Source organism: Ascidia mentula, chromosome 8 (genome assembly GCF_947561715.1).
Source record: "Ascidia mentula chromosome 8, kaAscMent1.1, whole genome shotgun sequence".
NCBI classification, from domain to species: Eukaryota; Metazoa; Chordata; class Ascidiacea; order Phlebobranchia; family Ascidiidae; genus Ascidia; species Ascidia mentula.
The window spans coordinates 10,884,274-10,947,377 of NC_138573.1; the positions used below are offsets into that span (position 1 = coordinate 10,884,274).

The 63,104-nt window shown below is 38.8% G+C and overlaps 4 protein-coding genes and 2 pseudogenes across 4 annotated transcripts; 4 read left to right on the forward strand and 2 right to left on the reverse strand.

Annotated features, from left to right (window-relative positions):
• The first annotated feature begins 2,755 nt into the window (after positions 1 to 2,755).
• LOC145911587 (uncharacterized) lies at positions 2,756 to 3,404 on the forward strand (annotated as a pseudogene).
• A 10,981-nt stretch (positions 3,405 to 14,385) lies between these two features.
• On the forward strand, positions 14,386 to 17,779 carry LOC145910198 (alanine--tRNA ligase, cytoplasmic-like). Its single transcript, XM_082997236.1, has 2 exons — positions 14,386 to 14,567; positions 14,790 to 17,779. The coding sequence occupies exon 2, from the start codon at positions 14,797 to 14,799 to the stop codon at positions 17,674 to 17,676; it is 2,880 nt and encodes a 959-aa protein (XP_082853362.1). The 5' UTR covers positions 14,386 to 14,567; positions 14,790 to 14,796; the 3' UTR covers positions 17,677 to 17,779.
• A 2,130-nt stretch (positions 17,780 to 19,909) lies between these two features.
• On the reverse strand, positions 19,910 to 23,180 carry LOC145911935 (uncharacterized). Its single transcript, XM_082999366.1, has 3 exons — positions 22,781 to 23,180; positions 21,530 to 21,893; positions 19,910 to 20,021 (listed from the first exon to the last, which is right to left on the reverse strand). The coding sequence occupies exons 1-3, from the start codon at positions 23,178 to 23,180 to the stop codon at positions 19,910 to 19,912; spliced, it is 876 nt and encodes a 291-aa protein (XP_082855492.1).
• A 7,307-nt stretch (positions 23,181 to 30,487) lies between these two features.
• Positions 30,488 to 31,170, reverse strand: LOC145911936 (uncharacterized; annotated as a pseudogene).
• A 2,091-nt stretch (positions 31,171 to 33,261) lies between these two features.
• On the forward strand, positions 33,262 to 33,903 carry LOC145911937 (uncharacterized). The gene has a single exon (XM_082999368.1). It carries the CDS (start codon positions 33,262 to 33,264, stop codon positions 33,901 to 33,903), a length of 642 nt encoding a protein of 213 aa, XP_082855494.1.
• A 7,354-nt stretch (positions 33,904 to 41,257) lies between these two features.
• On the forward strand, positions 41,258 to 59,592 carry LOC145910906 (telomerase-binding protein EST1A-like). The gene is made up of 23 exons (XM_082998123.1): positions 41,258 to 41,504; positions 43,264 to 43,312; positions 44,308 to 44,422; positions 46,002 to 46,066; positions 46,778 to 46,829; positions 46,886 to 47,022; positions 47,554 to 47,656; positions 50,866 to 50,955; positions 51,033 to 51,152; positions 52,644 to 52,750; positions 52,897 to 53,089; positions 53,673 to 53,740; positions 54,695 to 54,818; positions 56,312 to 56,425; positions 56,486 to 56,588; positions 56,654 to 56,891; positions 57,068 to 57,176; positions 57,455 to 57,660; positions 57,968 to 58,043; positions 58,095 to 58,229; positions 58,284 to 58,431; positions 58,729 to 58,931; positions 59,381 to 59,592. Exons 1-23 carry the CDS (start codon positions 41,372 to 41,374, stop codon positions 59,558 to 59,560), a joined length of 2,868 nt encoding a protein of 955 aa, XP_082854249.1. The 5' UTR covers positions 41,258 to 41,371; the 3' UTR covers positions 59,561 to 59,592.
• The last annotated feature ends 3,512 nt before the right edge of the window (positions 59,593 to 63,104 follow it).

Sequence of the window (63,104 nt, forward strand, 5' to 3'; positions counted from 1 at the left end):
CAGGTCTTACTTTAAATGACAAATGTGAGTTTGCAAAATCAAATATTCGTTTTCTGGGCCACTATGTTAGTTCTGAGGGCATTAAACCAGATCCTGATAAAATTTCAGCCATTACATCGATGAAGTCACCTTGCACTGTTACTAATGTTCGGGAATTTTTAGGAATGGCAAACCAGTTGTCCAAATTTATACCTGGCCTAGCAGAAATAACATCTCCTTTGAGAGATTTACTCAGGAAAGACAAATTGTGGACCTGGGGAAGCGAAGAAGAAAAAGCGTTTTGTCTAGTTAAGTCCAAGATGACGACACCTCCAACATTAGGGCATTACAATCCAAACTTGAAAACAGTTGTTTCAGCCGATGCATCTTCCCACGGATTGGGAGCGGTGATCAGACAGGAGATGGATGGATTGCTGCGCCCTTTCATGTACGCTTCAAGGTCTTTGAACGCAACCGAGAAAAGGTACGCACAAATAGAAAAGGAAGCATTGGCAGTGACGTGGGCCTGTGAGCGGTTTCGGGATTACTTGATAGGTATGGACTTTTTAATTGAAACGGATCACAAACCTTTGGTCAGCTTGCTTCTTAAAAAACCTTTGGATCAATTGTCCCCCAGAATTCAACGATTTAGAATGCGATTGATGTGGTTTAAATATTCCATTACATACGTCTGCGGAAAGAACTTGGCAATTGCAGATGCTTTGTCCAGATCGCCCCAGGCGCCTGTTTCAGAAACTGATGCGATGCTGACTGATGAGGTGGAGATCCACGTGGATGCAGTTATTAATGCAATATCTACCTCCGAAACATGGTTGGATCAAATACGACAGGCTTTGATTGCTGATAAAACTTCTTCTCAAATAATTTCGTTTTGTGAACATGGTTGGCCCGTGGTCGTCAATAATAACTTAGCCTCCTTTAAAAGGGTTGCTGATGAAATTTCCTATCAACGAGGTTTATTGTTAAAAGGAAACCGGCTGATCATTCCAGAATCGCTGAGGCGAAGTGTTCTGCAGAAAGTTCATGAAGGTCACCAGGGAATCGTCAAGTGTCGAGAAAAAGCAAGGTCTTCTATCTGGTGGCCAGGATTGAACGGTGATGTAGAAAATTTTGTAACAAATTGTCATTTGTGCACTATGTCAAGAACTGTCCATCCAGAACCGATGATTTGTTCCGAGTTACCGGAATATCCTTGGCAAAAAGTTGCATGCGATCTTTTTTTCTTACAAGGGCAACAATATTTACTAGTTGTTGATTACTTTTCAAGATATATTGAACTTGCTCTCTTAGGGATGGACGCAACTGCTAATAATGTCATTGCACATTTAAAATCAATTTTTGCCCGGCATGGTATTCCAGAATGTGTAATGTCTGATAACGGTCCGCAATTTTCCTCTGCTAATTTCCTTAACTTCGCAAAAGTGTATGGTTTCAGGCATACAACAAGCAGTCCTCATTTCGCGCAAAGCAACGGAGAAGCGGAAAGAGGTGTGCAGACTGTCAAACACATGCTGAAAAAATCCGAGGATCCGCATCTCGCTTTGCTATCGTACCGTGCAACGCCATTGCAAAGTGGATGGTCTCCCGCTGAGTTGTCCATGGGGAGGAAGATAAGGACAACCGTACCAACGCTTCCTTCTAACTTGGTGCCATGCTGGAGTTACTTGGACAGTTTTCGGATAAACAATAAGCGTTTAAAGGAGAAACAAAAGCGTAACTTTGACGCGCGTCACCGTACACGTGCCTTGCCCAGATTGTCTCCAGATACATATGCGTGGATCAATTTCGATAAAGCCAAGGAAAAATGCAAGGTTCTGTCGCCACATACAAATCCGAGGTCATATGTTGTGCGCCACAATGGTCGAAATGTACGAAGGAATCGTGCACATATTGTTCCCTTTCCTGACGTTCAGCCGTATCATACACGGTCTGGACGGCGTGTTGTACCTCCTGCGCGTCTTGATCTTTAATGTGTTTTGTTATGTGTGGTGATTCGTTGTGGGAGGATGTAGCGTAATGCTTCACTGCCTGTAACGCCCCAGTAATTGTGACGTCATATGTGGCCTACTATATAAGGCCGACCAGGGCTAATGTGAGCCCTTACCGCTTGTAGCAATTACGTCTATTCCATTCCCAAACAGGGCTTTCTACAAAAGTGAGTATTATACATCATGCCCATGGATAAAACAATTCTTTTATGTTTACTTTGCTGCCTTTACTTTGCTGAAATACACGCTTGCAAGTATATGACAAAAAAACTCAAACAAATATATTGATTTTACAATATCATCTTATGAATTACACTGGGCAGCAAGTTCTTGTACAAAATTTACACACTATCCAAAAAGTTGGAGAGAACGAAGCTAAAATTGACATTAGTTGGCGGTTATTGAATGATTCTCTTGAACACTTCAAATAAAGATTTTGTAATTCATATATGACTGAAGGGGATATTTTTTTAAACAAGCCCCCTTATGCTCTAGTAGTCCAATTAAATGACCTTGAGGACTGTCAGTGCACAAAATATTTACAATATAACAGTATGAGGAAAATTTAGTAATGCATTTTTTTTGTATTGTGGCGATCGAACTGTTGTGTTAGCCTGTGCATTGAAGCATGCTATTGCCTTTTTCTCGTGTCGCGACTGCCACCTTATATACCCGTATTTTTGGTGTTGACTCTGCACAACTCTCGCAATAAAGCATCAACCGCTTTTCTGGTGACCCGGAGGCTCCAAAAACGTTATTTGGAGGTCATGGAAACGGAACACGCTGTCGTATCTCAGCTGCCCACGTTCTGGCAGCTACATGTTTGGTTGCAACAAGCTGAGGCGCAGTTTGCGCTAAAGAAGATCACAACAAAAGAAAGAAAGTACTTTCACGTGGTTTCGGCCTTGGACCAGGCCACAGCAGCGCGACTTATTGACTTGCTTGAACGACCGCCTGTCGAACAGAAGTTCCAAGCCATTCGAAGGCGCTTGCTGCAATCATTTGCTCTTTCCCCACGAGAACGTGCAGCCCGTCTCCTGAACATGCCACCGTTAGGTGACAAGAAACCGTCGGTTTTCATGGACGAAATGCTTGTCTTGCTTGGTGACCACCACACTTGCTTTCTTTTTCATCACTTGTTCCTGCAGCATATGCCGGAAGATATTAGGGTGGTTTTGGCCCGTAAGGATTCTGCAGATCCGGGGCAGCTTGCCGGGACGGGCGGATTTATTATGGCTTTCTCGCAATAACAGCGCGGAATTTGCTGTCAGCAAGGAGCGAAGCACTCGGTCAGCTCCACGCCGCATTGCGAAGCCCTCCAGCATGTGCTTTTATCACGGGCGCTTTGGAGCAGATGCGCGCCAATGCTGCCCTCCGTGCTCTTACCAGGGAAACAACCACGCCGGTTGCCTGTAATGGCTGGGGCAACCGGGGACTCTTTAAGCCTGTTCTTCCATTGGGACAAAGTTTCCGGCCGCACCTTTTTGGTTGACACTGGTGCTGAAGTCAGCGCACTTCCCCCCACTGGCTTCGAACGTTGCACCATACCCAAGGGTTTTGTTCTCATGGCCGCTAATGGAAGCTCTATAGCCACTCACGGTTACAAAAGTCAACTGCACATCCTCTCTGTTGTTTACAAATGGAAGTTCGTGATGGCGGATGTCCCACGTCCACTGCTCAGTGCTGTCTTTCTGTGCGCTAATCGCCTGCTTGTCGACGTTGACAGGGAACGTCTTGTTCACTCAGAGGTGTTCGCGAGCTACCCCTTGAAAACGTCTCTAACCAGCCGCCACAACTTTGCACTCTCAATTCCGTGCTTTGCCTCTACGAGAAGTTGCTGGAGAAGTTTCTAAAAGTAAAAACACCTTGATTTTGTGATTTTCTTGCCTAAGCACGGTGTTCAGCACCACATTGTAACTGCTAGCCGACCCGAGTCGGGCGCCTCTCGCCTGAAAAGTTAGGGTTGGCTTAAACCGAGTTTCAAAAGATGCTGGATTTGGGCATAGTGCGCCGATCAGCCAGCCCTTGGGCATCCCCTCTCCACATCGTGGATAAGCCTTCCGGTGGGTGGCGCCCTTGTGGCGATTATCGTCGCCTTTACGGCGCCACACAGGCCGATCGATATTCAATACCGCATATACATGATTTCACCGCACGTCTCGCGGGTTGTTCTTTTCAAAGGTAGACTTGGTATATATACGTGGCTATCACCAGGTTCCTGTGGCTGAAGCTGACATTCCGAAGACAGCTATAATCACGCCATTCGGCCTGTTTGAGTTTCTTCGAACCCCGTTTGGATTGAAAAATGCGGCTCAAACTTTCCAAAGGCTGATGGACTCCATTTGTCAATGTTTGGATTTTCTTTATGTCTATCTGGACGACTTTCCTGTCGCAAGTCCAACTCATGGAGCCCACTGGAACATCTCGAGCAGAGGGATGTTGGTTAAAAAAAAATCGCCAGTTAAGAAAAGTTTGAACGCGCGTTACTCGACCACCTTACGAGGTAGCGACATGATATTTGTACACGATATAGCTCATAGGCTGAAGTTTGTAACGATACCAAAATTATTTTAAAAAAACATATTCATATTTGGTTATGAATATGATATGCGTATTATGACATAAGTTGCGAAAACAAAATTCGCTGGCAAAAATTTTAAAGCAGAGTATTCTACGCGCTTAAACTTTTCAAACGATATTAAAATATTTGAAAAATTCGATAGGGGAAGTGAAGAAATATGAATTCATATTTTATAAACATGAAAAAAAGGTGGTCCGATGTACACTTTCGTCGATAAAACCTTGCACAAACTTTGGCCCAAGCTGTTCTTTTGCAAAAACAATCTTATACCCTCCTGCTATCGAATGAAATCAAAATTTAACATATTCAGCCAGCGTGGCTATGCAAAATTTAACGATAACTTACTCCAACCCGACCGTCGCCCGCCGCTCGTTCAAGCCACCAAGCCATATGCATACGCGCCACACACTTTCGTCGATAAAACCTTGCACAAACCTTGGCCCAAGCTGTTCTTTTGCAAAACAATCTTATAACCGCGATGTTTTTTTTTGTCAACTAACATCCCTCTGGTGCAAAGTTGACGCTGTGTGGAACTTCCTTGTGCCGACCACCATCAAAGGTTTACAGGAACTTTCAGGGGTAGTCAATTTCTACCACAGGTTCGTGCCCAATATTATGAAACCGCTCTATGGTGCTTTAGCGGGCAAACCTAAACAACTGGTGTGGTCGGTCGACCTGCAGAGGGCTTTCGATAAGGCTAAAGACACTCTCGCCAATCCTACGCTCTTATATCATCCACAGTGGCAAGCCTGCATCGCACTCGCGACAGATGCCTCTGCGAACGCTGTTGGTGCAGTCCTTAAACAATTTTCCGAAGGTCATTGGGCCCCTCTTGCTTTCTTCAGCCGTCTGTTAAGAAAGCAGGAAACGAAGTACAGCTTCTTGCGCTGCACCTGGCCATTAGGCACATTCGCTATTTTCTGGAAGGGCGCAAGTTTACTGCGTACACCGACCACAAACCCCTTACTTTCGCATTCAAAAAGGCTGCCGATCCTTGGTCTGCTCTCCAGCAACGTCAACTTTCTTCTTTTTCAGAGTTCACTACGGATGTCCGGCACATTAGCGGCAAGTCGAATGCTGTTGTGAAAGCAATAAAGTATCAACCGCCTTAAAACATACCCCATAATACGGTCTTGTTGATTAATTGGGGCAGTATTTTTTTAGTTTATAATGGACTTTATAAAGTCGAAAAGAAGCTTGGGTGCACATTTGGTGTATTGTACGTCAAGTCCACTTATTGGATGAGGTGTCATGTCTCGCCTTATCATGTCTCGCAAAATAGTGGTTTGTGTCAGCTAAACAAAACCAACGATAGCAAACATTATTATGAGCATAACCTGTGTTTTTTTCGTTGCCTGGCGCTTTTTTCGATCCCAAAATAGTTCAAGCGAGCATATGTCTGGGACACATAAACTGTGCCAACAATTTTCCCAACACACCGGTCTAGAATGTACAAAGTTCCCAGGTGTCACCCTCGCTGATTTGCCCGGTTTTGAGGCCTCCTTTTTTGTCAAAATCAATGTCTGGCAATTAATTGGCGTTGAAGAATTAAAGTGTAAACTCATTTGGCATAGTGTGGACCGTTTAAGGGGAAAAAAGAGACCGGTATTTTAAACCTTAACTTGTATAAAACATATTTTACTTTGATTACCGATATAGCATGTACTTGTTGCTGTGTTTATTTGACTTCTTTTCCAAGTCGTATTAATTGTGAGCGGCACCAAGCATCGTGTACTTTGGTTACGAAAGAGAATTTTTCGGGATTTTATCTACTATGGGAAGTGTGTTCGACAGGCTTAGGAATGCTTGGGTTTTTGTCGATCCGTCGCTAAACCGGTTTCCCTTTTTTTGACTTTAAGAGTGATTTCTTCACCGAAGGTCTTCCAAAAACGACACCGAAAACCAAGTGGATTACAGAACAATTACCATTAAGTGTGTTTGTATGTTCTTCCCCGGTTTTGAAAGCCCGAAATGTTTTTAACTACCGGTGATAGTCAAGATTTGGTGGACCGTTTTGTTGGCTATCACCGCCTTAAATCTTATGCTTGGTCGTTTTTCTAACGTCAACAAACAGTTGGTAACATTAATTGGGGTCAGCTGTGAAAGGCAACCACCCTTCGGTATGGCTGAAGTGTGACCTTCATTTTTATGTAACAAACATTCCAATTCTCACATATAATGGAGGATCCTACGATTTAAATCTCGCAAAAAGGTTTCTGATTCATGCTCTAAACACTGATACAATTTTAAATGTAGTGAAACGTAACAATTAATATTTTTCAAAAAAAAACAAGGTGCTTTGAATTTTTTGACTTGCGGAATTGCGTGGTGGCAAACTGTTCCTGTGACAAGTTGTTGCGCGCATTTAAATGCAAGTTGCTGATGGGAAGTTACCCCTATAAATATGTGAAAAGCATTGAAAAATTGAAAGACCGCATTCTATAGTTCTCTCATCCGAACCGGCATTTCAGATGTCGATTACCAGAGACGCTCAAGGACTGTCTGGTTTGGTACAATAATCGCGATGTCGTTACGATTTTAGAAGTTGTTTCCAAAAATGGCAGTTTTTATGAGGCGCTTGGTGTAAATCCGTTTAAAGAAGCGATTTCCGTTGCCGGAATAACTCTCGTTTATTTGATGAAAACAATCGAACCCAACATTGGCCTACCACTTTTCGGTGAAAAGTTTAAAGACAGTTTTAACGATTATGCTGCGAACATATGAACGACATCTCCAGGTTGCGAAGAGAAAAGTCACGGACACGCTTTGCTGACGTTATTAATCTTAAATCTAACGTTGAGATTCGTTCATAAATGGTTCTGATTACGGTGACCATAGCAAAGCATCACGTAAACCCCACTTGCAACCATAACATTGAAACCGTACATGTGTCATGCTGTAATAATAAAAACAAACATTTCAAATATGTGCAGAAAAAGCCATAATAATTGAAAGGTGCAGACAGGGTGTACACACTGTTTCAACCAGGTCTTATCTATCCATGCACTATCGGTTACCAAGCAGTTTGTTTGGCCATAGTGCGCTCCACGGTGGTTCGTCTCTGTTGTTTGGTACTAGTGATGTTCCCAGTTTCAAATTAGAATGAATCAAATCCAGCCGGATAATTTGGATCCGGCTGTTTGATAACACCGATTCGTGTATTTTATCGGCATGGCAAAAATGTTTGATTGCCAAACAGAATGCTATGTTAAGGTTAGCTTATCATGGGTGGGACAAATAAACGTGGGCATTTATTAATATGGTATAACACGTCATGAAAAACCTCAATAACAAACATCCGAAAAATCGGAAGTCGGCGAGTATCACAGACCGGGTCCCAAAAACGAGTAATTTGCGAATGTTTGTCCAATTTTAGGACAAAAATGCTTTCCCAACTATCCGGTAAAATTAAGTGTATTATCCGGCCGGGTCCGGGTAGACATAGACATGGTAACAGAACGCAGGCACGTTATATGAAAAAAAAGGCACTATACTTATTATAATAAGACTTGCCTTTAAGCCAGGTTACATAGTGTTAGAAACTGGTTTCGCAGTGACACGCAAACGTAACAAGGCACGCACTAAAACAATGACAACAACGTCCTTACGTGTCAGGGGAAAAGTTTGAAACGTGCTTCAGGGCATTTACGGTTATTTTGTATTAAAATCCAATACAAAAAATACATATGCCTTCCGCCAATAAGTGTTTTGTTATTAATTAAATGCACACCAGAAAATTTGGAAAAGTTTTTGACCAATTCGAGAAACGTTTACCCTTAATTCATTTAAAAGCAACGAATAAAATAAAATTCGCACATTGTCGGCATAGTTGTGATCGAAGGTGAATTAATGATGTAGTAAACATGGTCTCGAGGTCTGGTGTGTTGTTGGCAGTTGCTCAGGCACATGTAGCTTTGTATGAGTCCAAAAAACTGCAAAATAAACGACACAACCATCAAAAGTGTATGTGAAACTAAACACGTTTATAAAAATTGCGTGCTGCGTCAGAAAAAGAGATATTTTATATCAAAAGTGAACCACAATTCAATCGCATTGTAGCATTCACAATAAATGCTTACATTTTCTTTTGGGTCCATAGAAAAAAAATAAGTACGTGTAAGTGTGTATTCAGAAAAGAACGACCCGCGTGTAACTTAAAATTCCAATTCAATTCAATTCAATTCAGTTTATTTACATCATAATCCGAAAATAAAATGCGGAACAGTATAATTTAAAATCTGCGTGTATATAACAAAAAAATGTAATATCTTTTTTATCCTAAATGCCAGTTTTGAAATAATGCTGCAGTAAAAGCCCGTCACGCCATACAGGTGGTAAACTTCCGAAAATAATGGGCTTACGCGAGTTATTCGTCCTCTCATAAAATATTTACGCTACAAGAAAATGTCATGAAAAAAGTACACGAGCAGTAAGTTTGAGCCACTAGTGTGGTAAAAAATGTTTGTTTTGGAAATAGCAGCAACAAATGTCATATAACATAAAAATGACAGCTTAGTTCATGTGAATTCATGTCACAAAAATGTGGGACAAAACTTCATACGCGAATCAAGTAAATTATCAGTTTCATGCTTTTCCTGGCCATGACCCCTATTTAAAAATATGCAAGGATTTTTTTCGAAAGGGCAAAAAAATTAGTAGTGTGGTGTGTGTATCTGCGACCTTGCTCAGCGCTATTTGCGTCAGGCCATTAGCTGGGCCACCTCAGTGAGGATTTCCTATAAGCAGACAATGTTCCACAATTCACCATTAACTACACGTATGCCAAAAAAATCAACTAATGTTTTGGTGACAAAATTTACGTCAAACTAATGCCACGCGCAATTATTTGTTCATATTTTGTCCCCAAAGGCAGAGTAGACAGCAAATCACCGTAAAAAATGATGCGACACGATTTATTCAAAATCATCCCCATATTTCAAAAGATAAGGAATAAAACTTCTTGTTTCTTTAAAAAAGTGATAAATTTTGTCCTATTTTATAGGGTTTTAAGCCCCTTAAAAACGCCAAAATCGCATTTAACCCAATGCATTTTCGATTTCGCGTAAAGTGTTACTCATGCTTGACGGCGCACTTCCCCACGAAGTTTCATTCCATGTTTTAGTATTCTATGATTAAACTGATCGATTGACTTTGGGTTAGAGAGTAGCCTTTATTATCAGGAGTCAGATATACGGCAGTGTTATTATTTTGTGTAGACGTTTTAAAAATAACGCATTGCACACCCATGTCACTAATCACCACCTTGACTGTGAAATCTCTTATTGCAACCTCATTGACAATGTCCTTCGTTTTTTTTTCCATAAAATTTCACCACTGGTTGAATTACCAGTGTAAAAATATGCTGTTGAAATACACAACATCACAAACATAAACACATTTAAATTTGTAACCAAAACAACCAACCAACTACTTGTTTCCAGGATGTTGTAATGCCCTTTGCCCTGAAACATAACACATGTTATGCTATTAAATTCCTGGACTTTGGCATCATTTCAGGGCTAACGTACTCTACAAATTGTTTGATGCCGGGATCATACTCAACCGCTGTTACAATCTGTACGAGGGCAGTGGGTACGTAAGCGATGTCAGAAACTCGTATCTGCGTGAGAACAATACTGTATCAGTTAAAGCTGCGCTCATTACAATAGATCTAGTGCGTATTCAAGCAAATGTTGACGAAAATCGCTACGTTTTCACCGAATTCTCATGGCCAAATAAATTAAACCAAAAATTTTTATTAATTACGACTAAAGAAATTTTTCTGTAGCTTTACACTTTCTGCAAATAAACGCTTTTCTATAATTTGGCCTATGTCCGCTGTATTATTATGGACACAAAAGGCGGCTATCCTATATAACAATGGGTTGGTTAAATTGTGTTTTCTGTGGACGTTGGTCTCATGGATTCAACCACGTGTCATACTTTCCATAGCCTATGAAAAAAGACTATTGTCATTCTGGTGAAATAAAATAATCGTTCCGCATGACTTGCCACATCGTTCAAAAAATGTTTTGAATGTTTATTTTGGGTTTGAAGTAATTTGGTCTTTTCCGGCAAACAAATTGCCAAACGTCTATCTGGCCAACAAGGAAAACATTTTAAATGCTATGTCAAACCAAAGATTTCTTTATACAACATAAATAAATACTTCACATCGTATCCGAGACTTCACAAAAAATGATGGTAATTTTATTGGCGTTGTAAACACTTTCCGGGACTAATATTTTTTTGAAAGAATGCTAAAAAGAGTACAGCATCAGCTAAACGCCCATAACAAAATAAAATGGTAGCGAAGCGCTGTTTTCTAACGAAATGGCTTTTCCGTCAACAATAGCAACCCTAATATATATGCCGAGCTTTTATTTTGGAGAGCTTTTTTCTTCCCTGCCTTGTAAAAACAATGGAGGTCAGTGGCAACTTTGTAGGTGACGAATCTATGCTTAGAATGAAAAAAATACTTACCTGTCTTTGTGTTTGTTGTGTGGTATATACTCGAACGCCATCTTTACCAACGCCTTGTTCAAAACTTCACCCAGCCACCACTAAACCTTTTGGGGCTTTTGTAAGCATCCTGTTGTTTCAGTGTGCCACCTTTGATTTTTGTTCTTCGACTTTACATGTATTTTCGTTCTCATATAATAGTTTCATGGACCTATATGGCAAATAAATCAACGAAATGCTGCTTTTAAGGTCATGTGCAACAATGCACCTGTCAGTTATTCCACTTGTTTACTAATAATCGTTGCTAAGTTTTGTGACTTTTATAGGGACCTAATATTATTATTTAAAGTTAAAAAATTACTATACACGAGAGAGAGGCCTTAATTGCATAGAACAATTGATAGGATACTTTAACGACTCATTTTTCTGCAAAATTTCATTTTTTGTAGCTCAAAATAAAAATACAGATTTCGTAGTCTAGCTATATCAGCCACTTTTTCCTGACAAGTCGGAGCGAGATTTGAAAAATCAATCTCCCGGTGAGTTTTGAACGCACGACTCTGGGCTAACCAAGCTAACGTTATACCAACTGAGCTAGAGGAGCTCGGCGATTTCACAGGGTATGTGGCTAAGGTACACTGGTGCACAAGCGCACAACTTGCCAGGCAACCTTCATGTATGCGTAGGGGATCTCTAACACTATAATCAGACAACGCAGTAATGTTTCATGCAATGGCATGATTGGCGGGATCGCCCCACTGCTCAGGTAGTAACTACTTCATTTTAATACGCCCAAAACCCCACTGAAACCGCCCGAAAATGGCTCAAATTCTTCCGAACAACAAATTTAACTTGCGCTACTTCTTTTAAGTCTTCTCTGTCGCGTAATCGCCGCAATTATCTCTTTGTTCCTGCTTTGTCTTAGATATCGTGTTATATATTTGCGACTCATTGCATAAATAAACAGATCATATAGGTTTCGGACTAACTGATCTCAATGTGGTCTCACAGATCAATCCAGATCTCCGTTTTTGTCTCAGATCGAACTTAGTCGAAGAGCAGACCAACGGTGACGGGACCAGTAGCCAGCATGGTTTCAGACAGAGACTTTCTCGACAAAGTTGATGTCGCGTCATCGCCGATGAAAGCCTCCTAAAAACATTTATTCCGGAACCTATACCTGAAATCCCTCTAAAATAAAGGTATCGGCAATTGAACGTAACGTACGCGTGGAAAGCACGGTGTAAACTTCCAATCATGGTTCCTTGTACGACTGCGAAAACTCCAATGCAGGAAATGTCCTCGTTTTGAGTTTGCACCAGAGATCGGAAGGCGATCCCGACGCACGTGCAGACAGTGATTAGGATTCAATGATTACACTTTGGACAGACAGCGTCGTCAGCAACGCCGGGCCCGAGACCTTTCAACTATGAACGCATCAGACCCCCAAAAGTTTGGCGAGGGGACCACATGAGCCTAAACTTACTGTTTTCCTGCGTTTGTAAAAAAGTTGTCGAAATAGATTGTGGTGTACTGGAAGGCCATCATTTAGCGGCGTATTGTTAATAAGGCACTTTCGCTCCAATTAAATCTTTAAAGTTTTTGTTGACATCTGGTCGTTTTAGTTGCTTTGAGTGCTCAAAACACGTTTCAATTGTTTGAGTGCAACTTTTGTTCTTCCTATACGTCACATATTCCTGGTGCGACTGCCAGCGATCCGTTTGCAGGAAATTCAAATAATTTCATTTTTCATAACCGAGTTTCTTAAATTGGGCGGAGTTTCAACAAAACATATATAGGATGGAGGTGCAGGGTGATTGCTCTGGCAATTTGTCTCGATGATGCTGGCACAATAAGTCTCAATGAAGGTCGTCTGACCTGCTGGCAATAGTTGCCACTAAATTGTCTGCTGGCCATCTGTGCATTTGGCAGTCTATGTGGATATGAAGTCTTCAGTCCATTAAGTACAATAAAATACCCTTGTCAACTTCACTGCGTGCCAGTGAAGAAAAATGCTTGATATATTTACGACGTAACAGTCAACAAAGCAGCTGTGCTGAACTTTATTTTGATGAATAGCTTCTGTAAGCTTGCAACCACTTGCCACCACAAAGATAGCGCTTTTATCAACCTTTTTTTGACATGGGCGTGATTATGAAAAAATTATTAGTACGGAAAGTCTTCAAAACGTCGATGGAATTTCGTCGTAGGCCTATACCTTATTGCGGTTGCGACTGTTACAGGAAAAGTCATTTCGTTTAGAAACGGCGCATGTCTACCAATTTATTTCGGTATGAACGTTAGCTGATACTTTACTCTGCGTACATTGCGATTTTTAGAAAAATGTTGGTCCCAGAAAGTGCTTATATATGGCGTCAATAGAATTACCATCATTTTTTGTGATCTCTAGGGTACGATGTGAAGCATTTATTTATGTAATGTGAAAAAATCTTTGGTTTGACATAGCTTTTCAAATGTATTCCTCGTTCGCCAAATAGATGTTTTGGCAATTGCAGAAAACCCGAAATAAACTTGCTTGCCGGAAGAGATCAAATTAACTTTAAACCCAAAATAAACATTCAAAACATTGATTGAAATTTGTGGCAAGTCATGCTGAACGCTTTTATAATTTTTTTAAATTTTATTTGGCCAGATTGACAATAGTTATTCTATGGTTAACCTATGGCATTTACCCTGCACCTGATTCACATTCAATGTTGTGTTTAGCGTCTTTTTAAGTTGGTCTAAATTGTGGCCTATTATTTTGCATCATACGTTCAAATGTCTGATTGAAAAAAAACTTTATTGTCGGAGCAATATGGGTATAAATAAGTATGTATTTCCTGTTTACTTTTATTGGTTACAACTAAATTTTGACATAGGCTATAGCTCTGTGAATAATAGTGATACCAGGCCCTAATCACTTTTTTGAATAATTTTTAAAGTCATGTGTTTTGTTTTCAAAAACAGTCTTTTTGTTTTGAATTTGTGCCTGCCTGCTGGGCAGAATTATGTGTTAAGTGTTATTTACGTAGTAGTATGTCTCGTATAATGATTTTATTTTGTGCACAAAGTAAGCTTTAAATGCTACCACTATGTAGAGAACATTATGTACACCAGTTACACCCAAATTAAGACTTATTAATAGAGGAGAAATGACAGATAAGGCAGCAAGCTTAGCCTTTTAATATATACACAATGCAGCCTGTTTCAAAGGGCAGATATAAAAATAGTGATCATAACCTTAAAATATTTTGTCCCTTTGTTGGGCAATCATAAAAAGTATGCTAATACTCCAAAAACAGACATGCTCATATCTAATTTTTATAGCATGACCCGGAAGTGTAATCTCTGGCAACAGTCTTTAATTGTTTGAAAACAATAGGTTGGTTTTGTTGAACAATCATGAAGGAAAGCTAATTCTCAGCAACTTCTCTGGTCATTGTGCTGTAACACCAGCTTGACTTGTCAGGCTCCAGAGAAAGCATCTTTGTCGCTGTAGATGAGGGTCATAACAATGTTAGATCAGCTTATGGGTGTGTAAATTAGCACTTCTGTTAACAAATATACTACTGTACTGATTCTAGACAATGACATATTCCGGTTAATTGTGTAAAAAAGTAGCCAATTGGCTATGTGATCAGTAGGTTTGTCTGCATTTAGATTAAATCAATCTCTAGTGTGTGTCCATAGGCAATTATTTCCAGGTTTAATTTTATTTTAAAGTCGAAACTACGTTAAATATCCTATCTTTTCAGAAATAAAATGGATTCTTCAATGTCTGCCAAAGAACTACGTGCTAAATTTATAAATTTCTTTCAAACAAAATATGATCACCAATACATTCATTCCTCTGGAGTTATACCAGTTGATGATCCAACACTACTTTTTGCAAATGCTGGAATGAATCAGTTTAAGGCAATTTTTTTGGGAACTGTATCTCCAAGCAGTCCGTTGGCATGTGTAAAGCGTGCAGTAAATTCACAGAAGTGCATTCGTGCTGGTGGGAAACATAACGATCTTGATGATGTTGGGAAGGATAATTACCATCATACATTTTTTGAAATGCTTGGATGTTGGTCGTTCGGAGATTACTTCAAAAAGGAAAGTATTACTTGGTCCTGGGAATTTCTTACAGAGGTGCTTAAAGTCCCACCGGAAAGGCTGTATGCAACGTACTTTGAAGGAAATGCAAGTGCAGGTTTGGAAGCAGATCTTGAGGCCAAGGAAATTTGGTTGGAATTACTACCAACTGAAAGGGTTCTGCCTGGTGACATGAAAGACAACTTTTGGGAAATGGGCGATGTTGGACCTTGTGGCCCTTGTACTGAAATACATTTTGACAGAATTGGAAACAGAGATGCATCTCATTTGGTTAACAAAGATGATCCAGACGTTTTAGAGATTTGGAACTTAGTATTCATGCAGTTTAACAGGGAAAATGACCGCTCGCTGTTAAAGTTGGCAAAACAGCATGTGGATACAGGTATGGGTTTAGAGAGAATTATTTCGGTTGTCCAAGGAAAAAAGTCAAATTATGACACCGACCTTTTTTTGCCTATAATAAATGCAATATCTGAAGGATGTGGCACCCGTAAGTACACTGGTCTGCTCGGCCAGGATGATGCAGATGGTTTGGACATGGCTTACAGAGTCCTATCTGATCATATTCGAACAATCACCATTGCTCTTGCAGATGGTGGGAGGCCTGATAGCACTGGTAGAGGATATGTGCTGAGAAGAATCCTTAGAAGGGCAACACGATTTGCCCATGAAAAACTAAAAGCAAAACCTGGTTTTTTTGGCTCATTGGTTACAGTTGTAATTGAAATTTTGGGAGAAGCTTTTCCAGAACTTTCCAGAGACCCATACCAAATTATTGATATCATAAATGAAGAAGAAAGTTTGTTTTTGAAAACTCTATCAAGAGGCAGAAGAATTATGAACAGAAAAATCAAATCACTACCTGAAGACTCTAAGTGTTTTCCTGGTGAGACAGCCTGGCTCCTTTACGATACATATGGGTTTCCAGTTGATCTTACTCAAATCATGGCAGAAGAACAAGGCTTAAAGTTGAACATTAATGAATTTAGTGCAGCAAAGGCACAAGCTAGACTAAAGTCCCAAAATATTACTTCTGCTGTTAAAGATATTGTAAAACTTGACATTCATGCTCTCACAGAACTAAAAGGTAATAAATTGCCACCAACAGATGATTTTCCGAAGTATGGTTATAAATTCCAAAACTCACTTTACAAACTTGCCTCAATTAAGTCAAAAATTTTGTGTATTCGATTTGATAACCGATTTGTTAATAGGGTGGAAACTGGTATGAAATGCGGTCTTGTACTTGATGTAACTAGCTTTTATGCTGAACAAGGTGGCCAAATATATGATACTGGCTTCATGGTGAAAGTGGATGATGAACAAACTGAGTTTTCTGTCAGCAACTGTCAGTTGCAGGGTGGGTATGTTCTTCATATTGGCATGGTTGTTGGGTGTTTACAGATAGGAGATTATCTCAATTTGTATGTTGATGAGATGAGGCGTGAAAGAATCATGAAAAATCACACTGGAACACATGTGTTAAATTATGCTTTGCGAGTTGTGCTAAAAGAAGCTGATCAAAGGGGATCTTTAGTTTTACCAGAAAGGCTAAGATTTGATTTTACTGCAAAGTTTCCAATGAGCACTTCAGAATTAAAGATGACAGAGAGTGTGGCAAACAACCTTATTGAAGCAAAGTTACCTATATATGCTGAAATTGCTGATTTGTCTAATGCTAAAGCCATACAAGGTTTGCGAGCAATTTTTGATGAAACATATCCAGACCCTGTTAGAGTCATTTCAATTGGTATACCAGTGTCCAAACTACTTGGGAATCCAAAGTCTGGTGAAGCATCAAACACCTCTGTTGAATTTTGTGGTGGAACACACATTTTGAACAGTGGTCACATTAATAAATTAATAATTGTGTCTGAAGAAGCTATTGCAAAAGGTATTCGAAGAGTTGTGGCGGTCACAGGAGAAGAAGCTAAAAAATGTTTACGAAAATGCAAAGTGCTTGAAAAAAAAATAAAGGATATTGTTGATAAAGATGTTAAAAATTCTGATTTGGAAAGCAAAAGTAAGCAAATAAAGGACTTTGAAGAAGAATTAAATGGCGCAGTAATATCTCAGTGGAAAAAAGATGAGCTCAGGCAAACCATTCAAACAGTACGAAAGCAAATTAGTGATGTTCAACGGTCCTCAAAAGATCAAATATCAAAAGCTATTCTTGCACAAACAGAAAATTACATTGCTGCTTCCCCCAACTGCCCTTATGTGGTTATGGAAATGGAAGCTGATGGAAATACAAAGTTGCTCAATGAATCAATAAAACTTTTTCGAACAAAGTCTCCTCAAACAGCGGTGATGCTGTTCAGTACTAATAAGGCTTCAACAAGGATTGTTTGTGTGTGTGAGGTTCCAAAATCTCTGACTTCAAAACAATTTAATGCCAAATTCTGGGTGAATTCTGTTACTGCTGTTATAGATGGTAAAGGTGGTGGAAAGGATACTAGCAGCCAGGCTTCAGGAAAAAATGTGAGCGGTCTCTCTGATGCAATCGAAACTGCATTGAAATTTGTCAAAGAGAATCTTTAAAGTAGCATATGTTTTGCAAATGTAACCGCTGTTCATGTTGACCTAACTTGTATAAATGCGTAAAAAGGTTGTATCATATGTTGAGAAATATAAACACTGGTAAATGTTAGCAGTGCTTGCAAGCTATTTTTTCTCGAGATAACACATGCTAGTTCAATCACAACAACATACTCACCATAATCCAGGAACAAACTTTGCTATTGTGGGTTAATTAAACAGGCGAATATGAACAGTTTCGTGCAGTTTTGAATCCGGTAGCTACTTAGTGCCGGGTGCAATAAAAAATTGAACTAAAAAGGCAGGCTATATTTTCAGAACAATGAATCGTTCAAGGGCCGCATTCTAGTCATAATTGGTTGCCCGACAGATGCATTTGATGCCCCTTGGTTGGAAATTATTTGGAGTAACAGAGCAACAAATATGTAACCGGATTTTGCAGAAAACGAATCGTTTAGGTATTTTATACATTGTGGTTTTATGGCCCATCTCTCCTCTGCACAATAGCACCAAAGTTAGCTGGCAAATAATTGCCAAAACCATACCCCAGGGCTATTTATGCCCATCTGCACCAGAGGGTAGCTAGCTAACAAAAAAATCGCAAGTTAACAAAACTTTGAACGCGGGGGTTTTTAGCCATCTTACGAGGTGAATACTAAACTATTCGTTCTTCAGGTGAAAAAACAACAACAAATAGACTTTGTTTCAAAAGATTGTAATTTTTTGACGGGAAAAGGTGTAGTTGTTTTTTTTTCACCGAAAGAACAAATAGTTTAGTGTTCATCATGATACCTGGTGGTCAAAATTTTTATTTATTCGATCTTACGAAGTAGCGGCATGGTTTTTTCACATGCTATTCATGGTTCCGACTTCGCGTCAACAATGGGTCTGACGTCACTGCTGCAGGTAAAGATTGGCTGAAAATCCATTGCTTTAGAAGTTTAGATAGAAGTTGTGTACTAAAACGCGTGCAGGGCAGTCCTAAATTCTGTTGTGGGAAAGTTTAGGTAAAGCGAATATTGTCGAAGAATATATAAGTACCATCTAAGCACCAAAAACGAAAATTTACGCTTGGGCAAAGTAAAGCGTTTCGAATCAACGGCAACTAGCGCGCCTGGCAGCAACTTGACTGTTGTGTGCATTTTTACTGCAGCGAATAAGTGTTGATCGTATTGAAACTGACAGATAACGGACCCTAAAGCTCAGATGTTTGGTTTTTTGATAGTGCGTTCTACTAAGTTAGGAAAATTCCGTAAATTTCAAAATATTTTGCAGTACTTTCAAAATTTACCTAGAGAAATCGTAGAACATGCTGATTATAATTTAATTTTGAGTCTTTTGTTTCGAGACAGCAAACGCGTACATCATTGCAATTTAGCTGCCAGACGCGCTAATTTCGGAGAATTTCGGGACGCTTTTGTTTGCCTAAGCGTAAATTTCCTTTTCTTTTTGGTGCTTATATTCTTCGACAATATTCGCTTTGCCTAAACAAAAAAACATTCCCACAAAATGATTACCGCCGCGCTACACGCGTTTTATTATAACTCCTATCTGAAACAATGCATTTTCATTTTAATGTGTTTACTGTATATTACAGATAAAAAGCCAGGCTGATCCTGTAGTAAAAAGCTGCTGCTTTTTTGTGTGAATACGAAAGTATACAGTGATAGGCCTGCATAGGATCGTTTTGGTTAGATTCCAATTTTTCAATTTTTGAAGCCACAGATAACAAAGAGTTGCGAGGACGAACTGATAAGGAAAATGAGAAACAAATGTCCCGTGATTTCTACGGCATGACAGGTGCAGTGGCGAAAAAGCTTGGGGTTGATGTTTAGTGGACTGTGGCCAAGGCAAAGCATGCAATGAATGGCAATTGCTTTGGGGCAAGATCCACGTACGTGTAAATTTTTAACAAGATGTGTAATCAGATGCTTTTGAACTTTATTTTTAAAAACGTAAAGAGACTTTATTTATCGAATTTCTTGTGGAAGATCATTCTATAAACGAATGGATTTGCAAAAAATGAGTTAATTTTTTTATTTCCGTGACAGGCAATGGGCTGAATTATAAGAGGGTTTCGAAGATCATATTTAGCAGCCTTGTAAGTATGGTGGTCCTATACGCGATGCAAAACTTTATAAAATTTAACTAACGCATGGACATTGCGACGAACGTGGAGGGATGTAAGGCCAAGGCCCTGTAATATTTTATTGTGTGATGTAGTCTTCATACACCCTCATATTAGTTTAGCCGAATCGTATTGCACATTTTCAAGCAGTTCACTGTCCGAGAGAATGCAATTGTCGAACAGAATGTCGCCGTACTCAAGTATAGGCAAAACATAAGATCTGTATATTTCACACAGGCTGTTAACTTGTATTAGCGCTTTGTGGCAAATAAAGCGAATGTGATTGTGCCACGAAAGTGTCGGTGTAAATATAAGGCCAAGATAAGTATAAGCGTAAGTTTCCGGCAAAGCTACACCTTTAAAGGAAATTTTGGGACGAGTGGATATTTTGCAAATTAATTAAACTTTAGATTTGGATGGATTGAATTGGTCAAGAAGGCTAAGTAAGATCTCGCTGTAAAGTTTTGTGAAGTTGAATGGGACATTTTTCCGAGTAGTAGATGGCTGTATCGTCAACAAAAAGCGAAATGTTGGAAGTTAAATTGTTGCAAATGTTATTAACATAAAACAAAAAACAGTGTTAGCATCAGTGGTAGCAGCTTTGAAAGATTGTTGTTTAAGCGCACTCTTTGAAAACGACCAGTTAAATAGGACTATAGTAGCAGGAGCAAATTACCATTAATCCTAACTTGTTGTAACTTATGTAGCAAACCGCGGTGCAAACACATATATCTAGGAAGACAGTTCGACAATCATTGCCTTGGTCGCATAAATGTTGTGGGTTATGTGAAGCAGATTGGCAATGGTGGTGTGATTTTTGCGAAAGCCGGAGTTGTTGCAATTGAAAAGTTTGTTTGTTTCAAAAAATCTACAATGCGTTTGTGAAGACTTTTTTCAAATACTTTTGACAGTGAAGGTAGAAGTGAAATTGGTCGGTAGTTTTTTGTGTAATGGAATAATTGTAGCTGTTACGACCGCTTGTGCGCAGCCTGGTCCTGCGCCGTTCGGCCTACTAAGCAAACGCGCCCACCCAATTCTCCACCACAACAACCCACTGCTGGTCCGAATGGCCGTCTTGTTTATTTTGATCGTAGCGGTTTTCTGCAACCACAACATTCATAATAGCATATTGCTACGTCACAGTAGAATATTAAAACATTGCACAACGCAGATATGCCTCCCAGCACAGTTAACAATTGTATCTTAGTTAATCGTTTACATTGAAAAGATTTAAGACTCGCAAACCTCGTCGGGCACATCACAAGTTCAAAACGTATGTATAACTGAACATACCAATTGTGTGGGATCCAGGTACTTACTGGACTACGGCTAGTGGCGTCATCAACGTTCCAAATATATTCAATAAGCATCGACATGTTTTACATTAATATGCCTTATTCAAATAGAAACAGGATCAAATTAGTTAACATAACAAAGTTTGATCAACAGTACAATTTCCTTTTACCCTACAAGCATGTCGTCCTAAAGACGCATGCGCGGATGAATACGAACGCCATACTGGTGAAGGGTAAAATCAGCCAAGCGTTAAATTCTCGCTGTAACATACCCCCCGACGATGTACGAACCTAATGAGAACATCTAAACACACAAACAGCGAGAACGAAAACGAACGAACAAACAAACACAGCCTTCATTATCAGGCACAACTTCGCGATTGGTCGCTTGAACGACCCGGCGTGTGTTTTCACCAAAGCACTATGCACGAACCCGAACTTATCCGGGTACGTTTCGACAATCCTTCCGGTTAACCATTTTCCTCGTGGGGCCAAAGAGTCTACCAACAGGACAAGATCATCAACCTCGAGGTTCGTTTCGGGAAATTGCCATTTCTGACGTGTCTGTAGCGTCAGTAGGTACTCGTTTGTCCATCGGATCCAAAACTGGTCTGCCAAATATTGGACCTGGCGCCAGTGTCGTCCAACGTAGTTGTTTTCTTTCACAAATATTCCTGGTGACGACGTTTCTTGTCGCCCAATCAACAGTAGGTGATTCGGCGTCAGCGGCTCTCTGTCGGCCGGATCAAGATTAACACTTTGACGAGCAGCGTGCTCAGAGTCTCGTCGGAAGGCATCTGTTTTCCCAACAAGACGTTCAAAATTTTGCGCACTGAACGAATCATGCGTTCCCAGACGCCACCCATATGGCTGGCGGCGGGTGGATTAAATGACCAGTCAACGCCCCACTGATGTAGACGTTTCCCGACGTGTGTAGCGGCCGTAATTTACTCAAAATCTGTGCAGCCTGGATCTGCACCGACCGCCGTTTGGTTCTCTGTTAAACGAACAGAAACGTGTCACAATCGGCAATAATACGCACATTCAATATGGCCGATAAACTTACACAAAGAAATATGTTACATTAAGAAAGTCAACACCTCTTAACTCAAACACAAATATTATCACGACATTTAACTAACACAATTTAAACATTCAATTACGTACCAACTTGTTAGGAGTCCATGACTGAATTACAGGCACTTTGAGGGACTAAGACGTTTCAGCATTTCAATTACTTTAACTTTTATGTTTTTATAGCTACACATAAAATACGGGTCTAGTGTACTATTACCCAATACTAATGTTAGAACAAAACATTTCCAAAACTAAATTGGATCAACTATGAACTGCGACAACTGAAACTGCTGCTTACAGCACAGAAAGAAACTGTAAAACGTGGTCAGCACAAGATTGCGACACTAATGACATCACACGCATTGTTACGTTTTTGGATTTCTAATCAATCATGGTAAGTGCCTTGTTACGTCATAGTCAATGAAGTCAGATCATTGACATGAACTAGAAACAGGGAAAGAAAGCACATACAAGTCATTTCTCGCTGTAACAACGTGTTTTAGGTTCCTTTTTTTCCAGGGATTCGCGCAGTATGCGCTCCGCACCCACAAAATTCGTGCCATTATCACTAAATATGCATCTGGGCTTCCCACGTCGCCCAATGAACCTTCTGAAGCATCAATAAACGAGTCGGTAGATAGCGAGTGCGCAACCTCCAAATGCACGGCATGAACAGTCATACATGTGAAGATGTAACCATACCTTTTGACTTCGCTTCTTTCCTGTTTGACAAGCATAGGTCCGAAGTAATCCACTCCAACAGATGAAAACGGAGACTCGACCGGAATCGTGCGCTCAACAGGCAAGTCAGCCATCATCTGCTTCGACACCGATGCATTCCTTTTTTGCCAAAGTACACAATTTCCAAGGATTCTTCTAACTGCAACTCCACCTCGCACAATCCAGTATTTCTGACGAATATCTGACCAAGTGTGCGACATTCCAGCATGACCATCAATCAAGACTGGATTGAGTCTGTACAATGCCTTCGACGGAAGTTTCTTCATAATCTTTTTCCTTTCACCACGACCGACGTCTTCACACTAACACAGTGCATCCAATTCTTCCGAAAATTTCCATCGCTGGACATATTTAACAATCGCGATTTCAGCCCTTGCAAGATCAGCGACAGTCATTCCCTTAGACTGCGGTTCTCCTCGAGATTGAAGATAGTCCACAAACTACAGGAGCCACGCTACTGCCTGCTTTAACTTCTTCCATGAAGAATAGCGCTGAATCTAGTCATCAAACGAACAACGCTCCTCAGTATCATGCAAAACCATCGTTTTCTTCGGCTTTAGGTTCAAATATTTTTCGGGTATGTCCCGGACGTTTATGGGAATCGCAGGCCAGCGACTCTCGTCTTCGCACAGAAACAATGGCCCGGAGAACCAACGCTTGTTTTCGAGAAAGGCCCTAACAGTAGACCCGCGAGATGCATCATCAGCCGGGTTCTTTTCAGTTGGAACATATCTCCACTGCGACGCGTCCGACCCTTCTTCAATTTTTGCTAATCTGTTGGCGACAAAGGTACAAAAACGTTTACTCACATTGTTTATGCTTTGTAGAACTGAAGTCGAGTCGGTCCAGAAAATAGATCGTTCGACACTCAGATCAAGCTCCTGCCTCAAAACTTGATCCATTCTAACAGCAAGAGTAGCTGCCGTCAATTCCAATCTGGGTATGGAAACTGTCTTCAAAGGTGCAAGGCGAGCCTTCCCAGCAACAAAGACACAATGCACACTGCCTTGCTTATCAACCGTTCTCAAATACGCGACTGTCCCGTATCCACTGGAAGACGCATCTGCAAAGTGATGCAGCTCACACCTTTCGACTTCATGTGCGGTTGTCTGGAAGCACCTTTCAATCTTAATGCTCGATAGACGTGGAAGTTCAGAAGTCCATGCATTCCACCTCTTTCCTATATCCGGTGGAACTTCCTGATCCCAGTCATACTTTTCTTTACAAAGTTCTTGCAACAACATTCGTGCATGTAATATTACCGGTGCAACGAATCCTAAAGGGTCAAACAAAGAACTGACCATAGAAAGTATTCCTCTCCTCGTTGCAGGCTTCTTCTTAACTTTAATGTCGAATTCGAACATGTCAGAGCGATAATTCCACAGCACTCCGAGCACACGTTCCATGTTCTTCACATCAGCATTTAACACAATTGACTGCACGGATCTATATTCGGCTGGGATTGACGACAACACAGGCTCGCTGTTGCTTACCCATTTTCTAAACCGAAACCCTCCAAGTTGCAACAGATCCTGCAACTCGCCAGCCAATTTGATCGCCTTATCTTCAGTTTCGACGGATTTCAAACAATCGTCCACATAGAAGTTTCGTTTCACGGTTGCGACCGCTTCGGAACTAAAATTACCTTTATTAGCTTCAGCCGTTTTTTGTAAACAGAACCCAGCACAACAAGGAGACGAGGCTGCGCCAAATATATGTACCAGCATTTGGTAGTATTCAGGTTCACACGACAAATCGCCTTCAGGTCACCAAACGAATCTCAGCACGGATGTATAGACTTGGTCCACCCTCACCTGATGAAACATCGCTTCAACATCAGCGACAAACGCAACTGGTTCCTGGCGAAACCAACCAGTGTCCCAAAAAGGCGGTTGATTAAATCTGGGCCTTGGAAAAGCTGATCGTTTAGCGACGTATTCTGAAATCTGGTGGCACAATCAAAGACAACCCTCACCTTTCCTGGTTTCTGCGGGTGTGTCACTGGGTGATGCGGGTGATGCGGGTGATGCGGCAGGTACCAAACAGCGCCATCCTCCGAATTCTTGCGTCGCTCTTTAAACGCCTTGCACATCCCTCCTTCAGGTAGGTATCCAACGTTTGCTTGTACTTTCCATGCAGCTGTGAATTATTTTCCAATCGCCGTTTTAAGTTTGACAAACGCTTTATTGCTATAGAACGGTTATTCGGTAGGTTTGGAGCACCTGGCCTCCATGGCAATCGCATTTGATAATGTCCATCATGGTGCTTGACTGAGCCTTCCATCTGTTTCAATGCATACCTGTCTTCTTTCGACAGCGTTGTTCCATGTGACAGCGCGGTGGGACCAAAGTCTTTTCCCACATGCACTTTATTTGTTGGTGCAACATTTCGTCCTGCGAGTTTACAAAATTCACACATACCTGTGAATCACCTGAACCATGACCATGGCACGGACCCACAAGTGACCAACGAAGCATCGAACGCACGGCTCCTTTCGTCCGCCTCTTCTTTCATCGTTGATCCAGAACACCTCGGGAACGTTGGCTCCAATCAACAGCATAACTTCCCCATGGGGCAAAACAGGAAACTCCACATCACGCAAATGAGGCTAAAGCGATCCTTCTGGGACTTTGTTCGGAGAAACCGGCAAACTGCTTACACTCAAAACGTCATGCAATTGTACGGATTCCTTCCCATCAATCGACGCTACTGTCAGATTGACGGCCAAACCCTCCCTTTTCTGTGACCTATCACTTACTGTAGTCAAGGACATAGGCGTCGTTTTTTTAACGTTTTGTAAAATATTAGGGGGGGACATTTCCAGGTTTTAGAAACACGCAAAAAACATTTCGTCGGTCGTATCGCCCTAAACGTAAGCAAACGACGCAAATTCCGTTTCGTGTCACTTTTTTTTACACCGAATCATGTTGTTGTAGCACTAAGTTTTAAACCCCTTACTGAAAGCGGCATCACTTACTGTAGTCAAGGACATAGGCGTCGTTTTTTTAACGTTTTGTAAAATATTAAGGGTGACATTTCCAGGTTTTAGAAACACGCAAAACACATTTCGTCGGTCGTATCGCCCTAAACGTAAGCAAACGACGCAAATTCCGTTTCGTGTCACTTTTTTTTACACCGAATCTTGTTGTTGTAGCACTAAGTTTTAAACCCCTAACTGAAAGCATTTTTGTTTCACTCTGTCTATTGCAGATTTAGTAATTATGAAGTAACAAACAAATATATTGCACAACAATGCCGATTCTTACCATTATGCCACAACAATTGCTGCGCTGCGTAACAATCCACGAGACACTTGTGTTTGTCATGATTGTGACAGTGATAATACAGGTCTTTTGAAACAAGCTTAACGCACAGTATAATATAAGTGATTTTTTTGGCAATGATTTTTGATTTAAACGAAATCCAGGGGTGACAATGCATACCTTGTCACCCCTGTTTGTTTGTGAGGGTTGACATGTCACTCCAGTCACCCCTAAATCGACGCCTATGGTCAAGGAGTACATTGTCTTCTTCCCCACGACGTCTAGCTGCTTGATCAGTCTTTCATCACACAAGGTTGTAGTGAATCCTTGATCCAAAAAGGCGTACGTTTCCAGCTCCCTGCCACTACTGCCAGTAACCTTTACCAGGACAATATTAAGATACACGCTTTTCGCATGAGTGCTCATACAAGTCCAGCTGACAGTTGCACTTGACGATGACGTTGTCTCCACTGATGATTGCGTAGATGCTTCACATACGGCTGCAGTTGAAGAAGTCTTTCATTCCCTCCAGTGCAGAAGATTGTGATATTTTCCGCGACATCCGCTGATCGAACAAGAACTTGGCAAACTACAAGTTCTTGCTATATGGCCTTTCATAAAACAATTATCACACAGCCGAGCTTGACGAAGAAACTTCCTTCGCTCAACGAAGATTTTTCGTTTAAATAAGTCACAATTCGCAAGGTCGTGCGATTTGCCGAACAAAGGACATCCTGATTTCTGAGTGGTGCTCGGTTCGAATTTTCTATCGTTTCTTGGAGCAACCGATGTTGCGTTGGTCGATGCTCTTATTTTCGTCGGAAGACCTTTGTTACGCTTCTGTTGCATATCCCTGTCCTTCCGAGGACCAACATACGACCAAACATCGTGTTCCCAATATAAGTTTCATTCTTAACAAACTCAACGAGGTGACAGAAACGAGGCTCTTCTCCACTTCTTTGAATGCCGGCTCTACGCCATCGGCCCTGCATTGTGAATGGCAACCGCTTTACTATGTTCAACATATTTTCAAAGTTGTTGATGTCTGCAAAGTATCCCAGATGAGTCAGAGTCACTAAACACTCCTCCAAGGCTCGTGCAAGTTCCGACAATTCGTCGGCATCATCGGATCTCAGGTAAGGCCAATGACCTAACTTTTCCACGTACGCACGTGCGATTACTAGAGGACGACCGTACCGTTCGTATAGCAACTCTCAGGCCTTTCTGTACCATACGTTTTCCAGACCAATACAAAAGGAGATCATGTCATACGCTTCCTTACGACAGTACTGAATCAGGTAGTTCAGCTTTGCGTTGTCACTGTCTACGCGACGACCAATATTTTCGTCAAAGCTTATCATGAAACGCGTATACATTAGTGGATCACCTTCGAAATACAACAATTCCGGTCTGGAAAGGTCCATTCCTGCCTTTAACACAGCAGCAACACGGTACAAGTCACTCACCTCCGGTTCATGATTTGTCACATCCGGTTTTGACTTAGGTTCACTGCATGAAGAGGTTGGACTGTCCATTACCACCTTCACCTTGTCGTTACTGTCGTTGACATCGTCAGACTCGAACGCTTGATTTTCCTCTTTTATTTCCGGCGGTTTGGCCTGTGTAGAGGGTGGGGAAAACTCCATCAAAGCACGATCCCGATGATGACTTTCGTTCCCACAATTCAGCTTCCATTGTGGCAGCCCTTGCTTATGATCTGCATCAAGAATTTTTATCTCATTTTCAGCTTCCATCGTTTTCTGAAGAAGTTTACTCTCGGCTTCCATCTTCTTTTGCAGAAACTCCTTTTCCAAAAGCGCAACCTCTTTTCTTACAAGAGCTTCAGTACGCCTGCAACTCGAGCTCGAGCTTACTCGTGAACTAGCTTTGCTTTTTGAACCAAAATCGCTGACAGACAATGCCTTGCTGTCACGTTCAGTTGGCCTTGGACGCATTACTTGCTCCATCCATTTATTTACGCGTACATCAAGCTCTTGTTTGCCACTTCGTAAACTTGAAAGTGCAACGTTAATTTTCCTTTTGTCCCTTTTCTTTTTTACCGAATTCAAAGGTATTGCATGTTTGTCGACACATTCGTCATACAAAAGGTCGATAGCCGAAGTTACCTCCTTTAACTTTTGCACATTCGAGGAGTCCATCATTATTTTCTCAGCATCTTGATATGCCAAGTTAATACGATCAACTAAAATGTCAAGGGTTTTTCGAGATTCAACCATCTTGCAACCTCTATCGACACGTTACTCCGTATTTGTCCGAGTAGGAACGTTGTCCAAGTTGAAAACTTTAAAGTTACGACCGCTTGTGCGCAGCCTGGTCCTGCGCCGTTCGTCCCTTTAAGCAAACGCGCCCACCCAATTCTCCACCGCAACAACCCACTCCTGGTCCGAATGGCCGTCTTGTTTATTCTGAGCGTAGCGGTTTTCTGCAACCACAACATTCATAATAGCATATTGCTACGTCACAGTAGAATATTAAAACATTGCACAACGCAGATATGCCTCCCAGCACAGTTAACAATTGTATCTTAGTTAATCGTTTACATTGAAAAGATTTAAGACTCTCAAACCACGTCGGGCACATCACAAGTTCAAAACGTATGTATAACTGAACATACCAACTGTGTGGGATCCAGGTACTTACTAGCCTGCGACAAGTGGCTTCATCAACGTTCCAAATATTCAATAAGCATCGACACGTTTTACATTAATATGCCTTATTCAAATAGAAACAGGATCAAATTAGTTAACATAACAAAGTTTGATCAACAGTACAATTTCCTTTCACGATACAAGCATGTCGTCCTAAAGACGGTGAAGGGTAAAATCAGTACTGGTGAAGGGTAAAATCAGCCAAGCGTTAAATTCTCGCTGTAACAGTAGCTTTCTTCCACTCTGATGGAAAGACAGTAGCGGAAATTATGTAATTAAATAGGTAGCTGGAATAGGAATTCTGCACATTGCTTTAAAATGCTGTTGAGGAAGATTTAGGGGATTAGAAGATTTGCTTGAGCCAAGTTTACGTAATACGCGGTACACATCAAACGGGGTAATGTCAAGAGGAGTTAGGATAGGTTGAGCAGACTGGAAGTCGGAGGAAAAGACAGTGAAAGCAGATTTGAAGGAAGTGTAGAAATGGAGGCGGCACGAAGGTTACTCCGTTGTAAACAAAGTTTGGTGTAATGCTTTTGTCAGAACTGTCATACGTGTGAGGATTTTTGTGTGAGCCACCAAAACCGCTTCGAGGAAGGTGTGGAAAGTTAAAGTTAACAATGTGCGCATAGTATTCCACTTTTGCATTCTTAATTTTTAATTTTGCTGCGGATTACCAGAATTTCTCCATTGGTAAACCAGCGATGCTTTCGAAAAAGAAGTTTGATTTCGTGATTCAGCCATATGCTTACATTTTGCAGTATGCTTGTAATATTGGAGCGGAATAAGGTTAACAACATCTGTGATATTGTTTAGAGCTATGTCAGCAGAGGATGAGTTCACAAGTAAATCTTTCCAGGGATAAGCGAATAACGTACTGTTTAACGATTTAAAATCAGCGTTGGCGAAATTCCATTTATGAAACACATGATTAGGCAGAGCGCTGTTATAGATATGTTAAGTAAAGCATAAACAACGCAGTGATCCAAATTAAAAAGTGGTGGTACGTACCCCAGACGACAATACGTACACGGGTTTATCTACTAAGATCCGATCTACAATGTTACTAAGCCTTCTTGGCTGGTCTATTAGTTGCACAAAGCCACGCTGGGTAACAGAAGAATACAAAGCGGAGTTAAAAACGGTTGCGTTCGGCTGGGTAAAATCACTTACAATAAACGCATTTGGTGGACAGTTAACAAATCAATTGTGGAACATATTTTTGCCGACAAAATCTTTGGAAGTTTTATTATAACTGGGAGGTTGGTATCCAATTCATATCAATATTGGCCGACTATTGACAATCGTGGTAATTTTCAGCCACATTAATCGCATTGGTCAGACTCATGATCATACAGGCGTACGCAGCGAATATCATTACGCACATAAGCCAACACCTTATACCTCCATGTCTATTTCTGTCCTTTCTGAAAGGAAACTGTAAACCGTAAAATTACCAAACAATCGTCAGAAATATTGAAATCTAGCCATGTTTCTGTCACGCAGACAATGTCGAAACCACGATTTAACGCCATGAATTGCAATTCATCGCAGGGCTTTTATAGGCGAAATGCATTGAGCATTAATGTAACAAACTGCTAGACAGTAAACAAACTGATATACATTTAAACAACATAAAAACTAAGAATTAATAAACCGCTCACTATTGATAAAAATTTAGTACTCAGCGTTATCGATTTTCCACTTCATTTTTCCTTGCTTTAGAATGTATTAGTACGACGAATTAAATATTTTCTTTGTACCTGCATAGAAGCAGGTAGATTGTTATGTTTGCATTATAGGACCGTGCCCGACCAGCAAGAGAAAAAACTTTTCGTTTGTCAGACATCTTGAGAAACATCACCATAGGGTCTGGTTTCGATAAATCCTGATCTTTAGTAATTGTTGACGTGCGACGCGGAAGGCGGTGTATATTGTTGAAATCAATCTTGGCGAGTTTAGAAGGCGGATACTGTAGCTTTTCCGTCAAAAATGTTCTAACAACATGTTCAGTTTGGTTAGGTAACACATCAGCTAGTAGTTGTGGTATACCATGAAGCAACAATTTAAATTCCTTTGAATGCATCTCGTCCAAAACACGCTTTTTATTGCACTGTAGCTCTTTGCCTTCGAGCACATCAATGCGGTGGTGTGCGTCCTCGAGGATTGTTTCAGCTTGCTGGAACGCGTTTCCGCAGGTCGGTCAAGCGCCGATCCACTGATTGCATCAGGTTGAACAAGTCGCGCAATGTAGGCGCACCAGCTTCCCTTGTTTTCGCATTTGCTGTTATTCTATGACTTCCTCTCATAGTAATGTTATCCATAATTGTGTGGGAAATATTTCGTTACGACTGATAATTTCAACCATAAACTCATCATGTAGAGTGCAAACGACATAATGCCCTATACCAAATGTATGATGCAAGGTGCCAGCAGTCTTATGACTGCCAAGTAAACTGTTTTTGTATAGTTAAATGAAAATATCTGTTGTGAATTACAGCGAATTGGTTCGAGTTGGTAACTTGAATGGTGACTGAGTAATGAATGTTTACCTGGTGCAATCGAATTCCATTTGAAGTCGGTCCTTCTTGCATTTGTGCATCTTGTATTGGTGAGTTGAAAACTGTCTGTCATGTTACATGTGTGACTGTTCGCTAAGATGTGTTTTGTTTTGTTTGGTGAACTTATCACAGATCGTTAACTGTGCCGATGAATAAAAGGATACTGTTATTTGCTGTCAGTGCGGCGAAACACCTGTTACGAGGTTAGCTGGCCATCGAGCCTGTTAAGTTAGCCATGTTATATAAGCTAACGAACTAAGAATCTTCAACAAGCGAAGGATCGACGATTGATTTGGTCATCGTTTCGTACTTTGAGGAATCGATCACAGGGAACATTTCCACCCCGTGATATTGCATCACAATTAAACCGTATGACGGAAGATCAAGAAAACGAAATAGTAGAGGCTTTGAAGGCTCTACAAGATAGCTACGCTTGCGCGGAGAGTCCTAGGGAAAAGACGTAAGATCTTTCAGCGCTACGTGAATTGAACTTTACTCAAATATGTCGGATAGTGATAAACAACCACAGACAGTCTCGCGTAAGCGCGAGATAAAAGGGTCGCAGCGTAGATATCGAAACTGAAGTGAAGAGCCTACCGGTAATTCCAACCTTGCGTCTGATGCACAATGTAGTTCCATTACTAACCCTAGCCCGCAATTTCTGTCAAACGTTTTTCAATGTACGAGCTCACATTTGCAGTCAAATGTTGTAAGGCGCTCGTGTTCACAACTTAGATCGAATGAGCAACACATGAAAGCGCCTGTGAACGTGCCCGCATGAAGCATCGAGAATCATACAACTGGTACGCTTGACGAAATCCCTCGAGCAAGCGCAAATATATATTGCCCTGGTCCCCAAATATCACGCCACTACTAAAGACGAATCAGGACGCATACCATCGTGCATTCCAAGGATTTGTGTTTCAAGTAGTTAAACGCTGGCCACCGTGCGAGTGACTGAGATGCCAGTCAAAGTTGTTTTGTCACGGATGCAATGGTAAATCGCACCACAAATTTATGCACTACCCGGCCCCTCCAACTGTGTCCGAAGAGGTACGAAATGACAATCGTGCTTGCGCTACGATCCGAAGTCACGAGTAAACTGTAAGTGTCAACCCATCTGGGATGTACCTGAATGTCGTCCATGTGATTGTTCGCCATGGGACCACTGACATTGCCACTTACGCTTTTCTGGATCAGGGTTCTGCCACAACGCTTTCTGAACGTAAGCTTGGAGACAAATTTGGTGCGTCTGGACGATCCAAACAAAATTTGTTGAACACACTGACGTCACCGCAAAAACACGACACAATTGCAATTTCCTTGTCAGTCGAACCACTTGATGGAGGTGAGCAAATCAACTTGCCAGAAGTAGTAGAAGTTGATCAAATTGCTGTAAAATCGAATAGGTCTCCCGCCAGAAAAACTCTGAAGATACACCCATTGATGAGGAATCTGCAATTGTCTTCCGTTGCTGGTGGAACTGTCACACTGTTGGTTGGTGCTAATGTACCTGTGGCACATCGCGTACAGTACATTCGTCCTGGAAACGATGAATGCCCAGCTGCCGTGAAGACCCCCCTTGGGTGGTTTTTGCTGGGTCGATCGTTCAAAGGTGCCTACATATCTGCTGTAGATGCCAACTTTACTTGCTCCATGGACACCGCCCATGCCATGTTTCTGAGCGATGAGAGTTACCTGATTCCTATGAGGACGAATTGTTTGAAAATCTTTTCTTTAGGGAAGATCGGAAGACGTACCAGTTGATGAAGGACTCCATCCAAGTCTTGCCTAACAATCTGAAGATGGCCAACAAAAGATTGGTATCAATTGAATCAGAAGTACACTAAGCAAATGCATGCAACAGTCGACAAAGGATTTGTTGAAGAAGTACCAGAGGAGGAACTGATTACCAAACGTCGGACGTGGTACATACCTAATCATGGTGTTGTGAACCCTCACAAACCTGGTAAATTGCGTGTTGTGTTTGATTGCGCAGCTCTATATTGTGGACTCTCTCTGAACCATACGTTGATGCGAAGTCCTGATCTTGTCAACCGTCTACTTGGTGTCTTGTTGCGCTTCCGTAAGTCGCCAATTGCTTTTGTGGTTGACATTGGGGCTGTGTTTTACCAAGTGCAAGTTGCCCCACGTGATCGTGACAGTTTGCCTGGTGGTGACCTGCCATGCGAGTCTGTACCCCACAGAATAAATGTATATGTCTTCGGGGCAACTGCGTCTCCAAACTGCACAACCTTTTGTTTACGTCAAACCATTAGTGATTTTGGAAGTGAATTTGAACCCATTGTTGCCTCCAGCACGGTTGAACGTAAATTCTATGTTGATGATTGCCTCACATTGGTGACAGATGTTCAAACTGGATTGCAGCTTGTCGATGGCCTGCGCTCCTTGCTTGAAAAGGGTGGATTTCGTTTGATCAAGTGGCTGTCAAACTGCAAGGAGATTATTGATCGCCTACCGGAAAATTATCAATGACTTTGCATGCAACGTCGCCCGCTGAATGTTGAATTACGCGTGGCTTGGTATACAGTGGAATGTTTATGCTGATGCATTTCTATTTGCTGTTTCAACGAATAAAGAAAGCGAAGTGACCTGTACCTTGGTTATAAGTAAATGGGGCCTGAGCACCCCATGGTGAAAATTATATTCCTCGGTTGGAACTGATGACCGCTGTTCTGGCTGTGAACGTGGAACTGATTGTGAGCAAAAGCAATTGTGGCACATGACCTAAGCACCGATGTCTTTATATGCCTTTCGCAGATTTGTTGCGGCGAAGTGCTGTATAAATTTATTCCGATAAGGCACGAATTGTGTGGGTGCTGAGCGTGTTCTGTTCGACGCATCCTCTCCCTGCTTATAAACGAGCAAGTCCTCAACGATGATCAACTGCAAACGTTTCTGCTGAAAGCGCAATTAATCAACTCGCGGCCCATGACTCCAGTCATACTTGATGACGGTGGTAAGTCACCATTGACACCTAATCACCTGTTAAAAGTGCATGTGACACGACCATGGCAACTTTGCGCAAAAATAAAGGTACATCTACAACAAGCATACTTCCAAAGTTTTTCGGTTCTACGTCAACTAAAAAATGTAAAAAATGTAAAGTAGCGGCGACCAAAAATCGTAAACCTTTTTCGCTGTAGCGAATTTGACGCCACACAAGGCGCTCGTATAAAAAAATGCATTGTTTACATAGGAGAAGGCGCCTTAGGATGACACACAAAATCGTGAAGCGTTTCTCATTTAGGATTCCAACATTTGTAGTTACGGACTATATTGCGAAAAATACATTAGTGGTGGATTGTGGCGAATTAATTAAATTTTATATGAACTCGTAGGCAACGCGAACTCGTAGGCAACGCTACTGCCAGATAAAAAGTGGTAGGCCTACTATCACAGAATTACTGTATTGCATAATCAGCTAATTTGGTCGGTTTTTCTCAGCGGTCTTTGTCAGCATCAAAATTCAATTACTCATAAATTTTGCAGTGAGTGATAAAACGACAATTCGTAATTGACGGTTTGCTCTGTCGTGTTTTTAAAAGATCATGCATCACGTTAGCGATCATAAATGCTTTACCCACAAGAACACCCTGTCCCTGTAACTGTTTTATTGTTACGCAACTAAATAAGACTTAATAGGTCGAAACAGCGGTCATCTGTCTGCAGCTCACTCCGATTGTTGCACTTGTGGTGCCCCTGTTTAATGCAAAACTATACTAAACCAGTTTTACAATGATTTGCATTCCTATGCATAAGACTTGCTGCCTGCACTCGCACGACCAAAGCGCCTTCTGTGACGTCACGCAACAATAATATCGCTTTCGCACGACTTTGTTCGCAGCGATAAAAATGCGACTTTGATCAGCTGTATCTCAGAAACCAGTCGCCGTATCAAGCTACTTTTTTTGCCAACAATGTTTTAAAGTTATAAACATCTCTTAGTTTAATTATTAATATGTTTTATTTTTCCGTTTCATATGCACTTTAAGGATGAACCGTCTGGAGGGTTGCCCCCTGCCGTCACAAGTGATCGTAACTACTACGCGTGCCGGGGTTGCAGATCAATTCTGGAGTAGATGGTCTCGAGAGCGTACAATCATCGCTCACCAGAAGTTGCATCATCGGAAGAGAAATGTCCAGGTCGGTGATGACGCTGCCCCCAGACGTTCTTGGTCGATCGGTCCCGTTAATCAACCAATCCGAATGATTTCGGTGTGGTCCGCGGTGTCCGAGTTCGACCGAGAGGAACGACTGTGCGAAGACCCATACACAAGTTGTGTGTGGTTGTTGACGATTCACCTGCCACAGTATGACCCGGCGACGATGGTCGCTGGGAGACACTGTAACTTGAATAGTGACTAACGTATATTCGTTGAATCAATCATAAGGTTCACAGGCTTCGCAGCCAAGTTTGTCATTGTTTAAAAGAGGGTTAATAAGACGGTAGCGACTTAAATTTTTAGTATGTTTGTTATATGTCCCTCTTCAAGTTTTTTTTTACCAATTTTCAAGCTTTTGTGACGTCCCCTTCATGGTTACGTACGATTACGCACTTGGTACGCCCTCTTGCCGCCAACAACGCTAGAGTGCGTACATATGTGTGTGTTTGTGTTTTGAGGTGTGAAAGCTATAGTACTGGTTCGATATATGTATAAATGGGTACGATTGTACATAAGGGACGGTGTTATAAGTTGATTAAAATTTTGATTGAATCCATGTATCATCAACGTTGTTACGTCACAAACAAAAGTTTATCATTGTTTAAAAGAGGGTGAATAAGCCAGAAGCAACTTGACTTTATAGTGTGTTTGTTATGTGTCTCTTCTTATCATTCGTATCAAATTTTAAGTTTCTTCGACGTCTCCTTCGTGGTTACGTACGATTCCGCACTTGGTACACCTCTTGCCGCCATCGGCGCCAGAGTGCGTAGAGGTGTGTGTGTGTGTTTCGAGTTGTGCAAGCTAAAGTACTGGTCCGATTAATGTATAAATGAGTACGATTGTACAGAAGGGACGGTGTTATGAGTTGGTTACAATTTTAATTGATCCCATCTATCAACAACGTTATTACGTCACAAACAAAAGTTTATCATTGTTTAAAAGACGGTTGTTAAGCGGTTAGGGATTTGAATTGTTAGTATGTTTGTTACATGTCCTTTCTGGTCATTCGTACTAAATTTCAAGTTTCTGGAACTTTCCTTCATGGTTACGTACTGATGTACACTTTGATAGTTGTTTACCGCCCACGGCACTAAAGCGCATTAACATAGGTTAAAGTTTTGGTCATTTTTGAGTTAAATTCTTGTCGGATTTGGTTGTGAATTAGCTCGATTGTTAAAGAGGGTCTTATTTTTATAACGTGTGACAACCCATCGAAACTGACGTAAAATGTAGTTGTTACGTCACAAACAAAAGTTTGTTGTCGATTGAAATAGGGTTAATATTTCGTTATCACTTAGATTTTTAGGTATGTTGGTGTAGACACATTTGTGGTTGTCTGTGCGAAATATTAAGTCTGTACGACATCTCCTTCAGGGTGACGTACAATTGTATACTTTGTATTACATATTTACCGCCAACGGCGCTAATACGCGCTAGGCTCAGCTTTCATTTTTTCTTATATTGCTATTAGACACGTAAGTATCTAATACGTGTCTAATAGCAATATCTCTGCCAGGCGATTGGCGACAAAAACTGGAAACCGTTTGGTTGCATTTTGAATGCTTAACAGCAGTGGAATCACTCCAGAAAACTGAACTTTCAATGGGCAAGTCTAGTTCCTTTCTCATGGAGCAACGGGACAAGTCGGGATTTTCCAATCAGAAAAGAACACATCACTGTCCTGTGATTGTCTTCGATGCGAAGATATGACACGGCGCCATGCGCATTCTTAGATGCGTCAGCGAAATGATGCAGTTGATACTTCAATGGCGGTTTTAGTTCCGAAGACCTGAAGCAACGTGGAACGACAACATTGCTTAAGTGAAGCAAATCAGCAAGCCACCTCTTCCAGTTATCGGATATCAAATCCGGAATGTCGTCATCCCAATTCAGTTCCAATCTGCACAAGTCCTGCAGCAATAACTTGGCCCTTAGAATCACTGGAGATACGAAACCCAGAGGGTCGTCGGCAATCTAGGCAACCGGCTGACAGCGAAAACGGGTCAGCACGCCGACCAAACTGTTACAAAATGAGGACCTTGCATCAGTGCGTCGTTCGGTGAGACGCTTCTGCTTCGGGCAGCACAATCAAAGACCTCACGAAGCTTGTCAGGCTTGTGTGGGTTAAATACTGGGTGGTGCGTAGTGATGTGTTGCGCCGGATCCGGGTACCCAGACCCGGCCGGATATTGACCAATTTTCAATACCCGGACCCGGCCGGATAATAGACTTAATTTTACCGGTTAGTTGGGAAAGCATTTTTGTCCTAAAAGCGGACAAACATTTCGCAAATTACTCGTTTTTGGGACCCAGTCTGTGATACCCGCCGACGTAAGATTTTTTTGTTATTTGTTATTAAGGTTTTTCGTGACGTGTTATACCATATTAATAAATGCCCACGTTTATTTGTTTCACTCATGACAGGCTAACCTTAACATAAAATTCTGTTTGGCAATCAAACGTTTTTGCCAACCGATAAAATACACTCATCGGTGTTAACAAACTGCCGGATCCAAATTATCCGGCCGGATTTGATTGATAACTATCCGGATCCGGCCGGGCCAGATAATTTGGAACTGGGAACATCACTACATTAACGTACATCAGCCGAAGCACCCCATGGATCGAATCATTGAGACGTACCCTGATGAAAATGGAAAAGTTCGCACTGTACTCGTTCGGACGAGCAGCGGTGTCTTTCGGCGCCCTATAACAAAACAGTGTCGCATCGTTGATTCTGATGAGACCTCCTCAACCTTTCCAAGCGATGTCAGCTCGGGTTGCTAGATGAACTCCGGGTTAACTGCTCGCTCTGAAGATACTTTCGGACACTAATTTCTGGCCGCGATACGCACGATATTGGCGATGTGTTTGCAAAATGTTTCATGCTATTCCCACATTTTGGGGGGAGTGTTGCATCGCCACTATGTTATGTGATGTATTGATAATTTGACGTCAAACAATGTACCGTTGTTACGTCACAAATACCGTTGTTCCAGTAGAACCCCAGTTCCTGTCTGTACTGTTGTTGGCTGAGTTTTGTGCTGGTTAGTTTTTTTTTATGCAGTGTGAAACTAATATTCTATTTGAATAAGACAATTTAAGTGCAAGTTGAATCTGCTAACGTTGTTTCCTGCTGTGTGATTAATTGGAAAAACGCCGATATTTTTGTGACTGGTTCCACACAATAGTTCGGTAAGCAGAATTGTGCATTTAATTTCAATGTTTTTGGTCGCTAATTCAACGCGTGTTGTGTAGAAACCGCAGCGCCCTCCAAATAAAGTTGACCCGTTCCTTTTGAAGAAGAAGTGTTGTGTGTTAGGAACCATTGCAGAAATCTCGTCTGTTGCACTGTCCGGGCGCAACCAGTCACGCCCGTCCGACTGCCAAGGGCAGCGCAACACGGACTTTTCCAACGATAATAGAATTATTAAAAAAAAAACATATTAATATTCGTTTATAAATATGATATGCGTAAGTTGAGAAAAGAAGATCAGCGGCCTGAACTCAGGGCACAGCATTTTCCCCTCATATAACCCTTTCAAAAGAAGTCAAAATATTTGGGAAATTCGATGGGTAAGGTGCAGAAATATAAAAAAAGAAAAAGTATTTTTCCTTCATGATTTATTTATCATTATGTTTCCCACTTTCAATTTAGCAAACCAACCGAATACAGTTAAAAGCATACACCATTATAAACACGGTGTAGAGGTGGTCCGGCATATACTTTCGTCGATGAAACTTGGTGCCCAAGCTGCGTTCTTATGGAAAAACTGTCTTGTATCACCCTACTATCAAATCAAACTTAAACCCATTCAGTACGAGGTGCTATGCTAAATTCAACGATAACTAACTTTTCATCCCGCCCGCTGCTCTTATATGCCCTCAAGTCAAATTGCGCAGATAAAACCTCGCATAAACTGCGGCAGCCTTTGATTTTGCAATAAACATTCTAATACAGTGGTTCCCAACCTTTGTTGTCCTGTGCACCCTTTTAGTCGATGTTCAAATCTAAATCCTCCTTACAAATTTAGTTTGCTAAAATATCGTTTACATTAACATTTTGATGTAATTTTTAGAACAGAAATTAACTAAGAAATTAAAATTGTGACACAAATTACAAAATTCCATACCTTGCACTATGTCCATGATAGGTAAGTTTGTTAAACGTTAAAGTAGTCACGCCATACCTTGCACTATGTCCATGATAGGTAAGTTTGTTAAACGTTAAGGTAGTTACGCTATACCTTGCACTATGTCCATGATAGGTAAGTTTGTTAAACGTTAAGGTAGTCACGCCATACATTGTACTATGTCCATGATAGGTAAGTTTGTTAAACGTTAGGGTAGTCACGCTATACCTTGCACTGTGTCCATGATAGGTAAGTTTGTTAAACGTTAAGGTAGTCACGCTATACATTGTACTATGTCCATGATAGGTAAGTTTGTTAAACGTTAGGGTAGTCACGCTATACATTGTACTATGTCCATGATAGGTAAGTTTGTTAAACGTTAGGGTAGTCACGCTATACCTTGCACTGTGTCCATGATGGGTAAGTTCGTTAATTGTTAGGGTAGTCACGCTATACCTTGCACTATGTCCATGATAGGTAAGTTTGTTAAACGTTAAGGTAGTTACGCTATACCTTGCACTATGTCCATGATAGGTAAGTTTGTTAAACGTTAAGGTAGTCACGCTATACATTGTACTATGTCCATGATAGGTAAGTTTGTTAAACGTTAGGGTAGTCACGCTATACCTTGCACTATGTCTATGATAGGTAAGTTTCTTAATTGTTAGGGTAGTCACGCTATACCTTGCACTGTGTCCATGATGGGTAAGTTCGTTAATTGTTAGGGTAGTCACGCTATACCTTGCACTATGTCCATGATAGGTAAGTTTTTTAAACGTTAAGGTAGTCACGCTATACATTGCACTATGTCCATCATAGGTAAGTTCGTTAATTGTTAGGGTAGTCACGCTATACCTTGCACTATGTCTATGATAGGTAAGTTTCTTAATTGTTAGGGTAGTCACGCTATACATTGCACTATGTCCTTCATAGGTAAGTTCGTTAATTGTTAGGGTAGTCACGCTATACCTTGCACTATGTCCATGATAGGTAAGTTTCTTAATTGTTAGGATAGTCACGCTACACCTTGCACTATGTCTATCATAGGTAAGTTCGTTAATTGTTCAATTTTTACCCATCATGGACATAGTGCAAGGTATAGCGTGACTATCCTAACAATTAAGAAACTTACCTATGAAGGACATAGTGCAATGTATAGCGTGACTACCTTAACGTTTAACAAACTTACCTATCATGGACATAGTGCAAGGTATAGCGTGACTACCTTAACGTTCAACAAACTTACCTATCATGGACATAGTGCAATGTATAGCGTGACTACCTTAACGTTTAACAAACTTACCTATCATGGACATAGTGCAAGGTATAGCGTGACTACTCTAACGTATAACAAAGTTTCCTATCGTGGACACAGTGCAAGGTATAAAGTAAATGATTTCAATTACCCCCCTTGGATGAAAATATGTACCCTCCCTGTTTGCCGCTGCAGTCACGTATTTAGGTCACCGATTTTGTCCAGTTTACTGATCTTGGACGCTTACCTATGTTGGCCGTAACGTTACAGCCCCTTCTCAAGTTGGATGCGTTTGAAGTTTTGTCGACTGGAAAAAAAGTTTTATCGCCTAACGTCTCTTTGGTCTTTCTTTCCTCTGGTTCAATGAAAGTACAAGAAAACACACAAGGATGTTCACTTGTGATAATGTTTTGCCAACAGTTTTTTTGAATCATGAGTTACTACAAAGACTATATAACAGTTATGGTGAGACGAAAATTAAAAAGCAAGATTCTAATGTATCTCATGAAGAGTTCATGCAAGGTAAAGAGTATATAGATGTTTTGTATTTTGATCGTATTTCTTTACCCAATAAGAAACAGCCTACTGTGTCATATCATGTATACTGGTGCAGTGTTACTAATACTAACATAATGTTGGGTTATGGCAGATTACTTAGGGCAGGGGTCTCAAACTTCTTATAGCGCCAAATGAAAACTTACAAAGTAAGTCAAGGGCCGCACAAAAAAACTATGCTTTTGTTACCAAAAATAATGCACAACAGGATTAAACTGTAGGCCTAGTTGAAATGGTGTGCCACACAATGGGCCTAGATGTACAGCGAAATTTTTGTCAATTTTCAATAATTTATGAAACGTTGCTGTATACGTTGTCCAACTTGCAGAAGCTGCTTACAAAGGAACAATGGCTTCCAGTGGCGAAAGAATAGCAATAGCTTTCCAAAAAAGGCTTTGACAGCCTTTTTTCTTCAAACTTTACACTTAACGTATCATGAGTATTTTAATTGGTTCCAAATAAAACAAATAACCTTATGAGTGATTTCATATCAAATCACCAAATTTGAATCACATTTCTGACCTGACCCTTTTCAAATTCAATGAAATTTACACAGCAACTTTAGGATGATAAAATAACTAAAATTTCCAAACTTTACAAAAAATGACCAAGTACTTTTTAAGATTTCACACTTTGAAATTGCCTCAAGATGGCGGTAGATATTTTGTTTTTTTGCTAATATGTAATTTGGAATTTTAAAATGCTTAACGGACTGCACACAAAGTCTTCGAGGGACGCACGTTTGAGACCCCTGTTCTATGGTATACAATGGGATTGATGTCACAATGCAGCAGGTAAAAATTGGCTGAAAATGCATGGGTTTAATAGGAGTTATTTACTAAAATGTGTGTAGCGCAGGCAAAATTTACGCTTTGGCGAAGAAAAAAGTCTGGAATTAACTACTGTGCCTGGCAGGTACATTGCATTGATGTGCGCATTTACTGTCTCGTTAGTGGGGAAAATCGCAGCTTAAATCAATCATAAGTCAAAAAACTTTCCATATATAGGGGGATATCTTAACCCCCAAGATAAGATTGGCTTATCTTAACATTCTTGTTATCCTTTGAAACTAACAAATATATTTAGGTCTTAAATTTGTTATGTAAGCACTGACAACAATGATTGTATTTCACCTAAAACAATATGTAGCTTTTATTGTGCTATAATTCTAAAGCAATATTCCAAAAAAAATTATTCATTTTACAAGCATCATACATTTGTTTGCATTGCAAAATTTAAAAAAGTGACCAAGCCAATGAATTCTTACAAACTTGCATGAGATTGTGTCGTTACAATGTGCTGTAACATTTACTTGAAGATAAATATGACAATGAAAGAGAGGGAAAGCATCTTTGTTGCCATAGCTAAGTAAAACATTGTTATTTCCGCTGGGGCAGTGGAAATTAGCACCCCTGTTAACATCATGTGCTATTTATATTGATTCCTGATAATCACTTTAATCTCAACAAAGTCGGCAATTTTTTTCAAATGCAATACTCCTGAAACTGAAAGAGCTACGTATTTATACAAATGTGAGTTTAAAGGGTGACAGTGTTCGGTGGCTTAAATTACACTACACTGCACATATTCTGTTCTACCCTAATGTTTCTCCATTTCACTTTTGTTTGTGCAAAGTACAAGTCCTACAGCATATACATAGTTGTTTGTATTATTGCTGAAAACATATCATACCAGACTGTTAACACCTTTTTACCAATTGCACTAGGTTCGCCACCACCTGTTGAAAGATGTTCTGATACTAGTGTTTCCATCAGGTAAAGATTAAAGTACTTGCTAAAAATCGCAAAACTTTGTTACTGCTTTTATAGTTACTCTTATATTTTGTCTGCTCTGGGCAATAGTTCTCTGCATATATGTTGTTACAAAACGGGGGGGAGTGGTTCTCCCTAAATTTTTTCATGGTGTTGGGTACATGATTGATATGCCTCCCATCAACATTTTAAATCCATGTGCATGTTTGGTGTAAAACATCAAGCAAAAAATGCAATTGACTCGATTTAAATAATAATAATGTTGCTGCAGCTTCCCGGTTTGAATGCTTTTTTCAATCTTCACTGTTTAACAACTCACTATTGAAGTTGTTTGGTTAAAGAGATTTAAAAGTCAGGGCAATGCATAATGTAAACTAAACCAATGGAATCATTATGATGTAATATATAACAGAAACTGTCCCAGAGTATGTAGAATGGTATCGGATGTTTTATTGACTTAGTTTTAAAACTTTAGTGAAAGTGTGAATCTATTTTGTTAAAAATGGTATACTAGTACAAGTAAAGCAGTGATTTATGCATAAAATGCTAAACCACTGAAAATTATTTACTTTAATGAAGAAGAACCTGTAAAAAAAACAATACTGCATGCTCCCAGTCAGTGCATCACTAAGAACTAAAATATTACAAAGTCTCCATTACATTGCTCGCTATGCTATGTTATGGTTTGCGATCAGCAATTGGTGGTAAATGTCAGTGAATAAGGACATTTGCACATGTTTTGCTCAGCGGTTACAGCTTTTAGGCATTACATTATATAAATAACTCATAAACTGTAGTACTTACATAGTCTATTCACTTTCCTATCAAAAATTTGATAACTTCTGGCCTGCAAGTCGAATAGTTTTTCTACCCCATGTTTAGAATATCATCTGTAGGTTAACAGTTTTTATCACACATTGTACAATACATATCTTTTATCCAAACCCAATGATTCTGCACTCCTTTAACATTTTCCTTCATGAGGTTATTAATTTCAGACCTCCTTGGCAAGAAAATGATGATGACTTGCGAACAAACAAATATAAACCATGCCAAAAACTGCATAGTGACAATGGAACTTCAAGTTTGAATGAAGCTTATCTACTTGTTCAGGTTAACAAGCAATTTATGTTATTTTAGTATTGGCTAAAATCATGCATTATTAATAAAATTGGCAAATTCACTCCTAAACATGGTTTAAACAGTGTATTACAGTGTTTCTAAAAGTGTACTATGGACTGCTGGTTTAGAAACTCTGTCTTGACTAACTAATCCTAAATTGTGGCCTATCTTCAGTTACAAAAATACTCCAGTTATTCACATAATCTGGATAATTGCATAGAATTTTAACAATTTGTCTGATTAAAGAAAATGTTGAATATCAAGGTGACACAGCCATATGTTTTTCTAAAATATGGCAAAGGCAGTTTGAGTGAAAAGAGATGCTGTTATTAATTCAAAGATAGCCTAATTTTCATTGTGTAAGCCCAAGATGTGCTGTTTAATCACAATGCTTATTTGTTAAGATACAGTAGGATCCCGTTGTTGTGCTTCCACCATAAAAATTTGTTAACTGTCACATTTGTTTTATGATCTTTTTTCTACATACATGGCATGGCAAAAAAACAAATTAAATGTCTTAAAAACTCCTATAGTGTTTGGGTTGTGTGCACCATGTCATAACATATCTGCATTAAAATGAAACTGATTACAAAAGAGAGAGAAAGCACCTGCTGCTGTAAAACTTATAACAACATTATTTTAGTGGGGGAAGAGTAAATTAGCACAGTTATTCACAAGCTTCTTAATAGTGTTTGAATGACAAATCACACTGATTGCAAAATTAGTCTAAACTAATAACATCGTTGATGATGATTATTATGTTTACAAAATGCACCCTTTTATGGCCTGGTTGAGTTTTGCTAGTGAATGTTTAGTGTTTCACATGCAAATATTTTAGATTTCTGCAAAAACATCATGAAATGTGCCGTATCAGTCTTATGTCTGCAACTGAATTGTCCTGCTTTGGCACTCTTTGAGAAGACTGGCTTTTATATTATGACATACACACGCTTTTGTGGGTAACCCTCGCTTCATCAGGTGTAAATGACACAAAATGTGTCACACATGTTATGGCACACCACGTTGGTTGACTTGCAGCTGAATGTTTCCTTTGGTTGCAGTCAGTTCGGAGGAGGTTAAGAAATTTTTTAGGTTACGGGGTTGCCGATAGGCTATCACTAGTTACTGCTTTTGTCCTGATGTAAAATGGGTTGCAAGTGCCTTGTAATCTTCTTAGGTGGCCAATCGAATTGTTGTGTGTGACAACAAGTTGTAATTGACTTAAGTCTTTTGTTTGATCATTGCATTCGAGAAGACAGTATCTTGGGATCTTTGCTGCTCTTTTCATTTCTTTGTCTACCAAGCTGGCATGGTAGTCATTTGCCAAGAATACGTTTCGCACATCACTTAAACCCGTGTTGCAATCGTCATAACGAGCAAATCTGTCTGTTTTTTGTATCACTTTGTGTCATTCACACCTGATAAAGCAAGGGTTACCCGCAAAAGCTTATGTACGTTATAATATAAAAGTAGGTCTTCTTAAAGAGTGCCAAAGCAGAACAATTCAGTTATAGTTATTGGTGTAGCATTTTATTAACATGCATTAAGCTACATTTATTTGTGTTTGCAGGATGTAAACGAACAGAGTTTATCTTTGGATTGTCGGCAATCTGATGACAGCACCTATAAAGACAGGTACTTTTAGTTTTCTGTCCTAATGGTTTGAGGATATTTGAATGGCCTGATGGGACTGTGCATTTTAGACAAATTAGCAGATTTAAAGACTGAAACAATAGTCCTATGTGGCTTGGTTTTACACAAAAGTACAATATGAAAATGAAAGTAGTTTGCTACTGCTAATTCAGTTTATTTACATCATAATCCGCGAAAATAAAATGCGGAACAGTAAAACACAATGAATGATCCAGTTGGGATTAGATGAAGGGACGGTAGAGACCTCAATTGGTTATTTGAAACCGCCCCTGGGTTGTTTCGAGGTTGCAAAAGATTTACGCGGTTGTACGCAATGACATTGATGAGGCAAGGAGCATATATGTAGTAAGAATTTCGGGTGATTGTGCTATTTAGGCATTTTAAGCAGCAACATATGTCAAAACTAACAATAAAAAGTGTTATTAATCATGGTGTGCAAGTAGTCAGCATACAAATGACTTTCTATCATTAATTAGTCCAAACACACAATTTTGCAGTGGATGGCATTGCTGCAAAAATACAGTGGAGACCCTGTTAAGTGTTATTGCTATGAACAAGTAAAAACCCATGATGATAAAGGTGTATCTTGTTCTTTTTAGATGTTTTTTGACTAACAACAATACATTAGAATGTGTAAAATAAATTTCACATGCAATTACGGTTAAATTTTACAAGTTGTCTGTTATTTTGCAGCTCACTTGATACTGCGTTTTCTTCAAAGAGTAATTGGTTTCAAAGTCAAAATGTAAGCTTGAACTTCGTCATTAACTTTCATTCTTAAAAAATTGCTTTTTTTAACAGTTTACACAATCAATTCACCGAAGTTCACACTTCAACTATTGGAAAGAATCAGAAAACCTCTATGGTAGAATACTGCATTGTTTAAATAATCAAAATTTGTTGCAAAAATCAGTGATTGAGAAACTACATGACTTAAGGTTTGTAAATTTTTTTGCATATTGTTTTTCTAACCACTAAAAAAAATTGTTATTCAACATCAAATGTTAGTAAAAAAGAACTTTGAGGCATCATCTGATAAAGGCTGCTTTGTAAAAATGTTCTACCAATAATTGTACTAATACTAAATATTTGTTGTCGTTCTTTTTAGTTTAAACATATACAATATTAGTTTACTCGAAAGTGTCACAGTTAATTTGCTCCTGAATCATGTTTCAGCTGGTTTTAAACTCTCTTTTTGGTGAGAATTACAACTTTGAATATTTGATGAGAGTTTGCATTAATTATTAAGGCCATATGTAAACAATTAGCTTTCCGTAACCTAACATAGTATGCTTCCATGTCATTGTGTGTACCCAGATTACCCACTGTAGTAAAAAATAATTATAATTAATAACCCATGATAACGTTTGTGTCACCTTGACTTTTCTTTGTCTTTTGATTGCCAGTGAAGCATATTTCTGCATGTTTTTTTATCATGAGTTACTTTTTCATTGCTATTTGCATTACAGAAACTGTTTAATCAAAGTTTGCACAATAATAATTTTAAGCGATATCAACTTTGCATCGAAAAACAATGTTGATCAAACATTGTGGAAAACTGCATTTTATCAAGTTAGTATCAAGTTATTTTTTTTCTATTTTAGGAGCATAAAAACCTAGGCCTAAACATTTGAATTTCATAATTTAGTTCATTAAATTAAATTAGCATATCATCTTTATTACCTATTTATCTACAGCAAGATCAGCTATTTTATCATATGTCACCAAATGTTTGCTGTCTTCGCTTGTGCAAAGTGAATTGATTTAAACAATGTGATTTCATGTCAAATCACCCAACCCATAAAGCATTACCTTTTTGGATTTTTCTCAAAATTGGTACACTTGCTCAAGCCCAAACACTTACTCTTTTTTTCAAATTTTCTGGAAATTGACCATGTACTTTTCGAGATATCATACTTTTTTATTATTATTACCGTATTGCCACTAGATGGTGATAGCCATTTGTGGATGGATGTTGGGCTCATTTTGAAGGTAATTGCAAGGCCTAACAGACCATACTTACAGATTTACCTGACAAAATTTTATTTACAATGGAGTAAACAAAATTTTATCGTTAATCTTTGACGGTTCATTTCATAAATGTATCATCTCAAAGAAAAAATATTTTTGGACCAAATGCTGTCTATATCAGTATTTTTCAACCTTTTCGAGCCACGGAACACTATTTTTATCAAAATAATCTTGCGGAACACCAAATTGTTGTACTGCGCGGCATTGTACTTAACCAGCAACAGGCTCGCGCAATTACATTCCTATTTTTACAAAACGAATCTTATTGTTTCCCAACAATGGAACATTCAAACTGGTGATAGTGGATGATTACTTTCATAAAAAAATATTTTCGACCTGTGTTTCACAGAACATCAGTCAAACTAATAAGTTTCTTGCGGAAAACCTGATCTCTCTTTCACGGAGCACTGATGTTTCGCGGAACACCGGTTGAAAATCACTGGTCTATATCATAATAATGCATGACACCCAAAATTTGAATGGGCAAATTATACAGTAAAATTTAGGAGCAGCTTTTTGGTGGTAGCAATATTTGTACGTTTGCTATACTTCACCATGTCACTTTCATGTACTATATCATGTAATGAATTTTCCCCACTTTATTTTTCCACAGTATGTACAAATACAGTTCACACATGTAATACAATAGCAAACATAGCACTAAAAACAAGCAATACACAACTGGAAATATTAAAAAACTCTTCTGTTAGGATTTATTTTTTTCTTAACTTCAGTTGAAGGGTTTTTGTTGCTTGGTGTTGTTCTTTTTCAGTGAGTGTGTATACTCCGTTTTTGGATTGACACTTGTTAAAATGGTTGCTTTTGTGATCATCAAAGAATCTTCAGCTAACAGATAGGCAAATGATGGGGATGGGCCAGCGGGATGCAAAAATTTTACTTTGATGTTATCTGTTTCATAATTGGATTGTATTACTATTGCCAGCCACCATTTGGTATCATACTTCTCTGTTTCATATCCCACTACATCTTTCTAAGAAATGTCTTCTGAACAAGGAAGCAAAGACACTCGTTTTTTCATGTTTTTACTGGAGAAGGAATCTTCTTTTACCATGAGATGTACTTCCAACTTATACACCGGCATGTAGAAGTGAAACTTTTGGGTGCAACTAATTGCCACGGCCAATTGAAAGCGGTCTCTTCCTCAATAGTGTGTTCCGGCACCAAATTTTGGCAGAGCAATTTTTGTTCCCTCTACCATAAGCTTTACGTTTTGATGGATGATACACACACACACACACACTGTAAGTTCAGCTACTGCCAGGTAACACCACATGTTTCAGTCGCAAAGTTGTGAATTTGGTAAAACCTACTTTAACTTCTGTATGTTTTGCTTTGAAATACTGGTAAGCTTCATTCAATGTACATAAAGTGTTGCTTTTCATCTCCAATTTTCACAGATACATGATCATTCTTTCCTGGCATCATGCGGCTCACCAAATCATCTTGGTAAAACTCAGGGTTGAAGGTTGATGATGCTCCACTTAAGATTCCGATTTGATAATATGCCCCTTTCATTGGTTAATTTCTTAGCAGTTCTTGCCAATGACTCTGTTATTTGAAATTCTTTCACTATTCGTGCAACAATCCAAGAGCCAGCAACATGTGTCAGTACTTGTAGTTTTTGACTGTGTTTCTGTGATGAGGCAACTTTTACTTTTAGCTGGGCAATCAAGGCGTTATACTCTTTTTCTTTCGTGCTTTGTTGAGAAGTAGTGGGGTTTGGTTGGTCCATTTTTAGGCGTTTCCTGATTGTATCTGAAATAAACAGCTATTTAAAAAACATTTTCTTAGAAATAAAACCGTAGATTCTTCTTGAAAACTGTGCTTTGTGTCCAGGACAAACAGAAGTGATCACAGTGTCATATTGGATACTGAAGAAATTCCATTTCTTCAGCAGTTGGAATAGAATTGAATGAAGTTGAGCTACCTTCACAGCACTCATTTACTATTATTCCTATATCACAAGCCATCTTTTCTGCAGAAGCTGTTTTTTTAATACTCATAGACGCCTCTTCTAGAGTACAAAGCGCCTCTTCCTAGAAGCGCTCCACATCCACAAGAACAATCGCTGTGTTAATGATAGGGAACAGTGCGTTTACTTCCCGGTGCTCTATAACAACTTACTGTAACTGTAGTTTTCCCGCCCATTTTTTATACATCACATGATTTTACAAGCGGTGTTAGCGTTATCCCCTTTTTCGTGTTGGCACGTTTTTTGGCGTTAGTTGTGTGCTGCACTGTACCATTACCTTGAGGAAGCCTTGTTGAATAACAGGCGAAACGTCGGTGAATAAAGTTACGTTTTATCTTTGCCAGAAGAACAGATTATTAAGTTAAAAACATAATTAGTTTGTGTGCAGAGTGAAGGTCTCTATTGTTACACAATAGAACACAGTTTCTAATATGTCACAATATGGTAACAAATGTGTTGTTGTTGAAATAAATGAGTGTTTGAATAAATCATCGATTATGATGTTTAATTGTATGGACTTGGTGTGTGGTAAAACTTAACCAATTGCTTGCTGTGTGTGGTTATATTACAATTTTACACACATGTAACATAAAAAAACATAGGTGGTGGCACTTCTGGTTTTTACAATGACAAGTCACATATTGATATACTTTGTAAAGCTGTAGCCTAATGTCAATCCATGAAATCTTCACAGAAACTGTGAATATAAACTAAATTTTGTAGTTATGTTTTACATCATAGACATTCTATCTTTTAGGTATTTGAAAAGATAAGAGAAAAAGTTTCATCTCAATCTGAACTAAAAAAAGCAACGCTTAAAAGTCTTCTGACATCAATACTCACAGAGGTAAGCTATCTATTGCTGCCCAAATCAAAATTGATTTTTTTCTTTGACAAGTATAAAAAAAATTCTATTTTTTCAAGGCTTTTACATTTTATGAGAATTTAATTACATCTTTGGAACGATGTTACAAAATTGATTTAAAACTGATGTTAACCAGTCTGGCATCATCACAAAGTTATTTTAAAAAAGTCGAAAAACAGGTAACTAACATACTGTTGCAATTATTACATGCTTTAATACTCACTCAAAATTAAGACTTTTTTATGTGTAGTGACCTACACTTTCCATTCATACTTGTTGTTTTGTAGAAATTGGCCTATCCATTGTTTCCTGAAATTTGTTTAAGTTCAATGAGGCAATAAACCTGAGCGTGAATAGAAAACACTATTATTAAGTTTCAAAACATTAAACTAAATACACCTCATTTTTTCAAATTTGATTATGTGGATATTCGGCTACTCGAAAAAAGTAACAGATAATCAGCGGCAGTGTATATGTCTTATAATAAGACACAAACTGATGGTGCCAATGGGCAAAATTTATATTTTGTTTTAATTAATATCAGATACACCAATGCTGACTGCTGTTACTCTTTTTTTCTCAAACTCTCACTATTCAATCTAAATCCTCAACAATACCGAATAAAAGTTGCTGTTTTTACATCTCATATTCTTGGTTTTGGGTAGATTTTCCGAGTTCAACTTTGCATTTGTACACCAATCACTTTTAAGTTACAGTTTTTTTCATAACAACTACTTACAGTAAGATACATTGTTCCCAATCAACATTGAAACACTTTCATCACTCTACTGACTGTCGCAATTTTTGTTGTGCATTACATCACAGTCAATTGCCATGTTTATAGCTCTTGGAATGCTTGATTTTTGTTGTAGTGCTCTTCGAATATTACTTACTAAGACATCTCAACTGTGTCCAATTTAAGGTGTTTTTTACCAATATTCTCCCCCAGGATTACTTGTTTAATTGAATTCGATTCGTTCTACAAGATTTGTTTGGATTGGGCGAAGTTTCAGATTGTCTGAAGAGCTTTGTTTCAGGCATAATGCTGTGTAGTTGGTGGGATATTGGTGAAAACCTACTTGTTTGCCACATCTGAGGCATTTTTGCAAGCTGAAGATCCATACAAGCACTGCAGTTCATGTTTCTAATGTTAAGCACTGACAATTGACTGTGATGTCATGTGTGCAGCAATAATCGCGTTTAGTCAGTTAACTTTATAATGATGTAGAGAAGAAAGCAGTTAAGTAAGAACTTTGGATGGTTGTTGTGAATAGCATACAACTGAAATGTGGTTTGGCATACAAATGTCAGGTTGAAGCAGAAAAATCTACCCATATCCAGATTACAAGAAGTAGAAAGAGCATCTCTAATCCAGAATTGATAAAGATGATTTGTACCTCTAACTTCGTACAAATTATGTGAAGTTCCGAGCTTCGCTGTATTTAAGCAATGAATGGCTTAAAAAACAACCTCTGGTCTTCAGTGAGTCTGGCACTTCGCTTAATCCATATAAATTTGTTGAACAAAGCAAATCGGAATTATCTGGTTTACTGTTTAAGAGTTTCATATGCCTGCTAGGCCTTAGCGCATACAAACTCGAATATATTTTGTTTCATTGGTATTGCGATGCTTGGAGAGTTCCTTGCAAAAAAGCTTTGTCTTGTTAATAGACTAAGCTTGCAATAATTTGCTGTCAGAAGTGTTTGATATGCTTGGGAGATATATCACGTTACAATGAAAATCTTCATGAGACTCTCAATTATGGAATGGCACGACGGTCAGCATCCTTTTCATTATTACCTTATTGATTGAAGCAAATAATCTTGTGTACAATTATGTCAATTTCAAATATTTGTTTCAGGCTAATCTCAGTGCAACATAATTGTAAAGAAATATCCCTATTGAGCAATTATTGTTTTGTAGTTACTACTTACAAGCACGATGTTTGGAACCTAGAAATGGTCATCCTTATAACCAAATGGCTGTCATTGCTGTTCGAACAAGGCGACGACTGGATGCAATTTACTACTATGTCCGTAGTCTAGCTACAGCTGGTGCCCCTATTCATAGTGCAAGAGAAAGTTTAACTTCCCTGTTTGACGATGCAAGAAGAAAGGTACCTGAAATTAAATTGATCTCATTTTTCACAAATCATAAGGACATTCACTCCAAGGAGAGAAATAATCAAGACATATTTTCCCATTTTGAATAAGATTATAATAAAAGTGCTAAAGAACTGAACTGGCGTGGGTGTTTCTTTTTTTATTAGTAAATTAAACTCTTTTATGCGATTATCCAGTACTAGCTTAAATGGTACATATTTTAAAAACTGTTCTCCTGGCACATAAAAAAGAGGCGTTTTTAAGATTTGTTTGCTTAATGCAGACTTTTGTCACAATATAATGCTGCACCAAGCTAACAATATGATGATGCCAGATAATGCGATTAACTGGCTTTGCCTGAACTTTAATAAATGTGAATGTGCAAACGTAAACTTCTATTATTTGAATGCCAAGTTAATGGTGGTTCCTTAATTGCACATCAAAATCCACTATGCTTTAAAGTAAGTCCCCATCTGTTTGGCTGGCAAAACTGTCACCATGCTGTAGTGACGAGAACAGTTAGCTTGTTTGCACTTCACTTGAATTTTTATCCAACTGAAAATTAAAACAGCGTTTTATCACATGCATATGTTGCAGCTTGTGCATATTGAAGATGCAGAGAAACAACAAGATACTCAGAAAAGAGTTCATGTTCCTGCATCATTGTAAGATACCATTATTGTTCCTAAGAATAAATGCAAATGAAATGTATTACATTGAAAGCTGTAGCACTGGACTAGCTTTTTAACAAGCAGACACAGAGATTTCCACTTTGTGGTGCCTTTCTGTGGACGTCGATCTCTTGAGTAACCAACAACAGAGAAGAACCACCGTGGAGTGCACTATGGCCGAACTTGGGTAACCAAGGTACCACAAAGTGAAAATCTTTGGCCTGCTAATTAAGAACTTGTCCAGTGCTGTAGATTGGTCTTGGTTGGTATTTGATTTTCCATTATTTTACTGTTAAATACACAAAAAAACCTCTTTTTTCCACATTTTATCTCAAAATCATACTCTAAACATCAATAAAGGCCGCTGCAAGCACACACCAGCTTTACTCCACGAAAAAAAGTATACAAAACAGGAACTACAATATGTACAGTGATAATATGGAACATGAAATTAACTTTAGAACAAAAAAATTATTTCATGCTGAGTGATCATCAGCCAACTTAAATGTCTTGGTTGGCCTGGATTCTGTTGTACTTGGTACTGTTACAACACCTTCAAAAGTCTCAACTAAAAATCAGACAATAATGCTGTTTTTACCTACAATGCAACCAACATTTTGCAAAACAAGAAAACTGAGCAAAACACGTCCAGCATGATGGTTCAAAAATAATGACATTTTTATATAGACACAACACATTTACATGCAGTGGCCAACATGATACTGGGCCAGTCACAGGCATCCTAATCTTTGACAGCATCATTTAAAAAGTAATTACATTGTGGCTTGTGCTAAAACCGTTTGACTCAAGTAACTTCCTATTGTTTACTACAGTGTCAACACTTCACACTTTCATACCAAACATTGACTATTGTTCAATTACATTTCCAACATATTTGCATTTTCTGCAAGTAAATTTTGCACCAGCAAGATAATAATTATTTTTTAGGTTTGTTGATGCTGGTGAAGAGTGGGTTTTTGGCAAAGATGTTGAAGACAAATGTACTTTAAAAAAAAGTTCATTTGAAATTGCTGGAAGCAATATGTTTTGTGATAGCTCAACAATAAATAAGGTTTGTATGACTATGAACTGTTACAATAAATGATTAACTTCTTGGCCAGAGTTAACATGTATGTACTGCAGTTGTATATGCAGCACATTATCCTGATTCCATTGACAAAATGGGGCAGGATTTAAAAGGTATACCCAAAACTTTGGGTTTGGGTACCTAAACTTTTTTGTTTGACAGTACAAGGGTTACTAAGAAGAACTAAAGACACAATATTTATTCTACTGAAGTATGGATAGTGTTTGATAAACATTTTCAAGTTCAGAAAATGTTACCCCAAACTGAAAATGTCTCACACACAAATGCAATTAATGGTTCTTATGTTTTTTGTGGGTGAATCTCAGCAGGTCAGATGAACTAACACATATTGGTACTTGCATCTGTTGAAAATTTACATCTACATTGTACATAAACAAATGGCTATCATGCCTTAAAACGCAATACAATTTTTGCCTAACTCCCTTTTATTAGTACAGCTTTTTTTTAATTTGTTGCTGTATTAATAAAATCCAGTAATGCATCTACCTAAATGGATGATAACATCAGTTTGTTTGCAAAAATGTATTAGCATAGTTGCAGAGATTTTCCCAAAGACAAGTTATGATCAGCCATGTCCATGAATATGAATATTAATCTCACATGTCATTTGGGCTTAAATTGTGTTCCTGTCTAACATTGTATTTCAAGGCAGTGGCAGATCTAGGGGTTGGTTAACTGTCAGAACACCCCTTCAGTATTTTGGCACATTGTTCTGAGGGTGTGATTCATGAAAGTCGTTTGTTTTGGGGAAACAAGTTGATTGTTATGTAAAATAATAATATTTAAAACACATAAACACTTTACAGTTTGGAAGTTATACAGTATATGTTGCTGTAACATATATCAAGCCAAATATAAAATATACCAAACAGTATACTTCAATGGGTGTAAATCCATAGCCTTAAAAAACAAGTTTTTATAAAAAGAATGCCGTTTTTGCTAATCAAAGGGCTTGCTTAATGTCCACATGGTAAAATATGTTAACTTTATATTTTAACATTTCAACTTAAAAAGCTTCAAATCAATTTGTGTTGCTGCTGTTTTTAAAGATGCAAGCATTGGTTCATAAGCAAATTTTATCACCAAAGACAACAGCAGATTTACTTTGTTAATCATTGACACAGATTTTTGTTTGGAAATTGGAATATTATAGAAGATTTTATACCACATTTAATTTTATTAAAAACAACTTGTCTTAATCTTATCAGATGTTTGTGTTTGTCACAGTTTTATTCAAGAATAATTTCTAGTTTTTCCATTGCCATCTCAACAGACGTTATGTTATGCTCATACCTGAACATGATGAAATGTAACAGTATCTGTTGGTTTGAGGTCTGTCATTAAAATTTGTGACTAAAAAACAATCAGGTCCCTTCAAACCCTATATTTTAGTCAACATGTTTGGGTTTTAACAAGGCAGCAATATTTTTAACAAACTATTTATTTGCGATTGTTAGATGGTCAAAAAATTCATCCTTGTTTTTTTGAATGTTCATGGAAAGCTCTTTACTAAAATTGAATTGGGCACTATAGATTCCACAAGCCTTGATGCTTTGCAAATGTTAAAAACGGTAATTAATTGTTTCTTTTTGATTTGTGCAGATAAACCAATATGTTTTTATTCTTTAAAGCTTTTAAGCTACCCCTCAGCTCCTGTTACAAAAGAAATGATTTTACAGTTATTGGCAATCAGTTTTTTTAATGTTCATGAAAAACAGAAGCATACAGAAAGTGGTGAGTGTGTTTGTTGAATTTAAAAATTATGCAGTGTTTACTTTTTAATCTATTTTTCTTTTTAGAGAAAGGACAATCCATTTTGCTTCATGCAATTCAACTTGCATTTTCAACAATTTCAATTCTTGTTGGACATGTTACTGAGTTAGTGCATAGCAAACAGGTTGTGCAAAGTAAACATTTGGATCCATTGGAATATCCAGATTTGGGTGTTGTATTGCCTGCTGTAAAATTCTCATGTGACTGGATGTATTCCAATCAAAACTTATGGTATCTATCCCCACCAAAAATGGTAAACCACAAGTAAGTTTTTATGAAAGAGTGATGAGTAGTTTGCAAAATCATGAGTAGTTTGCAAAATCTCAAATTGTAGAAACAACGTATATTTTTGGTAACATAGTAGTAAGTTAGACACTACCAAATCTCTGGTACTTGTGGAACCCTGAAAAGACTTCATATCTTTACTCTTTATTTTGAAGGGACTTTGATATTTGGATGAGCTTTGCTGATATGTGCAATTGGCTTTGTGATGACAACTTGGTGTTTCCTGTGCATGTTTTATCTTCTTGGTCTCCCAAAACATTTAGGGTAAAAAAATAGTTATGTTAATTCCGCATTGTTTCTGAACAAAATTTAATTTCTTGTTTTAGGTCATTGGTAGGGGTACTTTTTACAATTTATTGCAATATATTAAATATAATATGTGAAAATTGAGAAATATATGCAAACTATAACTCGGCATCTAATAACAAAAACAGCAACATAATTTTGTATTAAATTTAATCTGATACCTGCAAAGAATGCTCGGAATTACCAATCCTTATTTAGGTTCATTTTTTCACAAACAATTGTCAATTCATTTCAAGGTAAACTTACCAGAAGATGATGAATTTGCTGGATTTTGTCCTGCTCAACATCCAGACCATGAAACTAAGTTTGTTTACTTCAATAAAACTTCAGAGAATGTCCAAAAAGACCTAGTGAATCAATGTGTCCGACTTGCTTCTATACGTGATTTTCTTACCTTTTTATGTGGGATGGAAAAGCCATTGTTAGCTTTTCAAAATGGCAGGTACCATTTTTTTATTGAACTAGTTATATAGTACAACTATTTTAAATCAGTACAAGGTCTTCCAAAGATACCTTTCTTGAGAACTATGTGATTTTCTAGCAAAAATAAAAGCGCTGATACAAAAGAAATACTGTAGAAAATATAAGTAGTTGAAAAGAAAAAAAAACTCATTTGTTGTAAGGTTTTTAAGACCTTTTGTTTTGTTTCAAAGTGCGTTGTTTTTAGTGATAAAACAGATACCAAATCTTTGTTGCCAATAAGGCTATTTGGTGATTACGGTTCTTTTTTTGATATGATACATTTTTAGATACGTTGTTGTGTTTGAAACTAATTCTTGTGAAAGAGCGGACAATGAACTTTATTTGGAAGATATTACAGAAAAGGTAGTTTTTTGTAATTAGTCGAATTGCTCTTGAAATTATGAACAATCTCAGGGTGCTCATTTTCATCATTCTTTAACTGATGTGATGGGGTTAAAGGAAAATGAAGGTATTGCAGGTTTAAAATTAAACTATAACTCACTGAAGCTGGCCAAGGAAGTCTATGACAAAAGGCAAATTCAAATCCAAGTATGTTTTCTCATTTACCTGGTGTACATCCAGAAAAAGTAATGATATTTATAGGCTTCACTGGGTACCGAAAAAGGTGAAACTATCACCCAAGTGAGGCCCCGCTTTATAGTTCCTGATACAAATTGCTTTATTGACCATCTACAGCTTGTCAAAGCAATTATGAAATCCAAAAAATTTGTTTTATGCATACCACTGTTAGGTAAGAGAAAATAACTACATAATCATTGTCTTTGAATATTGTATCATCACAATCTCAGCTATATGTGCTTTTTCAGGTTTTTTAAAATTGATTTATAATTTGCGCAATTTAGAAAGTAATGGCTAACCATATAATGTACAATTAATAAATATTATGTGTATGGAAGATTTTGAATATGAAAAGGTGGAACGGGGGAAAAATACTTGCTGTTAGAAATACAGTTTTGTCCTGATTTTATTACAAATTTACCAAAAACTCTGTGCTTGATGTACTGAAATTACTCATTTGGTTGAACAGTTGTTACAGAGTTGGAAGGATTGTCACTTGAAAGCAAAAGTACAGACAGATATGAACTTAATGTTAACAGAAGTGCGCAAACTGCAAAATGTTTTCTTAAACAACAATTTGCCTCTAGTGGGAAAGCAGAACTGTTGGCATTAACAAACCATGGAACCTCACTTGACACTATCTCATTTATGCATCAGGCTGTTCACTCTAAGGTGAAAGTTTTTTTACACATAAGTCAAATGTCAAAATTGATAATTTATGATGCACAATCATATGTTTTCAAACTTTTTATTTCAAGTAAAATGTTATTCCAGAAAAACACTATTTCTGTCCGGCATTGAGTGCTTAAGTTGTATTGTATTTACTTCATTATTATTTATGTTATATGTTTACTGATGAAATGTGCATTTTTTTGATACAAAGAGTTTTGTGGAGTATTTCATACCAACGATAATCTTTCTTCATTGACACTGTGTTTTATGTGAAGTTTTGCTTGGATTCTATTTATGCATTAAAAATATCACAAACCTAACTGAAAAAAATAAAATCTTAATTTACAAAATTTATAGAAAAATCGTATTTTTATTTCAAGAGAGTAATGTTTATTAAATCTACACTTCTAGGTTCTTCAATAAAACAAACAAGATATTTTTTCTCACAGGAAAAAAATGATGATCAGATTCTTGAATGTTGTCACAAATTTCAAGTTCAGAATACAGTAAAAACCCATAAAACAGTGGTACTACTCTCGGAGGACAGAAATCTTCGAGTCAAAGCCATGTTACAAAAATTGCCAACTAAGTCAATAGTTACCTTTTGTAAGATGGCAAACATAATTTAAAAATATGTTTCAAAATAAATTGTGCTGGAGAACCTTGTGTGGTGCTTTGCATTTTTAACATTTGACAAATGTTTTCATCAATAATGTGCCATAGGGACGTGAGTTGACAAAAAAATCGGCAGTTGCTTGGACGCGAGTAGTTTCTTTTTTAGGCTGAACGATAAAAATCATAAAAAAATACCTAGTCCTTACCGTTATATCAAATTTTTAGGCAAAAACAAACGCGAACATTGTGAAATTTGCAAAATAAGAACCATATACGTTCCTATTCTTAGCGCACGCCACGAACACATTTCGGCCATAAAACCATCCGGCATCTTAATTTCAAATTTGTTAATTGCATGTTGTAGAGCATTAAATTACCGTTCTCTTGATATTGGTCAATATTGGCACTTATTACAAGAACGCCGAGCATAATTGTTTGTATTAGGTAAGTTTTTCGCATGCCGACATTACGCCATTATGCTGATTCGCAAAAAGTGGGTCGTGTTCAATGGGCGATTTGAAGGTTATCCGTCACCTTAATTTCAAATTTGTTAATGGCATGTTGTAGAGCATTAAATTACCGTTCTCTTGATATTGGTCAATATTGGCACTTATTACAAGAACGCCGAGCATAATTGTTTGTATTAGGTAAGTTTTTCGCATGCCGACATTACGCCATTATGCTGATTCGCGAAAAGCGGGTCTTGCTCAATGGGCGATTTGAAGGTCATCCGGCACCTTAATTTCAAATTTGTTAATTGCATGTTGTAGAGCATTAAATTTCAGTTCTCTTGATATTGGTCAATATTCTCTCTTCTGTTGGTTCTCTCTTCTCATTGATAAATATGCACGTAATATATATTGCCTGAGAGAGCTCAGGTAAAAGAAAGAAAGAAATGACGTTGGTGTTGACGTATGACGTTGGAAAAGGTGATGACAAAATTGTTGTCGAACGTCTTGATGACGTAGACGAGGCGCTTGTCAGTTCGCATAAATGATGAATTGTAACAGGTTGTTGTAGGGACAAAGCAATTGCTTGTTAACAATAGCACTATAATACTGGGAATTGTTCTCAAATATGATGTGATAGATGCACCATGCTACTATTTTGGAGCGCTGAAAAAGACATACAGCACACGAACAAAAACATTAGCCTGCAAGTGTAGGGATTTTGGCTTGTCGTAATTCAAATATTTATTGATATTTTGTTTTAAACTTGGTCTTTCTACTCTTTTACATTTACACCCGTCTTTCTGACGGGTCCGCTAGGTCCGCTAGTTACCTTCTAATACTACAGGTCCGCTAGGTACCTTCTAATACTGCAGGTGCGCTATATTTGACCTAATACTACAGGTGCGCTAGGATTAGAAGGTTGCCCAAATAAACAGATCATAATTTTCGATCTCATGGATCATCATTTTCTGTCTCCCAGATCTCAGATTTGGTCTCAGACCGAACTTCGCTCCAAGAACAGAGAGGAGCACAATTTACTTCAGGTTTGTGGTTTTATCTTTGTGAATTTTTGGGAATTGAGGTTTCCCAAACCACGGCTTTTCGGCCATGTTCAAATGGCTACATTGAGCGACAACATAGAACCCTAAAAAGTGATTTAAAAGCACAGGATTTCCCGAATAATTGGTAATCAAATCTTTTAGGTCTAAGAGCAACAGTCCAATCAGACATAGATTGCAGTCCAGCAGAACTTGTTTTTGGTAAAACGTTAAGATTGTCCAACGAGTTCTTTGAAGCTTCCGGCCCTAACATTTCAAAATCGGATTACGCTAATCAATTATCACAAGTCATGTCTACTTTCAGATTTTCACCAACAAGAACACAACCTCCAATTAACTCACATCTCGATCCAGACTTGGCTAATTGTTCACATGTTTTTGTAAAAGTAAACGCAAATAAAGCCCCGTTATACGGACATTATGATGGTCCATTTAAAGTTTTAGAAAGATACGAAAAGTATTTTGTCCTGGCCATGTGGGGTCGCAGTAATTCTGTGACTATTGACAGATTAAAAGTTTGTCATTTACCTACACATGAGTCTGCCAACGATCAAACCGCTTCATCCGAAACAACACATGACTTTTTGTCAACAGACAATCACTCCGACGACGAAGGAGAGATCGTTGACATACCAGACGTGCCAAACCCACTTGACGAGCCTTTAACAACAAGAAGAGGAAGAGTGATCCGAAGACCTGCGTGTTTTCTGGATTAACTATGGCCTCCTTGTTCATTTTGTATTTCAGTAGGCCTATTTGCTTGATTTCGCCGTCAATGGCCGAGATGAACAGTTCCAGCTGTGTCATGACTCTCTGGCCAAAGCAGCAGAGTTTAACATCCCCAAACCTGCTGCATGCACGAAACAGACCGGCAAGACTCAAGTAAATAATTGCTTGGTGAAAGTTTTCAATCCAACTGATAATCAAATTCCTATTAAAGTTATGTGTCAAATGTATAAAACTAGTTACGAATCTCACTTTTATTTCTTCGGTGATAAATTTTACACTAAAAATACAGTCCCTACTCCTGCTCCCTCTCCAGGTTTGTGCAAAGAATGGATCCGCACGTTATCAGCGCCGATGGTGGGAACACTCGAACAGAAAAGTGACACGCTCTTTTCCACCTCGAAAAACTCGCAATAGAGTACAAATGGCCGACAAAAAGTGGGTTTGTTTTGACCAAGTCAACGATATATTACAACCTGTAGAATTGCATTGAGTGCTTACGTGTATTGTTCTAAGGTATGTTTCTTGATCGTTCCATATTTTGATTAAAAGGCCGCAAAGATAGTTTTTTTTGGCAGATGTTTTTAGGAGTCGGATACACGGCGTTTTATTTCTCTGCAAACGGTCCCTGCATTACCTCCCGGTCATAGGTACATTACCTACATACGTCTACAGACATCCTGAACAAACTCCACATTTCCGTAGGTTTATCAATGACATGATTTTAATAGTATCTGGCAGGCCACAGTCGCTTGGGCGCTGCTGTTGATGTGGCAATAGGGGAGGCACTAAATTTATGTTGAAGGAAACCACGAGCTTGACAACATCGAACGGAAACTACCAACTTGTCCATACTACTAAAACTACGGCAAATATGTTACCAGAAGTACATTACGTGGCGACCATTACGTTGGCCAAACGAATTATTCGTTTTCCACAAGGTAAATAATAAAAGTGTTACTGAGACAGGGTGCTAATAAAAGCATTTTTGATTTCATATTTTTCCAGTCCATTTAAGTCAAGGCATTTATGATCGGTAACGTCATGCATAAACTTTTCTGAAACACGACAAACACAAACCTTTATTGGTTTATTTATAGAGTCAATTAGTACTTATTGAAGCGTCGTCGCTTTTTTCCTACAAACAAGGCATTTTTGACGCAAACGCCTTGTATGGCTTCAATTAGGCTACAACGAATAAGGTTTACGATCGCCGCTATTTTTAGTGCAGTTTTCTCGTTTTTTTTAGTTGACGTAGAATCGAAAAACTTTGGAAATAAGTTTATTGAGGATGTACCGTTAGTTTTACGCAAAGTTGCCAT

Coding starts and splice junctions, on each gene's coding strand:
- LOC145910906 (XM_082998123.1), top strand. CDS start 41,372: ATGTTCACTTGTGATAATGTTTTGCCAACAGTTTTTTTGAATCATGAG. Junction 46,067..46,777: donor GACAGCACCTATAAAGACAG/GTACTTTTAGTT, acceptor GTTATTTTGCAG/CTCACTTGATACTGCGTTTT. Junction 58,230..58,283: donor AAAGGCAAATTCAAATCCAA/GTATGTTTTCTC, acceptor TGATATTTATAG/GCTTCACTGGGTACCGAAAA.
- LOC145910198 (XM_082997236.1), top strand. CDS start 14,797: ATGGATTCTTCAATGTCTGCCAAAGAACTACGTGCTAAATTTATAAAT.
- LOC145911935 (XM_082999366.1), bottom strand. CDS start 23,180: ATGAAGAAACTTCCGTCGAAGGCATTGTACAGACTCAATCCAGTCTTG. Junction 21,894..22,780: donor GTTTATTGATGCTTCAGAAG/GTTCATTGGGCG, acceptor TTGGGAAAACAG/ATGCCTTCCGACGAGACTCT. Junction 20,022..21,529: donor ACGTACCCGGATAAGTTCGG/GTTCGTGCATAG, acceptor TGAAATATACAG/ATCTTATGTTTTGCCTATAC.
- LOC145911937 (XM_082999368.1), top strand. CDS start 33,262: ATGCATGCAACAGTCGACAAAGGATTTGTTGAAGAAGTACCAGAGGAG.